Source organism: Carassius gibelio, chromosome B14 (assembly GCF_023724105.1).
Source record: "Carassius gibelio isolate Cgi1373 ecotype wild population from Czech Republic chromosome B14, carGib1.2-hapl.c, whole genome shotgun sequence".
Lineage (NCBI taxonomy): Eukaryota > Metazoa > Chordata > Actinopteri > Cypriniformes > Cyprinidae > Carassius > Carassius gibelio.
The window spans coordinates 18733585-18805673 of NC_068409.1; the positions used below are offsets into that span (position 1 = coordinate 18733585).

At 35.2% G+C, this 72089-nt stretch overlaps 2 protein-coding genes across 3 annotated transcripts; both read right to left on the bottom strand.

The window, feature by feature from the left end:
* Window positions 1–361: 361 nt before the first annotated feature.
* Window positions 362–26331, bottom strand: cplx2b (complexin 2b). Of its 2 annotated transcripts, none has more exons than XM_052573553.1 (4): window positions 26219–26331; window positions 13672–13823; window positions 5159–5334; window positions 362–3758 (listed from the first exon to the last, which is right to left on the bottom strand). In XM_052573553.1, the coding sequence occupies exons 2-4, from the start codon at window positions 13700–13702 to the stop codon at window positions 3561–3563; spliced, it is 405 nt and encodes a 134-aa protein (XP_052429513.1). In that variant the 5' UTR covers window positions 13703–13823; window positions 26219–26331; the 3' UTR covers window positions 362–3560. The 2 variants fall into 2 exon arrangements, with proteins under 2 accessions (XP_052429513.1, XP_052429514.1); XM_052573554.1 differs by lacking the exon at window positions 26219–26331 and adding an exon at window positions 14517–14636.
* An 8616-nt stretch (window positions 26332–34947) lies between these two features.
* On the bottom strand, window positions 34948–40387 carry slc25a48 (solute carrier family 25 member 48). The gene is made up of 7 exons (XM_052573820.1): window positions 40161–40387; window positions 39456–39499; window positions 39168–39239; window positions 37759–38011; window positions 36924–37199; window positions 35668–35801; window positions 34948–35461 (listed from the first exon to the last, which is right to left on the bottom strand). The coding sequence occupies exons 1-7, from the start codon at window positions 40204–40206 to the stop codon at window positions 35357–35359; spliced, it is 930 nt and encodes a 309-aa protein (XP_052429780.1). The 5' UTR covers window positions 40207–40387; the 3' UTR covers window positions 34948–35356.
* Between the last annotated feature and the right edge of the window lie 31702 nt (window positions 40388–72089).

Below are 72089 nucleotides of genomic sequence, written 5' to 3' on the forward strand. Positions count from 1 at the left end.
ATGCAGCTTTTTGATTTACGAGAAGTTAATTGATGGACTGGCATGGTGTTGATTATTATGATGTTTTTATCAGCTGTTTGGACTTTTATTCTGACGGCACCCATTCACTGCAGAGAATCCACTGGTGAGCAATTGATGTGATGCTACATTTCTACAAATCTGTTCCGATGAAGAAACAAACTCATCTACATCTTAAATGGGCTAACAGTTGAGAACAAATGTATATTTTTGGTTAAACTATTCCAATGAGCAGATATGTTCGAGCAAACTCACATGCAACAGATGTCATCATTAAAATCATTACAGATCCATAAATGGTTCGTTTTCTCCAGTCTGATTCACAGAATCACCAACACAGTCAGCCCTTTTACCATTTTATTGTCATCTTCATGTAATAGAAAAATTACATAAAATGTAAATTCCAAATATGTCTATGATACATATGAAACGATGGAAGTTTGATATTTAAAATCTAATGACATTTAAGTACAACCAAAAGTGTCCAAATACTTTTTTAGGGTGATTTAGTGAGTTTAAATGTCCTGAAGTGATTAACCACTGCATTGATGCAGCGCAATTCAAGAATGTATTTATGCCAAGAGGTATATGTGTAGTACACCTAATATAATATCAAATGATTTGTCTGAGATCAAGCTGCGAATGATAAAGGACTAGAAATCAGCCTAGTTGAGTAGTAGCTGTAATGGTTTTGAAATGATCTCTCCGTTCTGTCAACCAAACAACCTGAATGATAGGACTGATAATAAAACACATTTCATTAGACCGATGGGATTTCATCCCTGGATAGAGGATGCAGCTTCTGTTGCAGGGACAGTGATACATAAACAGGTACAACCTGATGCTCGGATTTGGTATTTAATGCAAAGTTTATCTGCATGCATACATGAACATTAGGACTCCTATATACCCCTGATTCCACAGACTGCTTTAGACTGTACACACATAAAACACATCAACCGTACACCATGAATAACAGGTACAGACGCACATAAATACACACTTACAAGAACATACAGCACATACAGTAGACCGTACTACAATAGCAATCTTTTTAAAGACTCTCTCTCTCTCTCTCTACGTAAAGTATATACACTTTCTGACATGTACTATGAAGAGTTAAATAGATATCGACATATTTTTACAGATGCATGACTACAAGATGATTCTTTTTTTCATTAATTATTGCAGTCTAACGGTATGGCTTTGACTAGTGAAAAACCTTTTAACGCTACAAAAATGAAAAAGTCAGTCTCATTTTTTTTTATAGTTTAATTTAAAAAACGTACTTGCGTACTGCTAAAAATTAAAGTCTACTTGAGAGTAGCACGTGCTATTCTAAAGTATGTCATCCTGTTCTTACTAAGATTTTTTTAAAACAATTTTTACAATCTTCAAAGCATTTTGATCACAGAACAACCAGCCTAATAGGTACAGTCACATTCCTGAAGGCATATCATTTGCTAACAGAGTTTAAAAAGGGACACATTGATTGGAAAACAAACAACTACTGACTTTTTTGCAATGAAAACTTATCTATAGGTTTATATTTCCCCATCATGCAATACAATACCCATTTGGGCATTACTATACAAAATAAGTTTGCGTCTTTAGCCCAGGTTTCATATGTAAACATTTATACATCTTCAAAATATGTGTCCAACATGTTTATCAAATGGCAGTGTTTACTAAATGCTTAACATAAAAACACTTATAACTAAAGTAAAAGAAAAAAGCCTGAAGTAATCATATTTGTCACCCCACATCAGAATTTGCCAGCAGTAAGATTAATATTTTGGGCAGTATTTTTATAAATGATATACATTGTGTATATATAGTTTTATAAAGGTTGATATATTGTGTTTCACAGCAGGAATGATTGTTGATCAGATGTGTGAATATAATGGTTCTCAAAATATTACTGTTGTAATAGATAAACTGTCAGTGATGTACTAAGTATAATTGCAGTTTATTCTCTCTTTGGTTTTTTACTGTTGTGAGTGAAGCTCACACAAATTAATTAATGCATTTTCATTGACTACTAATTCTTTTTTAAAACTATGGAAGCCCTTTTCCATAATTTCCAGGTAATTGCAATGTTTTATCTTTACATAACTATTCAAATAAGGTCATCATTCATATTTAGCGGAACATCACAAAAATTTGGTGAACCATGTTTAGTTTTTCCTTGCAATTTTGAGTTTATGTCTCACAATTCTGACTTTTTTCCCCTTGACAATTTTGAGATGAAAAGACAGAATTTCAAGATATAAACCCACAATTGCAAGGAAAAAAAAATATTGAGAATAAAAGTCACAACCATTTTAAACATTTTTTTTTTTTTTAGAATTCAGATTTTTTCTTTACATCTTGCGATTCTAAATTGTAAAAAACAAAGTGTGAATTGTGAGATAAAAAGATGCAATTACCTTTTTTTAGTTTTTATTATTATTATTTTTAATGCATGGAAGAAACTTGAATATAAAACAATGCATGCACTTATACTAAATTCATTTTACTGTACACGTAGGCTTGTTTTTTGCTTTTTAATGTTACAATTACCTACTTTAAAAAAAAAAAAAATTAGTGCATTACAAGTCAGGTTAGACCTTTACATAATATTCATATATTAGAACATCCCAAATATTTTTTATGAGCCATGTTTAAATAACATTTTGATGTGAATCCTACAAATAAGAAAACATAAAATTATGTTTTTTTTTTTTTTTCATTTTAGTATGAGACCACTTAATTTCTGATTGTCTTGTGTGTGTGTGAGTGATCTAAGATCAAATCTGCATGCTTTTAAAATGACACATTTGCTGTGAAACATTGACTGATTGTATGGTTTTGAGATCTTAAATATCTCTTACGTGTATAGAGAATTTGGTCCAGTTTGTAAATTGATTATCAGAGACACTTACTGAGCTTTTCCTGATCTTTTGCTGGCAAGGCTAACGTGAATAACACTTGTGGTCATTTCAAAGTCTATTTCACACTAACAAAAATAGAGAAAAAATCAAAATAAATAAGAGATAAATGAAAACTGCCAGGCTGCAAACCATTTGAGCATTCAGGTGGTCTAACGTGGCACATCTAAGACAGTATATCAGCATCTCCCATATTTACATATGGCAACGTATCATCAAATTCACTGATGCAAACGTGATTCATCAGATGCAACTACTGAAAGCATACAGCTGCATTCTGCAATTCACTGACAATTCTTCTGTGAAAGACAGGGCAGTTACATCAAGCTACAGATTTAAAATGTTTTAAATCAATCAATCTAAGTAAGCATCATATTCCCAGCATCAGTGTGCTGTTAAGGTGGAGCTGACCGCTGAGGACCTAAGGCCATGGTGATCAGTAAACAAACACTATAGAAAGTGTAAACCATCTGAACCTGAATGGCAGTGAAAAGACCAAACGTTGTCGGGTTATGATTTGTGTATCTATCCATAAAATTCCGTCGAGGCAGTGAACCTGTTTGGCAAAAATCCCCCCTCACCTATCTTTCTTGAGGAACAGCTTTGTGTCTGTTACTTTTTAAACATGTCCTGTAGAGGTCCGGGCAGGAATTTGAGGACGGTGTCCAGGATGCTCTCCTCGTCCTCGTCGTCATCCGCCCCGCAGCCTGCTGGGATAGCCTTTTTGGGGCGAGTCAAGGAGCCTTCGCACGCTTGTTCCATAGCCGCTTTCTCCTCTGCCTCCTTCTCTTCTTTCTTCTTTAGTCCATACTGTAGAAACATACACACAATATGAAGTTGTAATTAAACATGAGAAGAAATGGAGTAGTGGACTAATGAAAATGTTGTAATGATGCCATTCCTCATAGCTCTACTGAATTTATTTTTGGATCAAATAAAATAAATAAAATGCTATATGATATATTATATTGTATAATATACTATATCATAAACTGTTCTATTTGATCATAAAACTGAAATTATATTTTGAAATAATATTGCTGTTTAAATTATTCTTTTTGAATATGACATGAAATAAAAAAACGCAAAATGCTTTCCACAAAAAATAAATAAATAAATAAATATATATATATATATATATATATATATATATATATATATATATATATATATATATATATATATATATTTTAATGGAAAGCATTTTTACGTTTTTTTTATTTCATGTCATATTCAAAAAGAATAATTTAAACAGCAATATTATTTCAAAATACAATTTCTCCAAACATTAAAACATTAATCTTGTAGCAGGATTGAACTGTTTCTGTCATATCTGCCTTAAAGGGATCCCAAAAAATGAAAATGCTGTCATTATTTATTCACCCTCACATTTATAGGCGCTGATTTCATGTGCACTCCAAGTGCAAAAAAATATATTATATATAACATGAGGTAATTTCTATTAACTTTAACCAATTAAAAAATCGACTGATATTTGGGAGCCTTTCTGATTGGTGGATCTCTCATCAGGTCCCGGTGGATCATGATACACAAAAATGTTTTTTTTTTTTTTTACAGTGGCTAGCATTGCTGGATTGATTACTTACAAATTGTAGTTCATTACAGTTTACAAATTACATAATGTAAATTATAGTTTGTTACAATTGGACTACACATATTAGGTAATTTATTTTGAGTATACGTTCAGATTACTTTTGACCTAACATATTTTTGTTATCAACATCAAAATGTGCATCAAACATTGCATTATGGCAAGTTTCAAGTTTTCCCAAACTGGGGTTCATGAGGTGATGAAAAGCTAATAATAAAATGTAGAATTAAACTAATTGTGTGGCCTTTCCATTTTCTGTGTAATTATAGTCACATGACGAGCGGCCGGTGTGTGATGTTCCATACACTAATGCTACATTCCTCTGTTCAATTAGCTGTAATTAGCTGACATTAAGACCTCTTGCAAATGTGACATTTCATTAAAGTGTAATGGAGATTTGATTTGATGTGTTATTCCCACACATATATTAATCATTAAGTCCTGTCATCAAGGTAAAATGGCTTCATCCTGCTTTAGTTTGAAATTGATTAGCAATTAACAAATGCTGCCATGTTTCCCAGTTCAGTCAAGCGTCCTGGTCTGAGTCTAATCAGCGGTCACAAGCAGCTGAAGTGAACGGGACATGTGGAAAACGTACCTTGTCTCGAATGGCCTGTCTGACCTTTTCCCTCTCGGCCTCCATACGAGCATGTTTGGCCTTTCGCTCCTCTTCTTGTTGTCTGAGCGCCTCCTGCCTCTCTTCCTCTTTCTTCTGGGCATCAGGGTCCTTCTCTTCCTCTCCTCCTAACATCTTCCCCATGTCTTTGGTGGCCCCTGTGCAATAAAGAGCAAAGACATCATAAACCGGTTTCTACTGAAATATTAGTCACACTATTATTTAAAGGTTTGGGCTCAGATTTTCTTCTCACAATGTTAAAGAAGATTTCTATTTCTTTCTTTCCTCTTCTTCTTTTTTTATTTTCTGTTCATGAAAGAATTTTGAAAACATGTGGAAAACAGTCATCTTAAATTGTAAAATATATATTTTTTGTCCTGTTTCAGAGAAACATAAAGAAATGTAAGTCTAAAAATCCAATCTTAAAGAAAATTCCATACTATATTTTCTAAAGGTTACTTTTTTTCATTGTTCATTCATGAACAGAAAATTAATTAATAAATAAATACATGCATACATAAATATAAAAATATATTTAAAGCCTGGCCTTCAAAAAACAATCAAACCAAAAATGAAGTAAATTTAATTGTAACAAAATAGAGAGAGAGAAAAAAAATGCCCAAAAAAAAAAATTTAGCTTCTCAAGTACACTGTTGTTTAAAGCAGGTTTTGAGTCAAAAACAACACAAAAATACTAATTAAGAATGTTTTGCACCATTCTTAGGTGAATTTTTCATTTTGTTTATTTATTTAGTTTATTTATTTATTTTTTTATAAATGCTGTACACTTTGAACTTTGTATACAAAGGATCCAGAAAAAATAAAATGAAATCAAGGTTTTATACAAAAATATTAATTAGCATTCAATATTGAATACTTTGCCATCCCAGGAATATTACATTTTAAAATATATTAAAATAGAACAATTAGACTATTTTTACTGGATTTTTAGATGATACAAATATAACCTTAGTGAACATAAGAGACTTTTTTTAAAAGCCCCAAACTTTGAATGCTAATGTAATTCTATATTTTAATCACAAATCCCCAAAAGAGACAGAACACTGCACAACCTCCTTATATGATAATACACTGAAGCCAAAATGAAGAAAGGCAAACCGAGCCTCCAGAATGAAGCATGTGCCTCTCCTCTCTCTGCCATCTGTTTCACTGGTGCAGCTCTACCTATCACGCTGTGTATTCTACATCATGTTTTGCTTTCAGCAAACTTTATGGGTAGTGCAGCAATACATGCTCTTAAGAAATGGCTGTGTTTGCATATACCCCGATGTACACTCTAACCATTAAATGCAAAAAACAGTTGTATTTGAGAATCATACAGACTGATGTAAACAGTCTCAGCTAGATTTGATTGCAAATTCTGTACTATTGCTGAAAGACATTAATCATTTGCATAATGGCTGTGCACAACATGTCTCTACAAGCAAGTGTACACTCATTCATTATTAATGGTAGTCATTTATAATGTATGAGTGTGCATTTGAAATCCAGCGTCAAGGCCTACGCATTTTCATCACAAGTGTTTAATTGCTTCTGTATGACACTCGGACACTGAAGAGAAAAGGAGCGGCAAAGTACACTTTAAGTGGCCTTTAACCATCTGTGTGTGTGTGTGTCGAGGACAGCTTGAGCTGACATAACAGAGCTCATATCATGTCTAGATGTAGGTTTCCCATGGTCCACAGGGCTGTATATGGTCTTTTAGTGTCTGTTGCCTAAGGCTATTCAAAGCCCATAGTAAACCAAAGCTGGCAGATTGATAATTAACAACCTGCAAATATATATATATAAATTGAGTCATTTAATATCTTTTTTACTCTCTTACATTTTTTTTACAAACTGAATTGATGGAGGTTTATTGGCTGTTTTTTTTTTTTTTTTTTTGCCAATAAAAGAAAAAACACTAATTTGAGTAATTTAATATTACCTTTTGTTTTTATATATTTAATCCTTTACATATATATTTTACAGGATGTTAATATGTATTTATTGGAAAATACAGATTAATATTTTTGTAGTATTTATTATTATTAATTACTTTTTAACCAACTTTTTTTTAAGAAGAAATTTGCCAATAAAAAATACCTAGTTTAAGTAATATAATAAAAAAAAGAATCTAATATAAGCTTCTATTTATCTATTTTACAGGACTTTTTCCTGGAAAACACTAGTTAAGATTTTTTTCTCATTATTTATTATTATTTATTATTATATATATATATATATATATATATATATATATATATATATATATATATATATATATATATATATATATATATATATATATATATAATTTTATTTATTTTTTTATACCCACTGGCAATTTTTTTCTTACAAACTAAATTAATTAAGATTTATGTTTTAGTTTTTTAGGACACAATTTGCCAATAAAAATGCCTAATTTAAGTAATTGAATATAATCTTCTAACATAATATATTTACAATATTCAATTAAGACTTTTTACTATAAAATAGAGATTTTTTTTTTGATTTTTTTTTGCAGTATTCTTAGGTTAACTTAAACTGCCTTTGGTTGATTAAAAAGACAGCCTCACTCTAAACTCACACCACTGATTGACCTTCTGTTGTCGGGCATGTCAGGATGTTCAAACACTAAATAAAAATACCAATAAACATCCTTCAGATTTGCACATCACATTAATTGTACTAAAAACACACTGCAACTGCCGTTCCTGAGAGCTTCAAGTAAGATGTAGCCACTGAATGTAGTCTGTATAAAGCCACACAGAGGATGGTTAGCATAACAAAAGAGCTGCATCCCTCTATCAGATACTTCATGGCTTTACATCAGAGCACTTGGCACGAACAGCAGTGATGGTTCTGGATGGAAGAGCAAATCAGGGCTCTGCATAACGATGGCACAGTATCTCTGGAAACAGCCTAATTCTTAATGATACGTGAATTATCAGAGCTTAGGAAATTTGCATATTAATTAAGTCCTTTTATAACAGTAAAGAAGTAGTAGTGTTAAAATAGGTCACTTGATTTTTTTTATAACACAAGTGTTTCACACAGTCTCTAAAACAAACATAATGAATAAAATATCTTACACAAAGAGAAAGAAATCGGAGAATTAATAATAAGTTGGTAAGTGTATCTATCTGGAGATATTTTAGGTAATAATGTCCTTTTATAATGTCACGTAAACGTACACCAGCTCAAGCATTGATAAATAACTATAAACTCTTTAACGCGTAAGCTATTAACTTAACAGCAGGGGGCGCTATTACACATCTTCTGAAAGAGTACTGAATCTTCTGGATCAAAACACATCGAAGAAGAAACAGAGACAAACATTGTTTTGCTTTGTTTTCAGCATTGAGTCTTTTATCACAGAACAGTAACAATCTTTCATAGTTATAGACATTGGTTTAAACTTAATAAATATAAACAACGCATTATTCATGCATTTTACTTCTAGGTTTGTATAATAAGCTGCTCAAGCAAGCGGCAAAACATTTAAACACAGTAATTAGCCTATGACTTTTCTTGTTAAAATATTTACAATTAAAACACCACAGACAGAAACCGTTTCGTGCCTTTTGCATTTAAATCTTTATCACAAGCAATCCCACAGGTCTTAATGAACTTTGTTTTTCTGCCTCTATAAAAGTGAATATATATATACAGTTTTCCTTGTTTATCTAAAAGTGTGCTTTTTCTTGTTTTAAACCTAGCCAAAAACCCATGTGTTGTGTGTGAAACACAGCTTTAATTAGTATACATTTACTGTGAAATGACTGCATTCGTTCCGATCGTTGAGTAATAAAATGCATCAGCATGGCTGTATATTAAAAATGAATACCGTAACGAAAATATACACCGGTTTTCGGTATGAACCGGTATAATGCCCAGCATTACACCTCACTTCTCAGAACGATGAGTTTTGTAAAAATCGACGTGTTTCAAAAGGTGGGGCATAGAGGAGAACCGATAATGTACAGAATGTTTTTTTTTTTTTTTACCTTAAACAGACCCCTTTACGTGCAAACATCGCTGACGGCCCCAGTTTATTATTGTTTCACTTTCACAGCACATTAAACATCACTCTCTTACTTGATCTGGACAAACTGTGCATCAATTGAAAGTTTAAAGACTCTAGCTTCGATATTTGACCAATATTTTGATAAAACATTGTTGCAGTGACAGATATTTAGTGATTTATGTCAGGAGTGCAAAATAATAAATCCGTATTATGCCCCATTTTGAATAGAAATTCACCACTCACTCATATTCAGTCAAGTCTGCAGCGGTTTATTTGTGTTCACATAGACTCACTGAACAGCGTCAATAAGGATTTATAGACCAAAGATGCATATCTGATATTTACTGATGTTTACTTCATATTTCTTCAGACAGAATCGTCATTTCTATTCATTTTCCACTGATTTACGCGATCTGATGATAAATAGCCTCTGCCAGAGCCGTCTCTGTTTGTTTACTTCCGTGTACTCGAGCTGTGACCCAGAAAGACTCTGATTGGACGTTTGGGTTGTCAATTTGACAGTCCCAAAACCAGACAGCGTCAGATCGTGTCACATGGTTCGTGAACAGTTCCTGGTTCATATCTGCTCACAACAACACTGAAACACCTCTGTATACACGAAATATCCGAATAATAAACCCGCGATTACGATAGAAAAGCTTGGTATGAGATTTTCTTGAGATCTGGGGCATTTTATAAAATATACAAAAAAATGTACATGGGAAATGCTAACTTGTGCAGCGATGAAAAAGGCTACAAATAGCATATTTTTTAAATAGTAAACGACCTAATTCCACCCCTGATCGCTAAAGGAAGTTATTATAAACACTCGATCGGGGTTTAAAGTGAGTTTTGTATAAAAGTGTACTAATAATTTCATAAATTGTCTGATGTAGCTTGATGCTAACGTTAGCTCCGATGCTACTAATAGCAGGTGCTTTTCTTCTTCATAATGCATTTTTGTCTCAATAATTCACGTCAATGTCGTAAGAAAATGTTTTGTTGTATTTTTATATTAAGACTTTTGATAAATAAGGGCTAAATGCAAAGAGAGACTGAAGTGAGATCGCTGCTTTGTTGCTTTGTAAAGCCTGAAAAACCACAATCAAGGCTAATAAAGGTGGAATAAAAACAAAAGAATAATGATAAAAGAATAATGCGGATAATGTGTCGTACCTGGCGGAGGTGTGAAAGACTCGTTTGGTGAGAACAATACAATCATGAAACGGGCAGTTTTCACAGCCAAACACACATATAAAACACACATCAGTGTTTACATGTGAGATCTTACAGAGATTACAAGGGCCATAAATCAATCTGATTTGCCTTCTCTAAAAAACACACATGACATGGCCTTAGAAAATATTTCATAAAATTCACAGTTTTACAGATTAGATTATGAAATTTCTAATGAAGTTTTGAAAGACTTGTGGCTTTAGCTACACTCTATTTCTAAACTCATATCTTACATCAACACATTTTTTAAATACATTTAAAAAATATGTTTTTAATATATTTATTTTTGTTTTTATGTTTGAGCTTATATATCTCTATTATCATAACAGTCTGAGTGATTCTGATTCCTGAACAGTAAACTTTAAAGTGTCAGCTTTGTGAACATATGTTGAATATGTATCTAGTCAGAAAGAATCATGAGCAGAAACCTTTTTATTTTGGGTATGTCATTTCTGTCTCCATGCCAAAAAAGGAGGTGCCTAGAAAGGGGTTAAACAGCATAAACATATTTCATAACACCAAATACCCCAAATAATGTTCTTTTTACCAACATCATATGACCCCTTTAAACAGCATATAACACAAAACTCCCTAAAGTTACTGAATGAAATAACAAGTCAGGAATTTTCAGTTCAAAATACCAAACAGATTATTCATTATATAATTTAGAAATTATTTTAACTGGAAGCAGAAACACCCTGTTTTCATGCATTGTCTCTTTAAATGCAAATGAGCTGCTGCTTCCTGCCCCGTTTTTCAGGATAGAGCTGCGCTAATACAGCTCGTACCTGCTAAAAAACAATTCATGCGGTTCTGATTATTTATGTTTATCGCACTAAAATCATGCATTTTAAACCATTTTTGTTCAAACTTCTTATATGCGGTTTGTATGCGGAGTGCACACGGACAGAAAGCGGCTGTCAGAGCATGTGAGTACTAAACTAAGTTCTCATTCACACACAAGTTTACATTAAAAACACACACGAGTTACAAAAACAGTTGGTTATGTCTGTGAAGGTGAACAGCTGGGAAATAGATTGCATGTTTATTTGAGATCTGTGTGGCAGCAGCAATATACAGTAAATTAATCAATAAATCATCTGCTCTGTTGTCTCCTCTAGGGGTGGGACTATAAACAGTGTTTTTGTGCTCGTCTGTGCACCCAAAGACAAAACAGTTAGTATGTTTGCTCAAACTTGCACAATGGCTTTATAGCTAGTACACAGTTGTCCCTTGCAAAATCGTAATGGCAGTGCCGTGGGTGGAAATGTACAGATTAAGGGGCGGTAATATTATAATGAGATCCCTTTGAGTGAAATCAGATGCGCTCGTTTTCTCAGACACTTGCAGAAAAAGGCTTACCAAAACAAAGTCACTGGATTAATCTTTTTCACATTTCCTTGGTTGGTAGATGCACCAGGAACCTGATTATAGCACTTAAAACCAGAAAAAGTCCGATTTTTATGATGACACCTTTAAAAGCAGAGGTTGTTTCTCTTGACAATATTGCATGTTCAGATATTCATAAAAGCAAAATATTGTGAAGATGATCAAAAATGCTGACGGCTTTTGACAGAGTTAACAAGCAGGGCTGTTCTGAAGCACATTTGTTATTACATTGTATCTTTTTTTAATAAAAGTATTTTTTAACACTAACAGACAACAAACATAAAGGTTGTTTTTTACAGGCTGTTGAACGCAGAGTCTTCTCTGTGGGATCTTGAAGAAATTCTATTTGCTTCTGAATAATTTGCAAGGGTTGAGAAAATCAGTCTAGGGAAAGTGTGTTTAATAATGGATGACTTTCATGAGTAAATCATGCTCCATTACCTCAGAGCTACGAAGCAGACCTTAAGTTTATAAGATCTATGCTCCAAACAAAAGGGAAAAAAACACATTTGATAAAGATTTTTAGAGGTTGGGATCAAATTCAGGTCATATTTGCATACTGTATCAAAGCTTTTTCTGATATATTAAAAGTGCCACAAGGCACATTTCTTTCATATTTCATTTTATATTACACAATTCATATTCTCGATCTGACGTCTCGGCCTCATCCATGTGTAAGAGAAAAGGACGTGTGTAAGATTAAGACTAATACGAAATGTAAAATATGAAATTGATTTAGGGGCTCAGTGACTTTTAGACAAACTTTTGATTATAGGATTGGCAAATCTATAACATATACAAACAGCATGTCAAATAAAGTAAAACTATAAACAGATCAATAAGCACTTTTCTTTGTTATTGTTAAAAACATATTGCTGCCTTACTGTCTTAATTTGCCCTACTGTCCCTTTAAATTAACTGGCATAATTACTACTAATTACTTTTAAAATAATTGTAATGTCTTAATTATTTAATTTCCCAAAAATATATTAATATAAAAAACAATTTTAACTGCACAATATCACATTTTCCAGCAAAAATCTCTATTAAAATACATTTCCTGGTTACAGGCCATTATGCAGGTGAAAATTATTTAGTTAAAACACACACACACACACACACACATTATATATATATATATATATATATATATATATATATATATATATATATATATATATATATATATATATATATATATATATATATATATAGTAAATATAATATAAAACCAGATGTTATATTAATACAAAAAACATACTTAGATATTATTTATAATTTTTTAAAAATAAATCAACTTTTTTATTATTCTAATACTCCTTTAGAAAAACAATTATTTTAATTTTACATTGAAGAAAAAATATCATCAAATTCTGCCATGTGTCAAACAATTAACAAATAAAACTAAAACCATAAAAACATTACTTGAAATGAAAAGAAATGTTAACTGAACTAAAGTAAAAAAATATCTTATTTTCATTTAGTGTAACTTGATTCATTTATTTAAAAATTCTAATTTCAAATAAATTTGAATTTGAAAAAGATTCAAAATTTAAATAAACATTTAAAAACTACATAGATATAATTAAAAAAGAAATAATAATAAAAATGACAAAAACACACAACTAAATTACAAAAACTTTAACTAAAAGTGAAAATGGAAAACATTCAAAAAGATTTTTTTATAAAAACCATAATAGTGTCTTAATAATACTAAAATAGCATGATAAATAAAGAATCATACAATCTAAATGGCCTTGACCAAACTGACATTAGAGTTGAGACTAATTCACATGTGGTATATCTTTGTGGAAATACGGGTTGATAATGTGACACTCACCGCCCAGCGCTTGCTTCATCACAAAATCCATGATGCACTCAGATATGTGTTCCTCTTCCAGCTAAAGAGAGAGTTGCATTTATAGCAGCTGTGATCCTGAATCTGTCGGTCCACCACTGTGTGTCAGTCTCCTGATGAATCCTTCACACCTCCTGGGAAAATCAGAATTATTGACCGTTCAGTTAGATAATACTGATCACTACAACATTAACACAACCTGCTCCATCACATCTGTGAGCATCTGAGCTCAAATTTAACCACACTACTAAAAAAATCCCCCCTGAAACAGTAAAATGCTCATTAGTGTTATTCTGAGCTTAGATGAATCCCACACAGTGGGTGCTTAAAAACAAATTCACAATCATTTCAGAAAACTCAAGAAAGACCAAGCAATTATTGTTTTCAGGATCACATCGAACATTTCCAGCTACACCGTGACATTAAGTGGAAATGTCAAAACATTTATTGTGGATTTCATCTCAAGAAGTCCTCTGAACCTCTATAAAAGCTTGATTTAATTTGAAATAGTTTCTGTAGACACACAAGAGATGGTCTGTCTGGTTTGGCCATGCTGCGTTTGAGACATAAAAAATGCACAATATCTGTCAGCTTTACAAAGCCGCCAAAAGAGCTTCATTGAGGCTTTAGATACTGAAAACTCCCAATTCACACAACAAATAAATAAAAAAATCTGATTCCTACATCGCAGTCAAACACCTCTAAAGAGACGAGACATAAGACTAAAGAACAGCAGGTAGATTCATGAAAGAAACATGACACAAACTGGAGTTATGTGTTTGTAACTAGTTCCTATTATAAATTTACTTAAGTCTTCTTCCACTTACCAGTTTACTGACCTGCAATGTGTTCTTGAAGGAATCCTAACTGAATGTTAAAGAAAACTACATGCTTCAATAGCTGGAACATGACAAACACTCAGTGTGTCCTGATAATCCACCTCTCCCTCTCTCTCTCTCTCTCTCTCTCTCTCTCGCTATCTATCTCCCTCTCTCTCTCTCTCTCTCTCTCTCTCTCTCTCTCTCTCTCTCTCTCTCTCTCTCTCTCTCTCGCTCCAGTAGCTTCATTCATATTCGCCCACACTCCTCCCCCTCATCTTTCCATCTCCCTTCAGTAAAATGAAGTTTCTTCTGTTAAATTTCAAGGACAGATTACCCCAATTACTGCATGTTTTGGTTTGCCTGGAGTATATAATAGCTTTTCAAACTATACATATTTTTCATTTCTCACTATAACACTTCTATTTCAGTATATATATATATATATATATATATATATATATATATATATACACACGTGTGTGTGTATATATGTATGTATATATTTATGTATATATATATATATGTGTGTGTGTGTGTGTGTGTGTGTGTGTGTGTGTGTATATATATATATATATATATCCTCGTTAAAGCTCCACCATGCAATAGGTATAATTATTACTAAACCTGTTTTACCAAGCTACACTGAAAAAAAATGGTCTATATATATATATATATATATATATATATATATATATATATATACTATTTTTTAAGGTAAGTGGCTGCAAACTATTTATTATAGCGACATTTAAAAAAAAATGTTAGTCAACTAAATGTATTTATTTAAATGTAGCTAAAATAAATTGATTGCAACCACTTTCCTTGAAAAAATGTAGTAAATTCAATGAATAATTCATTAATGTGGTTCATTAAGATTAAAATCACTTTTTAGGCATTAAGGCACAAAAGAAATCTGTATATTGTAAGAAAAATGTTAAGAAAAGTATTAAAGCTAAAAACAAAAATTCTAAATCAAGAATTCTTATAATTAAAGTTGTAATTATAAATCAAATTAGATGTCCTGACCTATCTCTACATGCAGTGGCTGACCTTCTTTTCTCAAGTCAAAATAGGGCTGTAACTCCTGCCAGGTCTGATTAGCAGAACACAAAGCGACCTTCTGCGACCTTGAGGTTGAGTTTGTGAGCCATTTACCAGTTCAATTCAACCTGCACCACATCAACACAGCACTGATGTTCTAGCTGAGTCTTCCGTGTTTCAAATGCTTCCATTAAACTGTCTTCAGAGTGTTTTCATTTGAGTAATGACTTGAGAGACTGTAAAAAGATGTGGTGCAATAATCATTTGCTTTGAATGATTTGCATTATCAAACATTGCTTTGCATCTAATTATAAATCTTTTTCTGTCATATCCGATAAAACCACATTCCATCCAGCTCAAGCATCCATCCTGGTGAAATGTAAATGCAAATTATATGATAATCTGACACCCGAATGTGGAGATTTGTAAAAACAAGACAGCAAAGGGATATATGTCATCTGAAATCTCACAGTGCATTACAATGGTGGGAAGATGTCAAGGAGAAGCGACATTCTGATTGATTGGTGCATCTAATCCATCTTTGAGCTTCTACAATCATATAACGGGATTAGAAAGAAAGCCTCAAGGTTACAGTTTTTGCCAAATGAAAGCATAAACTGAAACTCAAAATCAGGGTAGCCAAGTCTGCGAAACAAAACCATCTTATTCATTCACTAGACCAATCATAATCCAGGGGGAAATGGCTATCAAAATTGCTTTAAAGTTGCATTACAGGGGAACAGAGGACTAAAAAAAATCCACCAACCAATGCAGCAGTATAGAAATGGTCTAATTTTGCCTTAAAAATATGGATTTGGCAACACTGTCTTTTATTATGAAACTCCTTTGGATCTTAATGCACACAATACTGCACATAAGATAGTTGTATAGTTTAACACTAAAGATCAGGAAGAAGGGCAGAAACCATATACTTTCTGAGCTATTACTGGATCCTTACGTAAGCGCTACTTTAGTAGCAAACTATAAGATCACCGCAAAGTATTTGATTTCCTAAACAGAAAAGCAGTGATGTATGCTGGCACAAGGTGATGTTGTGATAATGTGACAATTCATTTGAGATGCTTACCGCACTAAATACTGTGATAGATTTTTGAAATCAGAGGTCTCAGGAAAACAACATAGCTGCTTAAAGCATGAACAGAGCTAACGGAGACTTGCCCAACCAGGCATGAAATTATAAATCTTCCTATTAAAGGCTTTAACATTTACACAGTTATGCAACACGATAAGGCATGAATAGAAACATGGTTTTTCCACATGCACAGGAAAGAGGAAACCACTCTGAAGTCTTTCGTAAAAAATAACATACTTTTTATGGGTTGTTGTGTGGACTTTAGTACAAAAACCAGCAATAATATTCCCATATATCAGAAAAGCAATTATGAGAAACCCGTCTCACATGCCTTTGTGAAAAAACACTTCACCCAGATAACAAGCAAAGCAGTTAGGTGAAATATTTTTTCCCACGTCTTATCTGCGCACCATAAAATCAACTGATGGACAGCTTGTTGCATAAAGTAAATAACTGTGAATTTATCTGGTGGTAGATTGTTCAATTCAGGCATGCATCTCATGGCAGTGGACTCATGACTTCAGTGAAGATTAGTTCTCCATGATTCTCTCCACACATGCTCTATCTTCTTACTGATCCTTTCAAAAACAGCCATTTAGAAGTGATACACATGGTCCCTGGTTGCATCCATTAAGCCCATTGGAAGCTACCTTCAGCCACAGCTTAATGAGTCAGGTAAAACAAGCCTGGGGCTAGCTCAAATCAATAGATATGAACAAGGAAAAAATCCAGCTTCAAGGCAGCTACACGACTTTAAAAGACATAAAAAAAAATCCTTTCTGACCAGCAGTTTCTTATCCACAAAGAAGCCTTGAAAGCAAAAGGAAGAGAACATAGCATCAGAACCTTGAGGAAATTTCAGCATGTTCAGTCATTTTTAGCATCCTTTCTTGTTCTTTCAAAGATTGCATCACTATACACTTATCTGTGTTAGTTCGTTCCAGAAAGCCCAAAGTATAGCTACCTTTTTGTTTGCATGTCATAATTTTCATAACTCTACACACAAACCATTTGCAAGTTTATTTGCAGTCTGTAAAACATGATATTAATTATTGATATATAAAATAAAATGCACAAAATAATGGAAATTGCTTTTATTCTAACCAGCTTCTGCTAGACCGTATTACAGAGAAAATAAAGGGCGAGTAGCTCTGTCCCACTTATTTTGTGTACTCTAAAATGAGGATGTTTTCCTGCATCTAATTAAAAAAGGTGCAAGAATAACATTTACCTGAGGGTAGTAAACATGCCTGACATTTACAAAAATGTTTTTTAGGCATTTATGAAATGTTTACACCATTACAAATAACCAATAACCACAGTTTCAGACTAAAATAATTGAAAATATTTCAATATGAGGATAGAACATGATTAAAAAAACATGTTACACTGTTAAAAAATGAAAAATATATTAATTCTTAATCGTTTCTGACATTTGCAGCCTAAAAGACATGCCTGAAATGAATGAAATCAGCAATATTTTTCGGTTGAGTTGCATGTCCATGATGCCTATGGCAAGTCGTACACTTAGAGCAGTTACATTTATTCTGTGACATTTCGGTTGAGTTTGCCAAACCACTTTGTGCTTCAATTATTACTTAATAAACAAAAAGCAAATATTGCAGTGAATATGCCAAATCATCATGTAGAAGTATGAACCCATGCACACAATCTGGAGCCTGGAAGTCTGCCAGTGCAAAATCTTTAAACCATATGTCGATTGACATAATTTTGCTTAATAGTCATAACATAAAAGATAAAAGCACTGATTATGCAACTGTTACAGCAAACCCACGCTGTAGATAAGTCTGGAAAGTAAATAAGGAAGCTGATACACTTCCCGCACAAGAGAAGATGTGGGAGGTTGTGGGAGGGAAACAGGAAGGCAGGGCATGAAGGGTAATTAGGTTAAACTCAGAGCAGCTCTGCTTGGTTTACAAAGCCATTCTGACAGAAAAGCACCATTCACAATGAGATTCAATTTGGGGCATGGGGCCTGGACACAATACTATACAGATCCATCCCAACACACAGGACAGGAAAGCAATCTGTTTATTCTCAGCACGTTTATTAATACATCATGCCTGGAATCATTTTGCTGGGGATCGGCATTTATTAGCACAAGGAAACACAGATCTAGTGCAGAGCATCCTACATGTGTCCTGAGCTGCAGCTGCAGTGCTATATTACACAAACACTGTAAAATACATGCAATGCCACAGAGCTGGATTAGGGTTCATCATGATCTATCATGGAAGCAAGCAATATTTCTTTCACACACTCAGAAAACCAGTTTTCATTGTGTAAAATGTCTGTTTCTGCTCTGCAAACAGTCACATCTTATTTAAACCCCATCTTGCTAGCAGTTAATTACACCATTGAAAAAAATGGTGCTGTCCCAAGTTTTAGTGGAATTTGTGATTAACAGTGTATTAAGGCTTTTAAGCAAAGTTTAAACAGTAAAAGCAATTCATAAAAAAGCAGAAATGTTAAAGGAAACTTGCAAAAATCCAAATAAATCAATAAAACATTTCATTAAAATGTATAGTACAATAGCTTACACAGCGCAAGCCTGATTTTGTGAGCTGTATGTGAGGTTCACACATACTCTGTTTGCAGTGTGTATGTAGTCCATGTGTGGTACAAAAGCAGCACGGACTGTGCTTTCACACAGGAGTCTGATCCTGATCCATGGCTGTTTACCACAGACACATTTATCCATTATTTTGATTTTAAATCCAAAAATGATGTCTCACAGAAACTTCAAATTACTTTATCAGCTATTTAATGAAGAAATATGAATTGTACCTAACCTAAAGCATTATAATTATTTCATCCGCGCCAGACAGAGACTGTGAAAGTGCTGCTTCATTTCAAGCCAAACCTCTGACAGCGGAGCGTCATCAGCTTGAGATCTGCCTTTTTAGAGACCGCCGATCAATCATCCCAAAGCGATTTATCGGCCGATTGTGATCAGTAATCGGAGCATCCCTACCTATAACTCCCAGTTTGTGCTTTGAGGGCACGCCTCACCTTGAGAGCTGAGAGCTCTGCTCCAAAGCACTTCATATGCAACAAAACTGGGTTGTTAGGCCTGTTAGGAGTTAGTAGAGTTGGTACTTAGTCCTCGCCATCGCCTCGCGCCTCGCGTTTCTGGCATGCATTCCCCTCAGCATGGGGATGTTGGTATACTGTTCCCCATAGCGACCTCTAGAGGACGCAGTTCATAGTTCCCTCGGAAGGGAACGTCTCAGGTTACGGATGTAACCATGGTTCCCTTAGAAGGGAACGAGACACTGCGTCCTCTAGCTCCCTTGCCATGCTTTGGACACAAGCTTCAGACGAAGAAGTGGTTGATGTATTCTCCCGGTGCCCTACACTGTGATTGTGCCGGGTAATGACATCATATGCTGTCAGCGGCCAATGCTATTGTCATGTTTAGATGTATGCTACAGACACTGGTAAGACAAGGCGTTTCTCATAGCGGCCTCTAGAGGACACAGTGTTTCATTCCCCTCTCAGGGAACCATGGTCACATCTGTAACCTGAGACGTTATTTGTTAGAAATACTAAATGTTGTTTGTAATATGATATACAGGAAGTTAATGATTGCTAATGAAGAAGCTTTATGAGCAAAATAAACCACGAGAAAGAGGGTCTTATCAGTGTGAATAGAAATCCAAATAAAATTACATATAAACATGTTCATAAACTACAATCTCTGCTCGTGATGCACCTTTGCAGAATGTTCTAGTGCATATCATAAAATTAGCAGTACAGAAAAAGGTGTTTGGATTTGTTACAAAAGCAAAGCTTTTCTCATAAGAAACACCAACCGAAAGCAGTGCAGAGAGAGTGAAGTACAGAACTGGCTGTAATGAATCCAACACTCGTTTCTCTGACTCCTCTGGCTTGGTCAAAAATAAATCTTTGCTTTTGACTATTAGAGAGATTGCTGCAAAGTGAAGCAAAAGCTACTGGGGTTTTGACAGACATCTTGTTCTTAAAGACTTCTGAGATTAATTATTTCTCTTAGTTCTGCTTAGGCAATTTGTCTGCAAGTCTTTAAATATGGAAAGTGTTATCCACATAAACTGCCAAATATACACTGTGAAATTAATGTTTATTTATTTTTGACCATTGTTATTTTAATATTAATTTCATTCATATTTTTTATTTTATATAGTTTAAGTAATTTTTTAGTTGTGCTTTTTCAATATTATTATTTTTTATATGTCCACAGTTTTATTATTTTTATTTCAGTTTTAGTTTTAGTTATAAAAAAGTACATTAAGTTGACTCTCAGCTGATCCCCATCTACCTATGAGGATACGACACCTAAGCATTCATATATAGGTCCCTCAGTATTATCAGCAGTTTTCGCATTGCTCAGTAGCTAATTACCCTCCTCCATCCCCAGCTCCTCCTTTGTCAGTTAGGATTCAGCCTTCTGATTCTCCTTTGATTTGTGTACATAACATACATAACATAACATAATACATTTATGTTTGGGGGGTTATCGCTGCTCTTTGAGTTCTTAACCAGAATAGAATCATACCACCAATTCAAACTGTTTGATAATTGTCAATCATCTTTAATGATAGTGGTCCTGACAGAGCTAAATGTAAATAAGAAATGTTGCCAAGTAGCAAAAATAAATAAATAAATAATAATAAGTTTAAGGTTTTAAGTTATATATTTTATTTGATTGTATGAGTTTATTATATTTCAAGTAACATGTTTTTTAATGGCTTTAATTATAATAATTAGTTACAATAGTTATATAATTATATATATAAGGCAGAAAATTAAGGTAAATAATTTTATCGTGTGCCATTTCAAGTCAAACTGTAATTTCTTCTGTTATTAAATATAAAATAAATGTTAATATTATTTATTTTCGTATATAATGCTAGCTGTAAAATTTACTTTAGCGGGTCAATTTTAGTTAAAAAAATTAGTTAAAAATTAAATTTTCATCACAGAATGCTATTAAACACAGCACATCATTTGAGAAGTGGTCCAAATGACACCATGGTGGGAATTTTATGTTCATGAAAAATATGTATTTATAGTCACACAAATATTATTTAATTTTTATTTTCCTTAAAGCCATTTATCGCCCGCATATTTAAAAAAAATCCTCTTATTAGCTTAACAAAGCAAAGCACTTTTTTAAAAGTACAACCAAAGTACAGACCCTGGTTGGGAATTGCTGGCACAGGAGAAAAATCTGATACTGTACAGCAATGTTTCACGAGTCAGCACTGACCCACTTAAGCCTGCATATGAATATGAATATTACACCATGTGCTGCGCGAGAGCAGTTGAGGACTCTTGATTTCAGGAAGGGGGTCTGCAGCCACTTCCACTGCCCTCCTGCTATGTAATTGTCAAAGCCTATCATTGCATGCTGGGTCAGGATCACACAAGAGGTCACGGGAACCCCCCTCTCCAATGGGGGCCAATTAACTCTTGTCACATTAAAGTTATCATGCCATCTACACATTACTACATTGCTGCTGACTGTAAACCTGATTCACACTTTCTGCATTGTGTTCAAACAGGTGCTGTGCATTATAAACAGATGGACCTGACTGTGAAAAATGAACAGTTGTTGAGCTGAACGCACACAATATTTTCATGTGCAATCTTGAGAAAACAGTGGAATAAATCTGTGTACATACTGTGAAATACTGGACCACCTGTGCAAAGAGATGAGGATTTATGCCTGGTATTGTTTTACATGTTGGACAGATGGTATTTTCCGTTCTAAGTGTTATGTTCCTGGCTTGAATAAGCGTCATTGGGGACTAGAAAAGTTTGTAAAAGTCTTCCATGTTTTTCAAACTCATTTAACTATTATTCTACAGCCATAAGCTCTCATACTTCCAGATCACACATACATATTGGTTTTGCACTAAAAAATGCATATCAGCTGACCCCGCAGGTTGTCTGTTTCAGCTAACTCAGGCCTCTTTCTTGAGTCTGAAGTGTTTTCGATGTTTTTATGTGTCTGCCAAATGGCTAACCATGCAGAGGCAGTAAAAATCTGGAGAAGGGAGATAAGCTTTCAGCTGAAATACTTGCCGCAAGCATTTCATCCAAATAGTATTATCTTCAAACCATTTAGCCAGATTAAAGATATTTTCAATTATAATCAACCCCCCTAACATCTTTCCACAGCTTGACTCGGTAACATTTATATCTGTTTTACAAAATCATCCGGTCTGACCAGGTGCAGTCAAAGCCTTATTCTTTTAGGCATTCTATATCAAATAAGTCTATTTCTGTCCAGGTCAGACAATGTGAAGTGGTGAAACAAAACAAGCAAGAATCTTTCAAATTTCATAAAACAGATTATTAGCATGGATGAAAAATTGCAATAATCACCTACAGTCCCTTACGAGAGGAAAATATATTTACCAATATATTTCTTAAAATATATTATGATATATTGTAATATATTATTTTACCTTATATTGAAAAAAAAAAAATATATATATATATATATATATAAGAATATATGCCTAATATATTACATGATATTTTCCAATATACTGCAATATATTTTTGTTTCATAAGGGGTAACCTGTCACTCCACACCTATTGGTCGTTTTACTCAGCAGCTGTTTTATTTCACAGGATTTCAATGGCAACAACAGAAGCATAGCCTGCAAAAAGGAATATGATCATAAAGCCTCACAATGCAATTTGATGGAGGTTTGGACACAGCTATAAATAATTCAGCACTTGATTTCTCCCCTGCAGCTAGACCTCTCATGACGACTCTCAGCACCAAACACACAGCGGAGGCTTCAAAACTGCCACTCCACACCTGTCACCAAAAACACCCCTCACACTGGAGGACAGATGTGTCCATATGACTGACTTAAAGAGTCATGAATCATAACTTCTGCCAGTATGTATTTCTCCTGGTTATTTTAAATGCCTAATGGTAGGCAGACCAATTCTCCAGCTCTATTCGATGATGCTATAGTTGCACAAAAATACACTAAGTTTAAAAATCTAACAAGTGAAAGCAAAACCTCATGGGAAAAAATAGGGAAAGGAAGACCTGTAGTTCACCCCAAAATGAAACCTTAACCTCTGGCCATCCAAGATGCAAATGTGTTGTTTTCTTCATCAGAACAGATTTGGAAAAATGTAGCATTCACATCACTTACTCACAAATGAATCCTGTGCAGTGAATGGGTGCCGTCAGAATGAGAGTCTAAACAGCTGATAAAACATCACAATAATACACAAGTAGTCCACACCACTCATGTCCATCAATTAGTACAATGAAGTGGAAAAAGTTATGTTTGTAAGAATCAAATACACCAATAAGGCATTTTACCCTTAACTTTCTGGCCATGATCCAGAATAATACTTCCTCTAAAAAGTCAATCTCATGTTGTCTTCTCACATTGAAATACACATACATTTTGTTTAGAACTGTTTTTGGACTATTTTCACTTGTAAATGGTGTTTGATCTATGCATATTTCTCACATGTTTGCAATTTTTCCATTAGAGAAAGCATTATTATGGATAGAGGACTCATACATAAGCCAGAAGCAATGGTTTGAAGGTTAAAAAAAAAGTTGTAATAATAGATTTGCTTCTTACAAACATTCAACTTTTCACTTCACAAGTGGTTAATTGATGGACTGCAGTGGTGTGGATTACTTCTATATTATTGTGATGTTTTTATCAGCTGTTTAGTCTCTCATTCTGACAGCACCCATTCACTGCAGAGGATCCATAGGTGAGCAAGTGATGTAATGCCAAATCTGATAAAGAAACATATTCATCTACATCTTGAATGGCCTGAGGGTGAGCACATTTTAATTTCTGGGTGAACTGTTCCTTCAAATATTCTCCACAATCATCACACACACACATGAATATGCACGTAAGACACTTAAAGTAAAGCCAATCAAGAAAAATGGTCCATATACTCTTTTCTACTTTTCTTTCGCAAAGTTTCATGACAGTAAACCTCAAGCAGCATAGGCAATCTAAATCAAGTTTTTACAATTTTTTGAAGCAGAAAAAATGTGATCTTATCTGCTACTATACATCCATTCTCTCTTTCGCTCCTTTTAACCCTCCATTCACTCTCAGTCTCTCAGACACATCACATGAATAATGGTCAAGGGTTAGGCCTAATTCCTATTCTTGCCTGGGGCAGAAAATAAGAAGCAGTAATGTGCATTTGCTGCATCCAATTAGGAGGAATCTTTTGAATGCGAGAGTTACTGTCTCATGCGTATAAGAACAACAGCGCTGCATGCTAAAGCCATTTCAACAGCTCAAAACTTAAGGTTTTCAGACTTTAACCTCATGAGAATTGATTATAAACTAAATTTCATATTGATGACATGCTTAAAAACATAAAAATATTCCATTACTTAAGTTGAGGGTGTTAGCAATCCCATGTACATGATAAAATTAACTTCTGCAAGCACGAATATGATGATTTTTTTGAGTGTATTTTAGTGTTTTAGTTCATTTCACTCAAAAACTGCTAATAAATTTCACAAATAATTACAAAGAAACAACAAACAACATTGAATTAAACATGAAATTTAAAAGACTGAACTAGTATTTTCTTATAAAATATACTCCAGAAATCTGTTTCAATTATAATTTTAATAAACTATTACAGTGTATTTAATTGCACAAATGAATCTCCAAAATGAGTACTATATCAGTGAACATTCACAGTAATGATGCATGCATGCCTAATAATATCTGTTTCCATGTTCAAGAAGCACATTAATGAATTGGAAGATATAATTAAGAAGTCAATTTCAAAAATGCTATTGCTATTTTTACATTTGCATGGAGTCCATTTCACCAGAATATGAATTATTTGGTACTAATACATATACTATATATGCTGTCTGTTTGCTCACGCTACTTAATCCTACATTTTCATTCTGTTTCATTTAGACGTGTACAGTTTTAAGAATTAACATTTGAAGAATTACATAATAAACCAATACAATGGACAGTAAGAGCATATATAGGGAATGGGCTGCCACTGTCACGTACTGTACTAGAGCTCAAGGCAATTGTAGGATCAGATACTGGTTTCTCACACATCCACTATGCATCACAGAAGTCCTCTGAAGCTCAACCCCACTATCAGAAAAGCTCCACAGTAGGATCATGAACCCCATTCAGCTGTTTTCGGCCTTGCCCTCCACCAGTACACAATGCAATCATGCAGTCCATCAGCTGACAGATTCATCATTTGCTGCACCTGCGCATACTGTCGTCTCTCTCTCTTTCTCTCATCATGCACGTCGAGCGCGCTTCTGTCTCTGCGGCTAACCTGAAAACGCACAAGGCATCTCAAAGCACCTGGCAAGCAGCCTAATTTCACACGCCTTTTTCCTCACAAACATGGAGCTGACACTGGCAGCTCACGCCATAGCCTGCGAGCCCAGCCCTCTCCATCGCCGAGTTCGCACCATGGCAGCAACATGCAGCATTCAACGGCAGCAGAGTCTGAGCAAATGGATGGAGAAAAGAGAGCATGCGAGGGGCGCACATTTACAAACCTCCGCGATGTGAGAGAGCGAGCTGGCGGCTCTGGGGTCCTGACTGCTTTGAATTCCGCGTCTGAAGTGTGCAGCTCTGTATCGAATCGCCCACCTCCCTCCCTCCTCTCTTCCTCCTCTCTTCCTCCTCTCTTTGCCCGCCCCTCTCCCACCGTCTGCCAACAAGACCCGCTCCTACGGTGAAACGGGAAGCTTGAAACCCCCTAATTATTGTAATTGTTTCTAATTACAAGTATATGTACGCCTTTTAAATGTTTCCGGAAACACCAAAGTTCCATTTAGAAGTTCAGAGCGCGTCGCGGGAGAACCGGAGGAGGTTGTCATAGCAACAGAACGCCGCTTTCGCGCTTCTGGATGCGGTACGTCGCCGGAACACAAGTACTGTCATTATGTTTTAATTATACATGTTGACATCACAAGTATGTGACCCTGGAGCACAAAACCAGCCATAAGTAGCACTGGTATATTTGTAGCAATAGCCAGCAATGCATTGTATGGGTCAAAATCATAGATTTTTCTTTTATGCCAAAAATCATTAGGATATTAAGTAAAGATTATGTTCTATGGAGATATTTCGTAGACTTCTTACTGTAAATATATTTAACATTATTTTTGATTAGTAATATGCATTCCTAAGACTTAATTTGCACAACTTTAAAGGCGATTTTCTCAACAACAACAAAAAAAGATTCCAGATATTCAAATATCTTAGTCAAATATTGTCATATTGATTTACATTATTTTAGATTAGATTAGATTCAACTTTGTCATTGCACATGTAAGGTACAATGCAACAAAACATTTATTCAGCTTTCAGATTGTGTATAAATCTCAATAAAATAAAATACATCGTGACTGGGTTTTGTGGTCCAGGGTCACATATTGCCAACAGTAGGCTATATACATTTAACATTGACTTTATGGTATGAGACTACTGGATGCTTTCAACTGATTCAAACTGTATAAAATATAGTGAAACCCGATCATAATTTATTTTATTTGCTAACAGCATACTAGTTTCTCCGCTTATTTTAGTTAATTTCATAAAACTAGGGAGCTAGGCAAAGTAATACTTGCATTGTCTTGTAAATAAGGCGCGAAAAGCGGAGGAACAGACAAAAGACAATTAAGTGAGTCATTTGAAGAACCGCTCTGATTGATTTAAACTCATTTAGATTCACTAGCAATAAAATAAATGTAAAAAAATCATTTCGACATGGTGTGTACAGATTTTAAAAAGTAGCCTACACAGATGCAACTCTGAATTAGTTGAAGCATCGCGTTGCAAAATTATTGACCGTTTCATCGTGCTGAATCAGATCTCCTATCAGGAAAATTTAGATTCAGATCGGGATTTCAAATGGGAATAATTTAATTTAGACTGGAACTAGATTTAAATCTTTTAATTCGCATCGGAACGTTGGATCTATCGGATTTGCGAATTATTGAGAGATTCATGATAACAATAATTTGATTTAGAACTTCATTGCGTGAATTTTTTTATTCAGACCAGAACTTCGGAGCAGGAATCATTTGATTTAGGCTAGATCGGAACTTCGAGACGGATTTTTGAATCATTATACAGTTTAGGTCTTCGGAGCGCATATAGCGAATCATATGATTCAGATTGGAACTTTACAATGTGAATCACGAATCATTTGAATATCAGGACTTCAATGCAGGTTTGCAAATCAGTTGATTTAGATCGGGTCCTCGGAGCGCTTTTTTTTTCTCATCAGCATCCAGCAGCAGAACCACACGGCCGCCATTTTGGTTCTCCGCGGACTGCCACTAGCGGAGATCTATGCGCAACTATACAGCCGCTTTGAGCCAACATGGTGGACTTTTTATTTTCATTTTTATTTTTATTAGACATTATGAAAATTGAAGCAAAAAGCAGTACATTTACATACAGACAAAGAATAAATAATAATAATAATAATAAAGGAAGGGGAAAATAGAGACTGATATATTGCCAGGGTAAAAACACATCTCTTCCATCTTTATTTGACCCTCTAACTTTAACACTCACTATTCTAATTCTATTCTTTAAAAAATCTAACTACCTTTCTAATATTTTTGTATTCTATTTTCTTTTCATTTATTATGCAATTGTATATGTGTGTGTGTATGTGTAAAGACCTCTAACTAGCTTGCTCTATTCTTTTATTTTTTTATTCTATCTGTTTTCTTTTTATTTATTATATTAGTTAAAAACCCATCCTACATGTACTGTGTTAACCTAACTGAGACTTGTTATAGCACTTATATATCATTGCTCTTTTTGTTGTTTTTGATTGCTTCCACTGTCTTCATCTGTAAGTCGCTTTGGACAGGCACAAAGGATGAATAATGCAGTTATTATTAATCTTATTATTTACAGATACAGTTTCACTGCTTTTGGATTAATAGCATTTTGCTAGCTTCCATGTATTTCTCTAAATCAACTTTGTATGAAGAAAAGAGAGATTTGGAGCCATAATTTTTTATTTGTGTAGGCTATATAAAATTTGGCTAACAGGAAACACATATAAGTTGTATAATATCTTCTTGTAATGTCTTTTAAGTGACCAACCAATCCAAAGTAAACAACTTTAAAACAAAAAGAGAAGTCATTTACAAAATAAAACTGGATGAACATCAAAAAAAAATCTGAAATTGCCAAAATAAATAAATTAAGTCTTCCTCATAAGAGTGTCAAAAACAGCAACTTACTTCAATGTCCAACTTATATATTTTTTAAGAAAAGCTTTAGCTGGGTAACATTTGTGAATCAGTTTAAAAGTCATTTATTTTATTTTATCGGTATCTATGAGGTAAGGTCCATATTTTGGGATTTAAGAGCTCAGATTGTGAATCATTTGATTTAGATCGTAATTTCAGAGTGGGTTCATGAATAATTTATGTTCTTTGAATGCATATAGCAAAACTTTGTGTGTGTGTGTGTGTGTGTGTGTGTTAAAATCTCTGAACATAAAGAGTCTTTGATACAAAAGAATGTTGTTGTGGTTGACATAGAGTCAATCACCACAATTTCAAGAGTGAGTTCTGTTCTGTACACACACAAAATGATCATTTAGGGGATTCACTCTCATATTTTAATTCTGTTGTCACTCCTGAAAGCTTACAGTGTTGAAGTGGAGATAGTTCCTCTGATTACAGTTTGCTGTTGCTTTATTAACTTGTCTTTAGGCACATGCTCACTCTCACTGTACAGACACACACAAACAAAAGTGCTGAAACTGTGTTGAACACAAACAGTACACAATCACAAATTACAATGTTCAGTGACACTCTCTATCAGCACCGTGGCATTATGGGCATTCAGTTATTTTGGACTTTACACCGCAGTGTTTTCCGTTCTGAAGGTCGGCAGGATCTTGCTGTAAGTGCTGTGTACAGTGATAACGGATCCCTCATTACCTCCTGTACATAGAGCTGAACAAATATTAGTGACAGGTGCTCAGGCTACACTGAGCAGCACAATCAGTCCAAACATCAAGCAGCCATATGAGAGAGCAGCTTTTATGACATCACGTCTGCAACAGGAGAAAAATGAAGTTTAGGGAGCTGTAATGGGAGCCGCAATGAAATCATCATCTTAATATGTCACAGAGTGAGCCGTGAGGGAGCCTTTAGAGATAAAATCAATACTGAAGGATGTTCTGCTATTACAGTATGTCACCAAAACAGATCTATTTCAAGGTCAAACTAGGACATGATCTTTCTGGAAATGTGTCAGAGTGCATGAGGAAGACTAGAGAAGAAGATAAATAGACTTAATTAATTAATTATTATTTATTTAGTATAGTAAAAATTTGGTACAGATTACTGTGAATAAATAGCTGGAAATGTTCGTAGAGCTCATTTCAGCTTAACGTTTTCTTTTATGCCATAATAAAATAATAAATAATAATAAAAAAAAAATATATATATATATGCAAATTTGCAAGTGTACAGGGATAGCAAGGGTGAAGAGCTCATTTCAGTTTAGGGACAGAAAAAAAAAGATGTCTTACACCACCACCACCACCAATAATAATAATTAAATAAAAAAAAGTATAGCAATGCAACACATAAAATAAACGTAATATTAAAGAAAGAAAGAAAACATACAAAAATCAATATATCAATATAATGTGATGTTCATTTACAATATCTACAAACGCAATAATCAATGTATGAATTTTCTATTACTGGAATTTTTTCCAAAAAATAAACCAAGGGACATATGTGTAGAACCAAGTACTGTGTTGATAAAAACATAATATGACTGCATTCTATAAAACAAATTTATTATTGCCAATTTAACCTAATTATCAAGGAAAACAATAATAATGAGCACTGTACAAGGGTTCCACTCGTTGTTTTAGATGAATGGATTCACCGTTCAAGGCAAGCCAAGGTTAACTGAATGCAGCTGAATTAAGCAAGCTACTGTATGATGAAATTAGATTAAGAGAAAGTTCCATGTCGTATTTGGAAAGATAAATGTAATGTATTCGGCCACCAACAACACCAACACCAATTTGTCCAGAGCTCCAGGTTAACAGCTTGTGTCTCAGTGGACAAACGTTCAGAGACCTGTCTAAAAACTGTTTCCAACCAGCAAGCCAACATGCAAACAGTTAAACATAGGAGGATGAAATGATGTAAGTTTAGCATGTATGAAATCTTTTTCATTCTGCATTTTATATGCATACTTTACATGTGTTATAAACAAAATGATGATAATAATGCCTAAATAGATACATTTTAGGTTGGCAGTTGTTAAGGATTTATTTTTTGCCAGTTTTTGGGGTGTTGTAATAGTAATAATAATAATAAATTATAATTAATAATAATAATAATAATAATAATAATAAAGTTTTATTCATTAATAGATATTTATTATTATATTTGTAATAATTTATATTTAATTTAATTTAATATTTAAATATGTATTAAATGATAAATTATATTTAAAATAATTATTAAAATATTTGTAAATATATATATATATATATATATATATATATATATATATATATATATATATATATATATATATATATATATATATATATATATAAAGTAATTATCTTTTGTAATTACAGTTTTATGTTTTCACTGACTGTTTTTGAAGGTTTAAATTTTTTATTATTACCAATGAATTACATTTTTTTTGTAATTTGTGATTACAGGAGTTTCTTGCAAATGCCAATTTGATATAACATCTTATAAGTAACTAGAAATAATATTTATTTATTTATTTATTTATTTATTTATTATAAACATGTTATGTGTGTTATCATTGTCTTGCAATACTAGTAGTACAACCATAAAGACAACTGTAAATGAGGATAGCAGTTAAATATGTTGTGCTACAGGCTTTTTAAATTGTTATCAAAGAACAGCATATGGCATGCACATTTCTTCTCATCCAACAACAAACATGCAATAAAACATAATTCATGCTGCACATGAACAGCCCACAGGTATCTCACCACCAGTCAAAACATGCAATATGTTGCTTTAGAGCTGGATATTGTGTGCGCTCACCATCTAGAAATCAGTCACTGCAAAATATTACATTTACATGATGGTCTGATATCTCAGAGCACACAACACCTCTTTCAAAATCCTGGAATAAAACAGACGTTATTCAGCTAATAGTGACGTTCATCTTCATTAGCCTGTTTCATGTCAGATTTAGTGACATGTGAAGTAGTCAATATTGATTCCGACAAATTAATCAACAAGATAAACAACAACAACAAAAAAAAAATACAGATCAAATCTCTGCTGATATTGAACCCCCATATCAGAGTCATCATTTAATCCAAAGATATGAGTATTTCACTGTCTAGAGCTCTTTTAAATCGCCATGTTTTGTTATTATACTGTGTGTGTATTACTTTTGATACATTAAAGCTTACTTTCTCTTTTAGTGTGCACACAGCTTAATCCAAACAGTTCACAGATGAACATGGTTAGATTGATGGATTCCTTTTTAGTGACGTAATATACAAAACAGTATATAATTATCGAGGCACCACTAACAGGGTTTTTGGCATTATCCTTATGGCTTGATTGACTTGTGCTGTTTTGCTTGTGTCTTTTCTAGAGTTCAGTGGAGGCTGCTCAGCTGCAGTGAGTTAGACACACTCTCACCGGTGCTTTAGATGCTGCTCGTGTCCTCAGCTGTTTTCATTTAAACCTCATCTATCTTTCTAAAAATCCTACTATGTCTCATTTAGCTTGAAGTATATTACGAAATGTAAATATATTTGCAAACATGCTTGGAAGAAGAAAAAAAAACCCACCTCTCAAGCAATTAGACCATGCATGAAACAAATAATTATGAAGTTACTAAACACTGGTTATGTATATCCAGGGGCGGATCTACCGGGGTGGCATAGTGTGGCAAATGCCACCCTAAAAGAAAGCCTTGCCACCCCTGCTGCCACCCCAGTTGGCAGCAACGAATTAAAGGTTATGGCCAATATGAACATTTACCAGAGCAAATCTTTCATGATTCGTGACCCCGCTCCGAACTCCCGATCTGATTCAAATGATTCGCGAACTCGCTCCGAACTCCCGAACTGACTCAAATGATTCGCGAACCCGATTCGAACTCTCGAATTGATTCAAATGATCCGCGAAGCCGCTCCGAACTCCCGAACTGATTAAAATGATTTGCGATCCCCAAACTGACTCAAATGGTTCGCGACCCCGCTCCAAACTACCGAACTGACTCAAATGATTCGCGATCCCCATAACTGATTCAAATGATTCGCGATCCAGCTTCGAACTCCCGAGCTGACTCAAATGATTCGCGAATCCGCTTCGAACTCTCGAATTGATTCAAATGATCCGCGAACCCGCTCCGAACTGCCGAACTGATTCTAATGATTTGCGATCCCCAAACTGACTCAAATGATTCGCGAAACCGCTCCGAACTCCCGAACTGACTCAAATGATTCGCGATCCCCATAACTGACTCAAATGATTCGCGATCCCGCTCCGAACTCCCGAACTGACTCAATCTGCCTAGGGCACCAACTCCCTGAAGGGGGCACCATCCCAGTCGCTCCAAAAAAAAAAAAAAAACTTCCTCCATTCTCCCATCCGTGCTCGCGACCGCTCGTACCTCATGTTTGCGGCTGAATGTTCATAATTGATGGATGAATCCAATCCAGCAAAGAGAAAAGAAAACTAAAAGTAAAAAAAAAAAAAAAAAAAGAAAAAAAAAAAACAGACATAAAGTTGGCTTGATGTTGGACGAGTATCAAATTTAGGGACCGTCTCTAAAGTTACATGCGATATTGGTATACTATATTTCTAACGTCAGTAGCATTTGAGGAGAATGACCTATAGTCATAAAAACAACTGTAATTGTTCATGTAGGTGTCAGCTATAATTGATTAACACTAAACAGCAGAAAATCAGTTCAGTCTCCCCATCTGTAAATGCCATTGGCTGTTAAAATCTTGTGTTTCTTATAATAAATTGACATATTGATAACACTGAACCTTTCATAATGCTCTTAATTACATGTCGATGCATACTGTATGCATTAGTGAGTGTGGTGGTGCTTATGGGGTATGGTCACTTATTCCTTATATGAACTGTTTCAAATGCAAGACATTGATTGCATGAGATTAAGTTTGTAAATGGCAGCCTGTGTCCTTTTGTAGTGTGCACATATATTTATCATCAAACTGTGATAACTGTGACTAAATTCAGTATATATATGTCCGCCATATGTTGCCACCCCTCAAAAATTCCTGCCCCCTTCTCGCCACCCCATCAATATTTTTCTAGATCCGCCCCTGTGTATATCAACACTACAGCTTCAGTAACTGCTGAAGCGTGGACTAAAATATTTCAAATCTTTGGGTGTGTAATGTCATTGATATCTTTATGTTTTTTAGTATTAGCTCATGTAATGCAGTGATTTCCAATGGTTTTTGTCAGCCAGGCCCTTAAAATAAAATATTTACTTGAAATATCTCTGAGGATGTTAATACTTAAATAATTGAACATTCATGTTTATAGTTCTCTGGTGTCAGTTAATGGTCACTTTGGCATGAAGGTAAACAAATAAATATATTGATAGTGTTAATTACAAGCGTTCAAGACCTTTTCTAATTTAATTAATTATTAGCTTTATATAAACTCAAATCCCCAATGCAGTTTGTGCATTAAGACCAGTTTGGGAAACCCTGCTGTAATTTAATGTTCAATGTATTTTATGTTGATATCAAAAATGGATTATGGTATCTTTTTGGAACATGTAGATATTATTATTATTATTATTATTATTATTATTATTATTTTTTTTCAGATTTACTGAAGATCCCTAAACAATCCCAATTAGAAAAGGCAGGTCTCACAGTTTTGTTTTAGATACAGTGTCTCCATCTAGTGGAAACATTTTTCCTTTACGTTTCTCTAGCGTCACTACCGATTTTTCTGACATAATGAAACAGCGCCACCTAGTGTATAACAAGAGACATCAACATTCAATTGATATACTGTTTCAGAATTATAGCCCTATATACAGACATTATTATATTATGAAAGTGGAGGTTGCAATAAAAGAGCATCTTAAATACTAACAATATCAATATTTTCTAAATTCTACCTTGAGAGGTATGTCTACAAAAATAAAAGTTCAGTAAAATACATGAGTATTATTTTGAAATTGATTCACACAAACAAGCTAGCAGACACTTTACTTCAGTATACCATTTGATTTATTTACATATTTGAATAATATTTCATTAGCAGATAATCATTGTAAAGGCATATTGCACACACAGCTGACTGAACTTATATAAAAAGTAGATAAAAACTCTTTCTCAAGTACAGTCTAATGGTTTGTTAGGTGATCATGCATAAATGTGACAGTTTGCAAATGCAGAATACATAAACATGTGTATAAGCAAAATATAAATTAGTGTAGCATTCTCATGCAGGTGATGCATAATCATATATTAAAACATCTCAGCAAAATGTTGTACCTATTTTCTTAATGTAAGAAAAACTTAAAAGCTTCACTGATACTCTTCATTGTATCAACAATGAACTCACATGTAAGTCTCTACATGCCATTGAAATCATGGACCCTTCTGGAAGCAGAATGAGTCTGTTTTAGAAACTGCGGAAAAACTGGAGGGAAAGCTCGTAACCAAGAAACATAGTTGCACACATTGGAAATCCTCTGACGGCATTGACAGTCGCTCCACGAAAGAAAACCTGCATCGGACATAGATAGCAAAGAAGTGAAAAAATAACAAAAGCATCAGTATTACGTTCATATTTCACAAAACTGATTAAACATGTTTGTGCATGCACCTTTTTCAACTTTTTAATTGTTTAGCAGCTGTGCAATTCCTGCAGCTGTTGCATTACAACATTGTTAGAATCAGTCTAGGTTTAAACTGCATCCGTCAGCAACTTACATGTATTCCCTCTGTCTTGTAACTTTGCATGGTGCAGTGCAGAATGCCCTTGTATTTCCTGTGCTGCATGGCATCTGCCTGCAACCGGCTTTTCACTACATCTGCTGGTGTGGCGGTGACCCACGAGATGGATCCTGTGGGACAACAGCGTAACCAACAAGTGAGATCTCATGTGAAGTATTCTGTGTCCTTAAAATACCTGACTCCCAACAGGGTCATATTCAGGTCTTTCCCGTCATACACCAACAGGAGGGACATTTTTAATGGAAAGTAAACTGACAAATTTCAAAACAATGCTGCCTCCCACTATCCTTAAACAAACATCCACTTGTTCATCTGTGCATGACTGCTGAGAAGTGGTTTGGTGTCATACAGAGGGTCTGACAGCTTTTTAAACAATTCAACACATGCAAACAGACTATGAATCTGGTGTTTCTTTTGGAAAGCATCACATTCAGGCTGGAAAACAATAGCTCTGTTAAACCTAGTGAACTGCAATTTACGCAAGGTTTATTGTATTATATTGCAATCTGAGATAAGATATGACCACATTTTATGATATAATTTAATTACTATTTTGTGTAGCCAATCCTATAATGCATTATGACAAGCATAGAAAAAAAAAAAAAAAGAGTAGTTCACCAAAACTGACAATGTACTGAAAGTACTCACCATGAGCATGAGCAGTTTAGCATTGCAACACTTTCTCACCAGTGGATCCTTTGCAGTGAATGGGTGCCATCAGAATGAGAGTCCAAACAGCTGATAAAAACATCACAATAATCCACACCACTACAGTCCGTCAGTTAGAGGCAACCGTTTAAAGTTACAACGTTTTAACGATGGAGTTGTTTCTTACAGACATACAGTTGATTGACTGGAGTGGTATGGATTATTATTATAATTCACTGCAGAAGATCCATCCAAACTTATCTACATCTTGGATTGCCTGAGAATGTGTACATTTTCACCAAATATGTGTTTGTAGCTGAACTGTTCCTTCAATGTGGCAGACCAAGTGAGAAAATGTTGATTTAATCCATTCAGTACTGAATGCAATCTATTTCAGATAGACTCATGTTGCTAGCTTAGCAACAGGCTAACATAAAATTCTAATGCAAACATTTGCAAGTTAAGCCTGTGCATCGGAGAGTGTATTAAATCAGTCACTTATTAGGTTCCATTTTAGTCTGAAGGCTGTGTAGGCAGTAGACAGTAGCTACTAAGTTTTGGAAGTGAGCCCATGTCTTATTTACCTGCTAAACCTCCTGCTAGCCATATACAGCAGGGATGGAGCGAGGCACTGCCATCAGGATTCAGCCAGTCACAGAATAATGTGTATGGTACGAAGTACAGGGTGTACCCGGGTACATCCCGCAATATCATGGCTCCTGCGCCCCTGTAGAGCCCTTGAATGCCCTCGTTCTGCAGGATGGTACTAATGCAGTGCAGTGGCCCTCTGTACAACGACTGGGACTGAATTCCCATTGACCGGAGAGGGACACTCCCATTCCCAGCAAGGTTAAAGTTCTCTGGAAACACACAAAACAGTAGATGAGAAACAATCTGTGCAAAAGACATTGTTTCCCTGGAAATGTTTGTCTTTAAAATGCTTTCAGCAGGGTGCTAAAATGTGACCCTGGAGCACAAAAGCAGTCTTAAGTCACTGGGGTATATTTGTAGCAATATCCAAAAGACACATTGTATGGGGCAAAATTATCCAATTTTCTTTTGAGTCAAAAATCATTAGGATATCAAGAAAAGAGCATGTTCCATGAAGATATTTTGTAAATTTCCTCTCATAAATATATCAAAACTTAATTTTTGATTAGTAATATGCATTGCTAAGAGCTTCGTTTGGACAACTTTAAAGGTGATTTTCTCAGTATTTTGATTTGTTTGCACCCTTAGACTCCAGACAGTCAAATAGTTGTATCTCAGCCAAATATTGTCCTCCTAACAAACCATACATCAATGGAAAGCTTATTTATTCAGCTTTCAGATGATGCCTAAATCTAAATTTCAAGACATTAACCCTTATGACTGGTTTTGTGGTCCATGGTCACAAATGTATTTATAGCCACAGTTTACCTGCAAGAACAGGTTGGGTTTGCATCTGCAGTCTAATTTTGACGAGATCAACAGGAGCGCCCATCCCCACTGACACCAGACCAGTCAACATGCTCGCTACAGTCAAGTCAAGCACGCTGCATGGGTGTCTGCCATCACCATAACGATATCTGCTAATGAGGCGCTGCGTGTTGCTGAAGAAACCGAACACCATAGAATTATAAAGAGTGATGCTGGCCAATGGAAAGGACAGTCCTTTGAAAAAGCCTGTAACCTGAGACAACACAAAAGAGAGATGGGTTGTGCACTTCTGCTTTCAAGGAAAGGAAATACCGGTTTACACCACAAACCGGGTCTATTATTTTCTAAGTAGAAATATGAGTGCTTTTTAATAATCTGCCTTAATCTTTTCAAGTGGATGTTGCCAATTTTTTTATCTCACAGAGATGAAAAACTGGCATTATATCCAATATGTTTACTCTTTTTTTTTCAGCTAAAATGTTTTCTTTCTGAATATTTGTTGCTTTATGGTTGTAATAATTGCTTTGATCATACTTTAGTTTGGGGATCAATTTTTACTATTAACTATTAACTATTTTGCCCCAGTGAACTCCTAATTTGCTGCTCATTAATAGTTAGTACAGTAGATGTTAAGTATTATAAAGGGTATTTAAAATATGGGCATGCAGAAAAGGCACTAATATGTGCTTTATAAGTATAATAAACAGCCAATATGCTAGTAATATGTATGCTAAAAAGGAACTAGTTAATTGGACTGGTCCCAAAACTAAAGAGTGTACCATTGCAGTATTTAATATTGTTTTTCATCTTGTTAGTCTTGTGAAATATTCTTTTTAACAATCAAAAGACAGGTCCTTAATGATATCATAGAGAGACGCTGCCAGGAAGAATTAATTCACACACAATCGCTCTCACTGATGCATTCATTCATATGAATGTAATCTTTACTGCCTTACTATATCTATATCTGATTTAGAACGAGCAGAAATCTGTGAGAAATATAACAACCCAAAGACAAACATACTGATACAACTGAGCTGTTATAGAAACAATAGCCCTGTGGGCAGCGCTGTGTCATAGCTGTGCACGAGGGGTTTGTGACAGCTCCAGACTTATTTGTTCATTAATGACGTTATCACCGACTAGTCAACTTCGACTCGACTTTCATCACATAAAAATTGACTTTAAAAAATCTAAAGTCATTCAACCTCTAGTAAATAAGTACTCAGCATAATGTTGAAGAACCTGAGAAAAAATGCAGATCTCGAAATATACAGCAAAACAAGAATGGCTCAACGAATACAAGGCTCTGTGGCCTTTAGGAGCAGTTGTGACATTCATTGAGAAAAATACTTGCCAGAACATTTTCCTATATATATATAAAGACAGTCAGTATAATGAAGCCTTACATTTTCTTTTTTGTAGATCGTTACAACACAGTGGAGCGTGTTCTTGTATCCTTTGCCAGCTTGTAAACGAGTCTGTAAAAGGAGCACAAAATATTATTATTTTTCATTATTCCCCTCGATTGACACTTTATACCGGTGGGAACTTAGAAAGTAAAACTGACAAACTTTAGAATGGAAATATAAATATATATTTTGAACTACAGCATTTTACTGTTTATGAATGAATAATAAATACATAATATAGGATTTGTACAGAATGAATGCCAAAACAAGGATTTGTCTTGATACCTTGACTGTGTCAAGTGGATGTCCCACAATCACACTGGATGCTCCTGTAAGTAAAAAAGCAGTTGTAGATGTTTAATATGTGGTTGCAGCTGAAGACAAATGTGATAATGATAGATTCTGCATACTGCAAAGCTTTCTGGTGGCTCTTCTTGCAGAACAGAGGGTCCATTTTATGAATAAGCTACATTGTTATGAATATTTCATGGTGGGTGCACAGGCACATTAGGGCTTCACAAAATAAATGTTTCCTTTCATTGATGAACACCAGGTTTCCACCAAACCCCGTTTATGACCGAGAAATGTCGCCCAGTCCTCAGTGCCAAAGCGCGTTAGCTCAGAGTTGTTTGCACATAAAATACTTTGGAAACAAAGTGCTAACTTGGTTTTGACGAACACGAGACAGGAATTTCGTTAAAACAGAAATGTATACTTTTTTAAAATTACTCTTTCAGGAGAACACCACTTAGCTGATAAACAAACCAAAAAAAAAAAAAAAAAAAAACAGATACAACGACGCCCCTAACGATGCTTCTTTCCATCTTCTTCTCTGTTGGGTTTTCACAAAATAAACTTTCTCTAAGTTACATGTAGGCTTCCGATAAATCACACGATATTGCTTCGCGAAAATGTGCAATTTTTTTGTATCGAATGTTAAACACACGAAAATTTCCAGGCTATAAGATCGGCAAAACAAATAAAACTCACCTCCAATCCATCCAGCTAAAAAATCATCCAATTGAAAGAGTGTCATGGTAGCGTACAACAGAGTGAGTTCACACCGGAGAGTTCCACACAAACTTCAGCATTGATGCGGTTTCATTCTTCACGCTAAACACTCGTAAGCTTAATTTAATAGTTGGTCAGATCAATAAAAGCAGAGGTAGTAACTTCAGCCTCATCCACATATTTACATCGCTAAAGGGGGAGTATACTATGGGGGCGTTGCCGAGATACGAAAATAGATTTGTCCTTCAACAAACATTCAGAATTACCCCGATAAAACAATATGCTACATACATATTTCACACTATTGTGTAACATGACGGCTATAATGTAGGATTCTTTATCACGTGACTCTTTATGTGGCTGCTGAGTTTCTCTATATGTTGAGGAATGCCTGGAATGTGCTGGTGTCCATAACACTCATCTGACTGAACCATAAAACCAATGTTTTTCACAAAGATTCTCTTGTAAACCATGTTTAAATGATTGCTAAATAATAATGTTGACTATTGTCCATTGTGTATACCCCCATCGTCCGAGACCTTGACATGAAAGGTGTAGGCTGGGATGTAAACAAACCCTCTGTTAATAATATGCTTCAAGTCATTGTGGAAAGTTGCTGGAGCAATGCAAAGTAACCGATGTTTTACAAACCTTTGAATGTGAATATAACTAGAAGCATAAGAGTTATGAGGACTGCCATTGAACACTTAAAAAAAAAATGACCCGCTATAAAACTGAAAACATAATTGCAGCCTTAAATCAAAATGATGTCAAAGGTACAACATGCAATGACTTGCACTTTTTCAACCCACTTTCAATTTGATTTAGAACTCATAGAATCAAGTAGTAAATAAATGATAGAAATTATTGTGAATGCGATTATTTGTGGACTGAAATCATACGGGTTAATAAATTAACCTGCACATATGTGGTATTGACTGACTCGAAGCAATAAAACTGAAAACATGTTCCCTTCATTGTGAAATATATAGTTGATTCACATGCCCTCCAAAACATTTTGGCACAGGTTATGAGACTCGGACAGCAAATAAACCCTATGACATATGAGCCTACTGTGCTGCAAACTCTTCATACACACACAAAAAAGGGTAACATCTTAATTAGCAGGTTTTTTGTTTTTGTTTGTTTGTTTTTCACAAGTGACACATATTATTTTATATTGCTGTATCAGACCTAACCGTGATAAACACAGATACTGTGGAGTTTAAAGAATAAATTAGATTCACATGAAGTAAACACATGCAAAATAAAGTTAGCAATTAGCAAAATAAAATTAGTACATAAAATAAAAAAGTGTTGTGTCAAAATGGCAGAAAATCTGGTTTAATGGTTTGTTTGACTATTTGGCCCATTGTGACTTATCATTAACTCACTCTTAGTAATAAAGTCATATTGTATGGGCCATTTCTCCTTTATCATCTGACCTGAGATGGGTGAGGCAATCCACTCATGTATTGCAGCAAAGCATGTTATGAGCGCTTTCAAATGCAAGTTTGGCGAATAAAAGGTTTTTTTAAGGATTTTAACAATGGCGATTCAGGTCTGATTAGTGTCTCACAAGCACAACTATTGTTGTGATAAGTGATCAATATTTAACCACACAAGCGGTCTTATTATGCATACTGGATAGAATGTGAGGTATAGAACGCTCCATCTGTCTGTGCACATAACAGACTAGGCAGCTCAAATTTATTTGTACTTATTTGCATGCACTACAAGAGATCTCCTGTGTGTGTCTTCTGTAGACTTGACTACTAATGAGCATTTGTTTGGGTGTTAGAAAGAGGCTTGGCTGCAAATTCTGTCAAACGTCGGCAGAATAAATTAAAAGTCAACATTGCATTGACAAAACCAAGTCTTTGTTACTGACACAGAATGAGTAACGCATGCCTGGGAGAGCCGGAGAGATCGCAGCCTTCAGATGGGATCTCAAACCTTCAATTATGGCTAGAAAAATAAATAAATAAAACCTTAAACATTGTTTTTTTTTTTCTGAGATGAGAGAGGCCAGCACATGCATTTACTTTAAAATTTAAAAAATAAATAAAAAGGAAGAAAAGTAAGTAAATCAAGGAAACCATTCCATGTTCACTTCTTCTAAACAATGTAAATTAAGACATGACCAAGTGAAATAAATTGCATTATACTTCTGGTAGTAATTCATTTCAGAAAGCTGAAACACATTCTTGTTGTCATAACATTCACCTTGGAGATTGAAAATGTTTCTTTTTTGAGACCCCAGGAGCCCAAATTCAGACCCAGAACAATAAAACCCACAGAAGAGGTGGGAGTTCAAGGGAGGAATCTTTATATTACCAAACTGCAGGGAGAGGAAGAGTACAGATATAAGTCATCATCTGCAAGATTAACCACAATCTGATGTGATCAACCACCTCAGAGAAAACCAGTGTTGAGCTGCTGCAAGAGCTTTAGAAGCACAGCAGCTGTGGTCAAAGATCTCTCGTGTGTTCTGATTGGTGGATGATGATGATGAGTGGATAAAGACTAGAGCAATCAAATAGTGAGAAAGTGATCTGCTCACTTGGTTATGTTCGTGGATGTTTTGACGTGGAAAGCAGTTTGGAATGGAAATATTTATATTTTATTTGTTAACAACATACCTTTCGTACCTTAAAATCAGTAAATGTTATGAAATTAGACAACTAAGCCAATAGCGCTGGCGGTGTCATTTGATTTGGATGGGAACTTAGGATTGTGAATTATTTGAATAAGTTTGTGAGTTCAAAGCGGGTTCTCGAATCATCAGTTTGGGGATCACGAATCATTTGAGTCAGTTTGGGAGTTCACAGTGGTTCGCGGATCATTTGAATCAGTTCGAGAGTTCGGAGCGGGTTCGCAAATCATTTGAGTCAGTTCAGGAGTTCGTAGCTGATTCGCGAAGTCAGTTTGGCAGTTCGGTGCGTGAATCCTTTGAGTCAGTTCGGGAGTTCGGAGCGTGAATCATTTAATCAGTTCGGGAGTTCGGAGCGGGTTCGCGAATCATTTGAGTCAGTTTGGGGTTCGGAGCGGGATCGCGAATCATTTTAATCCGTTCAGGAGTTCGGAGAGGCATCGCGAATCATTTGAGTCAGTTCGGGAGTTCGGAGCGGCTTCGCGGATCATTTGAATCAGTTCGAGAGTTCGTAGCGGGTTCGCGAATCATTTGCGTCAGTTCGGGAGTTCAAAGCGGGTTCGCGAATCATTTGAGTCAATTTGGGGATCGCGAATCATTTGAATCAGTTCCGGAGTTCGTAGCGGGTTCGCGAATCATTTGAGTCAGTTTGGGGATCGCAAATCATTTGAGTCAGTTCGGGAGTCCAGAGCAGGTTCGCGAATCATTTGAGTCAGTTTGGGGTTCGCGAATCATATCTGTATATGGATAGGCATTTTTAAATAATTTAGTAGCTAGTTCTAATTACGTTTTCCACGCGTGTTTAGGTGTGATATGTGAACTTGTATTTTTTGTTTTAATTATGTGCCTTTAAACAGTATCAAGTATATTCAAAAACTAAACAAATCTTGCCTAAAAAGTGCAAGCATCTAGGCTAATGTAAAGTTACATGATGAAGTCATACTAGTGGCGTGTGGCGTGTTTGCATTTTGAGTGCGTTCTTTCACTGCATTATTCAGTGTATTCAAATGCATTTATGAATGCATGTGATTGATCACAAAATTCAAGATATGGGGGTTAGAAAATGTATTATATCATTTTATGTAGTTAATCAATATCACACAAGAGTGCCATTTCAATTTTTCTCCAAAAATCAGCATGATTAAAATGTGATATTAAGTTACTACAAACAATAATTTAATTACATATACAAAATATTGCAGAATAATGTAATATATGAATGAATAATAGCCTAAAGAACCTTTGTGCCAAAAGGGTTCTTTCTTGTCATTATACTTTACTTTGGAGTTGAGTAAAGAACCCTATGGTTCTATATAGAACCCCAATGAACCCTTTTTTCTAAGAGTGTAGCCGGTTTCTGTAAGTCTGCTATAATTACAAATTGGTCAGGTAAAGTTCTCTGGTTTCAGTTTATATGAAAGACGAAGAATTTTTACCCAACTTGTACACCGTCTTGACCTACTGACATAATTAATTCCAGAAATATTACAGAAAGAACTTGACATGGATTTTATTTATTTATTTATTTTTTTTTACTGGCAGCGTCCAATCTGTTCTGTCACAAAGACATTAAATACAGTTCATTTGGGTCAATGACCCTTACTAAACATGTTTTCAACCTGTTTTGAGGTCTTTGTTGACACAGATCACAGTAAAATGCCACCAGATGTCAGTAAACTGTTCAAACTGTCAGTAAACAGTACAAACCCTATACAGACTGAAAAAAAATAATTCCTTTTCCAATATTCCAAATATTTAAACAGAATACATATCATTATTATTTTATTTTACAATATATTATATTATTCTTACTAGTAGTACTAATAAAATAAGTAGAAAGCAACTATTAATAATAATAATAGTTATATAATAATAATAATGACTGTTTGGTCCAAACAATCCACACACACTGCTCTTTTTATGATTCTATAATTATTCCTTTCTAGAATTCCCCTCCATTTCTAATAAGAACTGTTAATAGCTCCTTTGACCCCTGACGTTGCATAAATGTTCAATTCACAGAGTGCAAATAAAATGAAATGAGTTGAGTAATTTAGATTACATCATTGTAAAACCTTGAATAAAGAGGTGTGCTCAGCTTGTGAATGCCCATTGGCTCTCGATGAAATGCTGAACAGCTGTAAGTGTGCGAGGAGATGACGTGTGAAGACTTAGATAGGGACGAGAGTCTAAGTCACAGAGATAAAAGCCAATGATGTCACAAACTTTCAATTTTAGTCCTGACAAGTGGCAGATGATAAGCAGTTACTTTTGTACAAGCAGAAGAGCGATGCTTTTTGCCTTGATCACCCTCTGTACACCTGAACATCCCACAGCTGCTTTATGACCATGAACTTTAAATGGACACACGACTGACTCAATAATAACCAGACAAATAGGTCATATAGTGCATGATCGGAGGTGCAAAAGACACTGACATTTTTCCGCTTTTGCTATGTTCTATATATTCACTTTACATGCTTCATTCATTCATGTCTTCTTATCAGAAAGAAATAAGAAGAGATATAATGAATAAGAATTCCAATGAAAGCATCCAGGGCCGAGCAAGTATCTGTAAAAACGTTGACTGAACATATTCTGAATATTAATTTGGGATGACTACAATGGTACATAAAGCTTCATCTCAATACACCAAAGCATCAGCATTGACTATGAATGCCATTCAGACAGTCGGTCAGACCCACAATTCGGTTGATAGAGGCAACTTCAGGCTTTGTTGTATAATATTGCCACCAAGTGACTTTTTTTTAATGCAAATGTTTTGTGGCCCCGCAGCAACTTCCTTACAGCTGGGGCTCACAAGGGGGTCTCATGAATTCTTCTCTCACTCAGACACTACAACTGCCAAAACTCTTTGTACGTACAGGCACAGGGCTGGCCCGCGGTATAGGCAAATGCTAAGGGCGCCACCCATCCATAGGGGCGCCAGAATGAGTGAACGAGTGAATTTATATATATATATATATATATATATATATATATATATATATTTTTTTTTTACATATTTTTTTTTAATAATAGGCTACTATTTAAAAACCATTAATTCGAAATACTACCAAATAAAGCAAAAAAAAAAAAAGAAAAAAAAAAAGTCCGGCTCTTCAATCTTCCCCCGCCCATCGAGTGCTTGAAGTGCGTCAGAAACAGAGCGCGCGCACGATCAGTTGGTAATTTGTTGTGTAGCGTGCCCGACGCCGCATCCAATGTAGACAGCACTGCTTTTGTTAACACACAGCTCGTAGAAACGGGTCTGGCAGCTCGCGCCAGTTCTAGACACGGTGAAAGTTTCCTGATTGTGACGGAAGGCCAAATTTACATGACACGTTATAAATGAGCATAGTCTGCGATAGATACAGTGCCAAAAAGAAGAGAAGAGGATAAAGACAGAGGTAAAGAGATGTAGTGAAAGAACAATTTATTGCATAGGAGTAAGATACTATAATTACTATAATTTACTATAATTAATATTGCCACCAAGTGACTTTTTTTCATGCAAATGTTTTGTGGCCCCGCAGCACCTTCCTTACAGCTGGGGCTCACAAGGGGGTCTCATGAATTCTTCTCTCACTCAGACACTACAACTGCCAAAACTCTTTGTACGTACAGGCTGCAGGCACATTTGCACATGCTTACATACTGTTTTCACAACTGTTAAACTTGTGTTAAAAACAATAACATAATACAAAGATGAATAAGACAGCAATTTGCTACAATTCTACAGTAATATTTGAATGAAATATATTTTAAATCTTAAAATTAAATGCTATAAAAACAATTGGACAGTTAGTAGATTAGCATTACTATTGTATCTGTATCAGTGGATGGTGTGGATACAAATTCCTCTATTTTGGAAATACTCAGTGCAAAAAAATAAATAAAAAAATAAAAGACATAAAATATTGACTAATGAATATTTCAGTGAATACAGTGAATTATAAACAGAGATATGTCCTTGTTTTACACAAGAAATAATTGTATAATGCTACATGTTGTTAGTGTTTTTTAGGTCATTGTTTTGTGGCTGACAAAGTGTGTTTGTCGGCTGTCGACCTTTGCTAGTGTTCTGGAATAATGAGTTGATTTGAGACCTGAAGAAAGTGTTTTGGTAGTTGTAGAACATTTTGAATGTGAAATGAACTGCTTTGCCAAAGCTGAAAGTTGGTAAGGAGAATTGTGTGAAGAGTTTTGCAAAAGTGACCAAAGTATTGAGAAATGTGTCCTAGTGTGTGTAAAAAACTGTATTATTTAATTTAATATATCAACACATCTGGTTTCTGTTGGCAAAAAGTTTGATATCAAGTTACAGCAGAAATACCAGAGGAAATATAGTCTATATTGTGTGCCTTTGAATAAACACACACACACACACACACACACACTTAAAATCTCAGTTACAGCACTAATATCATAATCATTTTATAAAAAGCTCTTTTTTTATTATGCATTCTAAAAAAATTCTGGGTTGTTTCAACCCAACTTTTGGTCAAATGTGGACTAACCCAACCGTTGGGTTACATTTTTACATACATTTTTTAATAGTTCATATTTCACCCAAGTTGGGTTAGAACAACCCAGCATTTTTTAGAGTGTGGCAACAACACAAGGGTCATTTAGCGTCAGTTCTTTTAGTTTATTATTTCTTTGAATACTAGTGTGCTGTTTTACACTGACACTATTACAGAAATGCATGCTCTTCATTATGTTGTTTGCCTTTTTAACAAACTGATTGTCTATATTTGTTGTAAATAAGGTTTATAGCAGATTTTAACAGTGATTAACAACAATTAATCTAAAGGGCAGGGTTGGGTGCGCTTGCTATAAACCAGTAATGCTTTTGATTCAAGAAAAAATACAGCCCTGCAAGCCACTGTGTCATACCCCCACCACACACAACATACACCACAGCACCATCTACGGCTCTATAGAGCCCCCCTGCAATCACCCACCACAGCCCTGCAGGGGGGCTCTAGAATTTACTTACTGTCCCAAGTGCACATTCTTTAGAGTGCGAGTGTCCTGAGAAACTCTTGAGAGCCTTAAATCTGCAAAAAGAGTCATTCAGAAGCTGTAACTAAAGATCAAAGATTCCAAACATTCTATTTATGTTAATGACTATCACTGTGACATCATACTACACATTTGAATCTGGCAGAGTGTTCTTCACGAGTGTTAAGTAAAGCAGATGCATTTCACACTAGTAATTTGCCTCAGATGCCACAAACTGAACATGAAATTAATGACTTGCCCCCCTGTAGGGCTGTGGTGGGCGGGTGCAGGGGGCACTATAGAGCTGTAGATGGTGCTGTGGTGTAGTGTGTTGTGTGCGGTGGGGGTTTGACACAGTGATTAACAAAAGAGGTGTGCGGTTGTGTTTTATGTCCAGTCAAATGAGCATTAATGGTTTAGAGCAACCCCATGTTATTAACATGTTAATGCTCAAGTTAACAATATAATATTCACGCATTAATGTGATTAGGAACTGAATTTCATTTTCAATTTTAGGAAATTGTTTGTACTTGTTTACAAAAACTTAGTACTGTGTTTGGCCTGCACTAGAGGGAAAAAAAAGTAATTTTTGTGCAGACTGCCCTCATTTGATCATTCAATCATGTTTCTTTTCTTGTGAACACAAGGGGGCAGAACAGAATAATCTATTATTTTGCCAACCTTACAAAATTTGTGGTTTCTCCATGGTTTTGTACTTTAATTACCATTGACCTTTTCTCTCTCACTATAGATTCTAATCACGAAGCACAAGGCTCCGGACCGATCCCTCAGTTCAGATGAAATGTGGAGAGGTGAAATTTCCTATAAATCTTTCTAGCGCAGCGCTCTTCTGCCCTTAAAGGAGTAGTTCACTTTCAGAATGAAAATTCTGTCTTCATTATTCACCCCCAGCTTGTTCCAAACCTGTTTGAGTGTCTACTGTTGAACAGAAAAGAAGATATTTAAAAAAATGTTGGGATCTGAACAGTTGGGCACCACTGTATTGTTTTTCTTTTTCTTTCTACTGTGGAAGTCAATGGTGCTAATCACCTGTGTGGATCCCAACATTTTTCTAAATATCTTATTTTATGGTGGGGGGGGGGGGGGGGGGGTATGTGAACTACTTTAAGTGCACATGGATGGAACTGAATACTCATTGGTTCCTCAATAATTATATCCCTTTTTGCACATTCACTTATCTTTCTCTTTCTTTCTTTCATTCTTCTTTCTATATTTAATAAATATATGCAGGCCTACATTAACAATTTTAAATATTTTTGCATTTTATGGTTATTGCCACTGAAACTGATTATACCTGCAAAATAATGGATTAAAAATATATTTTTAAAGCACCAAAATTTATGTGTATTTGGATTTCTATGTTATTATATTCAAAAGTTCAGCCGAAAAGATTTTTAAAATGTTTTTGAAAGAAGTACGTCTCTTCAGTTCAACAATGCTGCATTTATTTGATCAAAAATACAGTTTTTACAATTAAAAAAAGCTGATTTCTATTTGAAATATTTGAAAATGTAATTTATTCCTCTGATCTTTAGCATAATTACTCCAGTCTTCAGTGTCACGTGATCCTTAAGAAATCATTGTAATATGCTAAATGCTTAAGAAACATCATCATTATTATTATGTATTAGCAATATTTTTGTGGAAACAGTGCAATTTTTTTCAGGATTCTTTGATAACATTCATAACAACAGCATTTATTTGAAATAGAAATATTTTATAACAATGAAAAAGTCTTTACTGTGTCTTGAATTCTTTCAAAGAAAAAAAAAATCCTTCCCACCCCCATATTTTTGGAGTAGCATTTGTAAATGGGATAAACTGATAAAGATATTCACACAACAATAAAACATTATTTTATTCAAACAGTTGTGTGCAGATGAACTAAACTTAAGGCTGAAGCCATTTACTGACAGTCGAAGGGTAAACACTCTTACAATGTAACATTGTTTAATTTTAAAAGTAAAACAGTAGACTTACAAGGATGAGAACAGTGTGTGCTCATACCATTTTAGCTTAAATAGATTTAGTTTTCACTTGTTGTAAGCTATAAATAATTTACTCTTACTCTCTAACCTGATTTGCAATCCACAAATAGTCTAATTATTCAGAGAAATGACCAGTGTATCGGCTAGGGAGTCTAAAGCTAATTTGCATTCAGTGAGACTCACAGTGAAGGACAGCGTTAAACAGCAGACGCAATAATGTTCCTGACATGCTGGGACAGTAGTCGTAGTGGCAAATACAAATATTAAACCAATGCATAATTCATAAATCAAGAGCCCAACTCTTGGAGCAACATGATTGCATGCCGAAACAAAACAAGATCGACCGCTCTGGTAAATTCAGAGAGTGTGGAAGTACACAGTTCTTGAAGGGAAAGGTTAGCGCTGTCCTTGAGTCACATGAACAGACTGTGTGAATCACACAAGGGTGGATGAAGCGGTCAAAGTTCTACAAGAACAAATTTCTTATGTAAAAGCATGACTGCGTTTCACCCTACAGCAGCAGATTAAAGGAGAAGCAACTTAATGTGGAGTGACAGTCCTAACGGAACTGGCTGAGAGTGACTGTCCTGGCCACAGATTCACAAGGATTTCTGCAAGATCTACAACAACACTCAAGAAGGAGCTGAAAAAGCCAGGAAAGGTTCTTGCAAATATTTCCAGACCTGCACTGTGAATAGATCTATCTTGCTCTTCCTGTCTCATCACCTGCCACATGCAAAGATTCCTGACACCGAGTGTTGACGGTGCACTCTGGAGACCTGCCTGAATTCAGTCCTGTCTCTTCCCTCCACAACCTGTGCAGAAATAAACCAACAAACAAAAGATGTTCCTTAAAAAGCTAGACCACCCAAAAATGCTCATTTGCTTTTAATTCACTCACCCTCAGGCTGTCCAAGATGTAGGTGACTTCTTTTTCTTGAGTAGAACAGTAAAGAAGATTTTTAGCTGAAACCGTGATCCTTGGTCATTCATAAAATCAAGTCAGTGGCTTCATATTTTTGAGAATAAAAAAAGCATATCAAGAAACACAAAATGAATACCTATGGCTCCTTGCGATATATATATTGAGATCTTATGAAGCGAAACGATTGGTCTCTATGCAAGAAATTACAAAATATATTGTTGTATTTACAACATTGTTACCTGTAATCCAGAGCTTCAGGCAACTGGGAAGTACACTTATTTTCTGCAAACTGGTTCTTCCAGATGGTTAATTTCAATGAACTGATTCACTAGTTCTTTTTTGTAATCATTCCATGACTCAGCAGTTCTCAATCCCAGTCCTCGCGCCTCCCGGCTCTGCATATTTTGCATGCCTCTCTGTGTTAACACACCTGATTCAGATAATCAGCTCATTAGAAGTGAGCCCAGTTCATGAACTGTGTTCTGATTGACACTGTCCCTACACCCTGAGCCAGAGGGAAATGTGTTGAAGTTTACCTCACTTCGGAACATAAATTCACGGATTTACGCTGCGCAGCGTCTTCTCACATGGATAAGTGTGACATCATATACCTCTGTAAATACATACAATTTAAATTCACATCTTGCACATTTCAATGCACTTTGAATGGAACATATACGTTTGCTTCGAACTGGAATATCCTGTGATGTTGAACTGCTGCTTTGACATAACATATAAGCAATTATATTATTCAAGCACCCAGTAATTCGGTGAAATGTGGATGTTTTACATGTCCAAAGCACATAAAGTGACTAAACTTCTCTTTATCAGCTCAGCTTTTTACATAAACAATGAGAAACCATAAAAATATGTAATGTGCATATCAGCGGCTCGTCAGTCTTCAGCCCGAGTTAAACTGTTTCCTCAATTCAGTGACTGGATAGTAATAATGATCTAATAGTTGATCAAAATGAACAGGTTCAAAAGAATGTTTCACTTGCGAACCGGACATCTCTCAGGACCGTTTAACTGAGACTCTGGATCACAGGTAATAACTCTGTAAATACTGTAACATTCGGTTTCTTGCACAGACTGATTGTTTCGCTTCACAAGACCTATATATATCGTCAGGTGCCACTGTTATTAGTTTCGAGTTTCTTTTTTTTTACTCTTGAAAACATTCAGCTGCTGACTTTTATTACCACGGTTTTAGCTAAAAATATTCTTTACTGTTTTACTTAAGAAAAAAAGTCACCTACATCGCGAATGGCCTGAGGGTAATTAAATGGATAGAGAATTTTCATTTTAGGGTGAACTACCTCTTTAAGAGGGTGTGTTGTACTGGCTGTCTCTATATGTGTGTGACCTCTGTATAAACAATGAAATCTCCAGCGGCGAGGATGGATCTGAGAAGCCTGAGGTAGGAGAGCAACAAACAGTTACGGATCAGTGGAAACTAGGCACGTTATTTACATACGTGTTACAGTATGTGACCAAATCTGAAGTGACAGAGGTCGAGCACGGCAGAGCGGGATGTATAGTCCTCCAGCAGCTGTTCAAAGCTATAGCAGGCTGTTGTGCTTAGTCATCTCTGGATTTTCCTCTCTGAGCTGCCAGGCCTGGCCACTGCTCAGTCTACACACTGGCTGCCATTGGTCATGTGCAGCTGGGAGCTGTCAAACTTTTCAGTCATCTTAATACCTCTATGGGGTACCGTTACAATGTAATTAGTTACACTGTGAAAACAGAAGAGTTAAATTCCTTGATTTGTTTCGACAGCATCATAATTACTAACTGACAAAGTTAAAAATCACAGGGCTGCTAATTGCAGAATTGTGGCAACATTGTGGATCTATAGTTGTGTGTTGGTAATCAATTTTTATGTTTCATTTATTATTCTATTAAGTAGTATAACTTAATTAACATGTCCTCATTTGCCCACACTAATTTAAAGGCTTAAAGTATATTTATTTTGAAAAAATACAAAAATTTCTAAATTTTGTATTTATTTTCTTTAATAACCAATATCAATGTCACACAAGAGAGCAATTCATTTTAAAAAAAGATAATAAATAAATCTGTTTTAAATTCTGCATTTATTTCGAAAGAAGCATCAAGTGTACTGCTTCTTAGCATACAACATTCACAAAACTCACAAAAAAATAAAATAAAAAAATGGCAGGAATGCTGCACTGAGCTCATCCAATTACATTATCAAATGCAAGACAAAAATAGTTTTGGCAATGAAGGCATTAAGTTATCTTTTGTTTTATTGTAGATTAATCACATAATACTAACCTGCCCATTATGCAAACCTAAAAAAAAAACAAAATTAAAATTTATTCTTAATAGTAGTTTTGTGCCAGAGTGAACTTTTCTTACTTAGGCCAGTAAACATCTACCTAGCAACCATCCAGTAACACCTTAGCATCAACACTGCACTGCACAAAAACACTAACCACAATGCAGTGCCCAATGCAATTACAAATAACACTTGAACATCATGGCAAGCATTTTTGAAAATGCAAATATCTACTTTATTATTTTACGTAATTCTTTTATTTTTTATTAAAGAAGCAAAATACAAAAAACAATTATTATTTATCTAACAGAATAAACCGCATTGTGAATAAAAAGCATTGAAAATAGAATTTTGAGGCATCATAGCACTAGGAATCAGTTTTTCTCAGTCTGGACATATCAAGCCATAGAGCATTGCCTGAATTGTCAGTTTCTTTGGTGCATTGTCACATGTGCATCCCCTCTTGTGGAAAGGATTGCATGTGCACAAGTTTGGAACATGACACATTCTCATGGGATGTTGGCAGCCTCATGCATCACAACCTTCATTCCTGTCCGTGAAAACTCGATATATATTGAAGGGAAAGTTGTAATACTCTGTTCTGGACTGAACGTACTTTTGCTTTCGGTGGCAGCTGGACTTCTCAAGGGATCTCTGTGCTTTGTGAAGACTGAATTGTGATAAATCCAGTTCTTTGAAGGCTCCTTTCACAGTTTGGTTCAGATTTCTGATACACATTTGGATAGTCTGATATTAAGTGATGAAACAAAGGAGAACAAAAGAGAGTTCATAATCAGCTCATCCTTTTAGAGTTGCTCATCCTGTGCCAAGGCTATTGTTTGTTAAATCAAGCATGAAAGGGCTTGTTGTTCCATCTCATACTCTCCTCTCTGGCCTTGAGGCTTTATTGTGTTCTGTCATTGCCTTAAGTAGGACTGAATGCTCATATTGGCTATCGGCCATAGTTCCCTGCATTCTCCCCTCTTGGCCTCAGTAGTTGAAAGGGTCTTCACCGTGGCTCTCTCTCTAAATAGCACAAACTCCTACATTAAGATCTTTCTTGCCTGCAGTGGGCTGTGGCACATCCACATTATGGCATATTGGAGTCATTTAGGGTCTGCAGTACCTTTTAGTACTCTGGATTGTTTTATGGCCATGGTTTAATTAAGTTACTCAGCCTGAATGTAGCAAACAGTTCATTTCAGTGGCAAATTTCTTGCCACTTTTGTGGCCCATTTCCGGATTTCCCTTGAAAGCATTGTTTGTTTGATGTAATTCATGTTTATGTGACACTAAAAATTTCTGATCTGGAAACCTAATTAGTAAATAATTACTTTTATAGTTTTGTGGTTCTGCAAATCTGTCTGTGGAGCCACTAGACTTTTGTGATGGAAGTAATATAAGAGATGAAATAAAATATTGTATTTCAGTGATTCTGTATTCAAATGCAAAGATGGGGAACACAATGGCTTTGCCAGAGAATGCAAATGTTTTGTAAGTGAACAGAAAATTTCTCTGAGGAACGCGAGACTTTTGAAACAGAATGCAGATGTTCGGAAAGCAAATAACATTTTTGTAGCAATGCAAAATGCAGAAGAAGCATTTCTTTTTCGAGTGAATGCAAATGTTTTAAAAGCATATGCTAAATGTCTCAGGGGAACGCAACATTTGCGAGAAAACGCTAATTTACTCTGGGGTTTGAAATACGTTAAAAAGGAAACAAATATTTTGAAAGAAAACAAAATTTCTCTGCTGAACGCAATAATTTTGTGAGAATATCCAAATAATTGGAAAGCAAACAAAACTTCTAGGAGGAATACAATAATAAAACAAACTTTCCTGGGGGAAATGCAATACTTCAGCGTGAGAAAAAAGTATGACGGGCACAATACATTTGAGAGAGAAAATGCAAATGTTTTGAAAGCGAACACAAACCTTTTGCAAGGGCTCTGTATCTGCAGTTAGGGTCTACAATTACTTTTATCTGAAAGCATTATTATAACATTACATTAATGTCTTCTAGCATGATTTTTTTTAAAGGTAAATTAGTGATAAGTTATTGTTTATTATTATTTCTACATTATTTTTCCCCGTTAAAAATAACATCTAAAGCTGATTTTATATTCCCCGAATATAAAAAAATGGGGCACACTTGTCATGCTAATTTTAATACAGATGTTCACACATGCTTTACATTTTCAAGCCATTTGATTCAGCATGACATATTAAGGTCTATTAGAAAATAATTCATTTCTCAAGTAGCTGGCTTACAACCCCCACAAAAAGCTCTTTTCTCTTGATCCCCAGTCACACTTCCTTTTTGTATTTAGGAGGTGCAGAAAAGGCAGGTGGTGTGTACAGATTTTCTGAGTGAAAGACGTTTATGTTGCAGGCAGAGATCCACACATTTTATTGGGAACAGATGGCAAATACATGATAAGAGCATCTTGGGTGCTGTCTGTATGGAATTTGTTGCTTGTTGTTCTCGATGCAGTGCAAGGCCGCTTCGGAGGAACGTGAAACACTACTGTAAACAGGTCTCTGAAAGCCATATGTTAGCCCCTTTATTCTTTAGTTTATCAAACGTTTGAACGTGCATAACACAGGATATGATACCGTTAACATTGATACTTCTGGCAGAAGATATATTTAGGAAAGATTTACAGTACATCTTAAAAGAGGTATCTACTTGTATGTGTTAGTTTCTTACTTTTAGACATGAGCCTTTCTTTAGATCACATTTTGAGTGATTCATTTATTTTTGGCTCGACTTTTATTAGCCCAGTATAGCTTTTTGTCTTTAATGAAAGTAAAAAATTGTTAGCAGCATAAACTACAGTGTTTTTTAATGAAAAAAAAAGCAGATCATTATTTTGAAGTTCACACAAACAAACCTAATGAGGCAGTTGTTCATTGTCATTGTACTATAATTCATATTTTATGTGATCATGTGGTGCATTGTAAAAAAGTATCTAAAAATAATTATATTTAGCTTTTTATTAAGTATTACCAAAACTATATGCTTTTTCCCCTTAATGCTGTTTCTTCAAGGTCACACACACACAAAACCTCAATTAATTTCTAGTTAATATTCTTCAGAAAGCAAAATGAAATTATAATACTATTGAATTTACTGAATGAGTGCAGAGTTTGAAGTTAAAAAGCCTTAATGATGGATTTGTTTCTTACAAAGACGAAGCTTTTCACTTCACAAGACATTAACTGATGGACTGGAGTCATGTGGATTATTGTGATGTCTTTATCAGCTGTTTGGACTCTCATTCTGACGGCACCCATTCACTGCAGAGCATCCATTGGTGAGCAAGTGATAGAATGCTACATTTATCAAAATCCGTTAAAGAATCTGAGGATGAGTACATACTGCATTTTTTTCTTTCTTTGAACTATTCCTCTAAAGTACATATGTTAACCTTGACAGCCCTATAATACATTTTGTGAAATCTGTTTTGTTTTTTGTTTTACTGACCCCGTGAAACCTTAGGGGGCCGCTATTACCTTTATTGCCCCCGGGGGTCGACTTTTGCCATCAAAGGTCTTTAGAAATACAAGACTATTTACTCAGGGTCCAGCGATGGGACCCTCTCAGTATGTGTGAAGAAGCATGAAGGTTGAGTCCCTCAGGAAAGGTTGAATAAACCAGCACTGTCAATGCTAATCTAAGACAATTGAAAGAAATAGTCTCTCTGCTCTTCCATGACTACAGTCGGAACAAGAGTGCGTTTGTTTTTGTCAAAAATGACTATAACGTTTATGATTCTCGATGATGTAGTGAAAGAGTCTCATCTTAGCAGGTCAATGCCATTACACCCCTCACCTTCAGAACTCCTCTGTCTTTGCTTGAGCAAAAAAAGCTATTATATCAGGTACAATTCCTCAAACACAACTGGTCTTGGCCATAAATCTCTGTCTCCATTATAGTTCTGCCAATAGCGTGGCCATGCTGGCTGCACACACTCTTTATAGTGGGGGTTGATGCATATTTCACTGTGCTGGTGTGACAGAATGGGGTTGGAAAATGAGAGAGCAGCTTCATTACGGTACTAGTGGATTGTTCGCCAGAGCTGCCAAAAGTGGCATGAAATGGGGGGAACGGAGCTGGAGAATTGGAGGGAAGGAAGTGAAAGAATAAACAGAAATAAGACAAACTGTACCAAACATCAGCATCTAATTCTTATGCCTGGTTCTGAAGCACATAACTAGTCGTCAACTGAATATTAACAGAAAGATAGCCATTAAAACCGAAGGAGAATAGCAGAGAGTTCGTTTTCACTTCACAAGCTCCAAATCTGAAATCACATTGCTTTAACATGACACTTAAATGTCCAGTGCTTTTTGTGACACATGCAAAACTTAGAAGTAGGTGCCAAGATTGCAACATTTACTTAGAAGTTTGGTGCATAGCATTGGGAAGAGCTGGAGGTATATCTCACCTTCACACAGCAGTAATCTCACTAGTGTACTTACATCATATACATGCTGGGGAGTTCGGGCATGTTTTAAATCAAGCTTTAAAGAAAATTATTTATCACTCCCGCTGACTATACAGCAGATTACACTGACTGATTTTCACTTACACTGATTTTTTTATATTATTGGTAGCTTTGGGTAAATGACAAGAAATATTTCTCAAACCATTTCACTTTGCAGCTGTCGTTGATTCAGTCTTTGGGAATTTTATATTCACCTCACATTAATGTTCATTTAATGGGATCATTTTATGTAGGGCTGTGCGATAAAATTATATCAGTTGAGTTGCGATATAAATTATGTTGATAATGACGATAATCTCTGGACATTTTTACTTAAGAAGAATTAATCTAACAGAAGAAATAAATGTGACAACAGCAAGTTCTTGTCACTCATGAAGTGTTTCGCGTGTATCTGTGTGAAGGATTCATTCAGTGATTTTATCATGTGATGCTGGCAGTGTTTTCAGCCTCCAACATACACACTTTATCTCCAGAACTGATCTGAGAGTCACTTCACCATATGTTCACCATTTCTTTAAAGCAGAACTGAAAGACCTTCACAACCCTTCAAAATAAAAGCCTGGCTTATCTTGAACAAATTATGACATTGCTACATTATTACTGAATGCTACAATGTATACCTCAAGAAATAATAATAATACTTTTAAGGAATATCATACAACCAAGGTATTTTTTCATTAATTTATAGTAAGGCTATACAGTACTGTTTTTTGACATGAGAACAAACTCAAAGTCAGTGACACAGTGTTCTGGTCACTGTTGCTCATTTTACATGGAATGGGCTTCTTTCGAAAGAGGAGGCAGCAAATAAACAAGTAAATAATTACAAAGCAATGGTTTCTACATAAAAACTTACATTGTAGGATGATCTCAGGGATTAAAAATAAAACACAATTAATTTAAGATGCTGTTGTATTCTTTCTTCACTTGAAGTAATACTAAAGGCACTTTTCCCAAACATATTGATGCAGTTTTTTTCAAACTGTTTTTTTTTTTTTTTTTTTAGCTGTAGGGTTTTGTGTCTTGATACTTATTGGCAGCTCCAGGCTTATGTAGCAGCAAAACAATACTTTATGATTTTGGCTGTTATCTGAATCATTTATTTTTCTCCTTCGCATTGCCTGGTGCAATGTGATCAGAAGCTGATGATTATATCTTTTTTTTTTTAGTATGGCACTAAAGTTCAGATAAATCTTGATTTTCAATAACAGGGCAGTGTGGTGTGTGTTTTAGAAAGCAAAAATCAAGTATTCTTCAAACTAATGTTACCATATAGCAATTAATCATGCTGGCACAACCAGAATTTAGTGACATGCACTAAAACAAAATAAAATAAAATTTCCCCAAATCATCACAATTAAAAAAAACAAAGACTTAAAATACTTCAGTCTGTGTGCATTGGATTTATTTTAACACACGAGTTTCACGAGTTGAATTACTAAAATAAATGAACTTTTCCACAACATTTTAATTTACTGAGATGCACCTGTATATTTCAACACAGTTCAGTTAGCTTGAGATGGCACTATTCCATCAATTAACACTTTAATACATTATTCGTTTGATGGAATGTTTAAAATCTTGCATAAAAATGTACTTCTTTTCAAATTGGAAAAGGCACCAGTTTCGTAGAAGACTCTGTTATATTGCCTTTCAATGGGCGAAAAACTATTTCCTCTTCGCCATCAAATCTCACTCCGAGTCATAAAGATAAAATGTTTGATGGAGAAGGGTCATCTGAATCAATGGGTTCTTAACTTTGATGCTATATGGCATACCTAATGAGAAAAATATATTTTACTACCCCTTGGCATGAAATGCTGGACTAAGCTTTTTTTCCAAGGGCAGCATTCAGTCTGACCTATCAACATTCAGTCCAGCATCTGCTATAAATTGCAAGGCTGTACGTTAGAAAAGACTTATATTGATTACTAAGAGTGAGTGGGACACGAGCTTCGCTCTATTTAGATTCTTATTAACCAGAACACACACACAAACTTGACCTACACAAAACACTGCTACAACCAATACATTCAAGATGCTTTAAAATGCCAAGACTTCAGGAGCATTTAGGGATTCTCTCTCATTAGATGTTCACTCAAATTAAAAATGATACTTTTGATATTATCTGCATAATTAGGATTCGGTGAACTTCTATGAGAAGCAATAAAGCATTTAGTTTTTCTTTGATCTTCATTGCAAACAATGAAATATTTGATTTAATGAAGCATTTATAGGAAACATAACTGTCTAATTGAATGAGAACAAACAAGAAATACTGTTTGATGTGATTATTATTTCCCTTGTAAAACTGTAAAGGTTTTTATAAATCTGTCTCATGGTCTTCAGAAAAACAATAACAAAAATTGAAAAATAGGATTGCTGACTTTAGTTGTGGTATTGGATATGATATATTCTATAATAACTTGTCATTTAGAGACAGTTGATTTAACACAAGAGGCTTTATATTGGTCAAGTCTGGTGTGTTTGGCAACATAAATGTTAAAAAGTGCTCACATGATACATTAATTGAACTGTAGACCCGCTTTGGTTCACACTGGGAATCAAGATGGATGCATTAAAACCTCACCGATAAAAATCACTGCCTTAGAGAAACAAGATCTACCAAGAGCTATCAGGATGAGGGATTTTCTGAATGAACTTTTAACCTCCTCTGTCTCTATTAAATCTTATTTTCCTGAAGGTAAGAATGATGTTTGGTGGGTGATTATTTGAAAGCATCAGTGATGCGCGGGTCAAGGTATAAACAACCCGCACCCGACCGACGTTTTCAACTAACGCGCCCGCAACTCAGACCGCAAAAAAAAAGAAAAAGAAAATATTGTACATATATAAGCAGTAAATGTTCATCATAGCGTCATTGGGCCATAGACGTAGGGCTATCAAATGTGTAAATAGCATCGCAAGAAGTAGGCTACACATGACAAAGCCAGCACTTTGGTCGCTTTGGACGCTACGATGCATTTACTACTTTTAAAAAATGCGCGTCGGGTACAATATTTTCTTTTTCTTATTTTGCGGCCCGAGTTGCAGGCGGGTTAGTTGAAAACGTCAGTCGGGTGCGGGATGTTTATACGTTGACCCGCATATCACTGCTACCTGCCTACTAGACTGAGCTTGTGTGTCATCTTCGCGTCAGTTATTCAGCCAATAAAGTGTAGGCCTTTGTATTTCAAAACTGTGTCTATTACTATATAGATTACAAAGGTTTAATTGGCATCTTTATTTCAAACGACCCGACCAACCGCGACCCAAAATATTTTTGGATGACTCGTAACTGCGGGTGACCACTCATTTTGGATCAGCCCGTGCATCACTGGTAAGCATGCCATCTGCATGTTAATAACTCTCCATATGGTGCTGATTCAAGTGTAGTCAACATTTATTGAGCTGTGATTTAGAGCCTAGGTCGAAACATTTTATGTAAAAGGTGGTCAAAACAAGATCTCAATTCATAATTAAAGGTTATTAAAAATTTAAGGTAAAATTATTAATGGCTTAATTAAGGTATAGCTTACACAAGAGTGAAAACTCTATTTATCCAAACCTGTATAATGAGAAATAATCATTAGTGGAAGTAGTGAAATATTTTTCTATATATTCACTGTGTGTGTGTGCGTGTGTGTGCAAGTTAATTAAAACACTATAATTCAGCACATTAAATTAATCAAAAGTGACAGTAAAATAATCAAAGGTTGTTATCATGGCTTCCATAAAAATATTAAACAGCAATTAATTTAAACAGAAATTAATATGATTATTTTGAATAATATTTATTAAAGGAGAAATCATTATTGTTATTTCTTAAAATCATTATTTTTAAACATTTTAAATTGTAATAAAATTTCACAATATTACTATGTTAGCTGCCTTTCAGCCTAGAAATATCTTTTGAATGATAGCATGTAATAAATTATATATATTTGTAAATACATACGAAGACTTGAGCTTGTCCTTCTGAGAGAACACAATGACCTAAAAGTGCTGCAAAAGTCAGAGAAGGTCAATGCGCTATAAAATCCCAAATAAAAGGATTTATTGCCAACACTAAAGCTGTTGTCATCTGACGATTAGCAAGAGACAGAAAGTGCAAGCTTATGATTGCCATAAAGCTGGAACAAAGTAGTTTGATAATAAGCAGTGACACATGCACAAAAGTAAATCACATAAATTGCATCGCTGGGTTGTAAATGTACTTTTTTTTTTTTTTTTTTTTGAGCTGTCATGGTTATTGTAATAGATTACCCTTCCCTTGTGTTGTTGACCAGTCGGTGAGGACCTGCTCTTTCATCAGACTACAGGGAAGTGCTTTTGTAGTGCAAGCTTTGTGCCTGCATTGCAGAGGCTGTCTGAACACAGATTGATTTGTAGCTATTGAGACAACAGTGATAGGTTGCAAAGACCACTCACGTCAGCACTCAAATCAGACTTTTGAGCTAAAGCAGGGAGGGAGGCGAGGGGACAATCTGCATGCTTCTGTTACGTGATGCTTTGCTGCTCTTAGAATGCACAAATGAGCATGCTGTCATTATTTGAAACAATGTTGCATTAATCACCCTTAATATATTGTTACATGAGGCCTAGAGAATAAATATTTCAAACAAAATTGCAATTTTAACGATCAGGTTACGTGTTTGTGTTTGATGTCAAGTGACAACCATAAAATGCATTGATTACAGTATAAAACAGGGCAGGGTTTGATTAAACAATCCTGTTATTAATATCATCATTATAGCTTGGTCATCATCCTACATTCGTTTTATATCATCAGTTAATCAAATATAATTATGCAACGGTAACACAGTCTCACTAATTTAGCCATTTTAATAACAATGCCTCAGTTATTTTGTTACTATGCCAGATATGTAATAATTAGCCAATGCTTATTCTTATTGCAATAATCACTGAAAACTACAATGAATGAACTGAACGATGAACCAAAACGTTAATATGAAATGTTAAACTGGTAATAATCAATATTTTAACCAATATCCACTATGTTATATGATATAAATTCTTATGACACCACGCTATTTTTAACTTATGTTTGCATCAAATAAAATAAAAGCTACCTCATACGGTTCTTTTGACACAAACAAACATGACATTTACACGGTGAACGTATATTGCAGTGCAAGGTAACAGAATGTCACTAAAGTTCACTGTAAGAGAGTTTTAACTGTAACATGACCTGCTTGAGACGGCTGCTGAAATGGCACTTGGCTGTTGTCTGTTTATCAGTGGTGGACGAAGTACACAAATCAAGTACTTGAGTAAAAGTACAGATACGAATAATAAAATATTACTCCAGTAAAAGTAAAAGTACTCCTTTTTCAATTTTACTCAAGTGAAAGTACAAAAGTACTCAATTTTGTATGTACTTAAGTAAAAAAGTACTGAAAGATAGATGTTTGCAATTTTGCTAATTTAATTTTATATTAGCACATTTTTTTTTTTTTTTTTATAATCCTACTGCTCAAAATACCTGGGATTTTTTCCAAAATAACCACTATATGGAGTCAAGATATATTTTTGTTGTTGATATGGACTACGTTGATGAGAGTAATGTTAACTGTGAAGCTTACACTGTGATGTACCTGAGAGAAAACAGAGATGACCATCTGATTTTCACCAGTAAGAACAAAGTATTTTAAAGTTTGTTGTTTTACAGAACATCACAGTTATATATGACATGATAATAAGGCCTGAAGATTTTAAGGAAAATATAATTATATTTTCATAATGATTTTTTCCTTCTCAAACCTTGTCTGGGGTGTAAAAACACCACTGGCCAAACGGGGTGCATCTCTTCCCCTCTTTGATAATTACTGTAGTAACCATGTTCTGAACATCACATCCTTTCTTTTCTCCCCAGATGTACCTATATATCTATATATCTATATCTATCTATCTATCTATCTATCTATATCTATATCTATATATATATATATATATATATATATATATATATATATATATATATATATAGGTGGTTGAATAAAAATATTTGGACATTATTTATAAAAATTACCTCAAGTTAGCACCAGCAAGCCTGCTAGACATTTAGCATCAGCTACAATATTTAATTATTTTCAGTACCGTTCTGAATAAACATTCATGTCTGTCTAACGTTACTCGTCTAAAAAAAATCTCAAACATGCTCCGAAGTCCCAATCTGAATCAACTGAGTCGCGAACAGGCTCCGAAGTGCCGATCTGAATCAACCGAGTCGCGAACAGGCTCCGAAGTGCCGATCTGAATCAACCGAGTCGGGAACATGCTCCGAAGTGCCGATCTGAATCAACCGAGTCGCGAACAGGCTCCGAAGTCCTGATCTGAATCAACCGAGTCGCGAACAGGCTCCGAAGTCCCGATCTGAATCAACCGAGTCGCGAACATGCTCCGAAGTGCCGATCTGAATCAACGGAGTCGCGAAAATGCTCCGAAGTCCAGAAGTCCCGGTCTGAATCAACCGAGTCGCGAACAGGCTGTGAAGTCCCGATCTGAATCAACCGAGTCGCGAACAGGCTCCGAAGTCCCGATCTGAATCAACCGAGTCGCGAACATGCTCCGAAGAGCCGATCTGAATCAACAGAGTCGCGAACAGGCTCCGAATTGCCGATCTGAAAACTTCGACCAAAGAATGTAAAAAATAATTATATTTCTCTAATAACTCTAACTCTACAACTCAGACTCAGATCACGTATCTAAAAATAAATCGCTATAGTAAAAGAGAGAGGAGTGAAGTTTCCTACCATTCTGCTGTGTTTGGTCCTCACGCGCGTCTGACGCTCCGCGGCGCGTCTCCGCCCCTCACACGCGGGTTTACAGCGCTAAATTAATCATCTTTGCTAATTATTATACATTTACTTCATTGTCAGCTTCAGGTACTTATTATTGTTCAATGAACTGTTTGAAACAAAAAAAGGTTGTATTTCAGTAATAATTCTAAATTATCAAAATAAATATAAAATAAATAATAAAAAATATGATTTTCAGTTACAATAATTAATCCTAAATTCCGACATTAATAACTTACTTTTAGCAACACCAGACGCACGCGCTCACAATATCTCACGGTTCTTACTTCTGGAGACTCGCACTAAACGGTTCATTTGAATCAGTGAGTGGTCGACTCCAGAACAGCTGCAATCGGATCATTCTAATTCGTAAACGAATCGTTTGGTGCGATTCGCGATCCGATTTAAAGGTTTATTTTGAAAAGACTCAGTTCGTTCATGATGAATCAGACACCGCTTCTGCGTGTCGGAGCACGTGATATATTATAGGGAGTAACGTTATGTTTTATGAAATGTAGTGAAGTTAAAAGTACGATCTTATGCTTTGGAATGTAGTGAAGTAAAAGTAAAAGTTACTCAAAATAAAACTACTTCAGTAAAGTACAAATACTTGAAAAATTTACTTAAGTACAGTAACGAAGTAAAGCTACTCCGTTACTGTCCACCACTGCTGTTTATATTGTGACTTCTGATGAGCTCTAAACAATGGCAGTGTCTGCCTGACATGACAGCCTGCAATGTTCGTTTTCAAGTTCTTCATTATAGTCTGATGCTGGATCTCTTAGAAGCTATTCCCGCAGAGCAGTATTTATGTTTAAGTGTTCAATTTCAAATAAGGTTAAAAAAAAAAACCTATCACGAGCGAGTAGGCTTTTGCGTTGAGAGCGTTTGGAAGCTGTGACATTACCGTGAGGGAAAAACCATCATCCAAAACAAACCATGGCTAACAGTCAGATTCAGCATATATTTATGATCCAGAATCCATATATTTATGATCCAGAATTTATCAAGAGCAGCAGCAGCAACGACTACATCAGGATGTCTCTATTTGGTATGTATTGAAAATGGAAAATGACTAAGTTCCACTTTATGTCGTCTTTTTTTTTTTTTTAAGCTGTACATGTGGAAAGTGCAGTTTGATGACAACATCGCATGTTGTTTACTTGATGTGCTTACGTGGCGATAGCTAAGTTAACAACACAGAGATATTTGAAGCAGTTTTACTCACCGCCTGCGGTTCCAACACACGATCGTGACCCTTTTTCGTTGGGACTGCATCATCCTTAAGAAATAAACGATATGCAAATCCGTCGTCAAACTGGGCCTTGTTTGTAAAACAAGCATCTTCGAAATGCAGGGAACAAACAAAAACACTTGCACAACTCCGTTGATGCTCTGTAAAAATAAACTTCATCCACTGGTCCCTTAATGCTGTTTTTTCTTTGGTAATCTGTGCAGGGTTGTCTTGCCCTGGCAACCAAAAACACACTTCTTTTGTGACATTTCGTGATGCTCTCGCTCTGATCAGTGAAGTCTGTTGTGCTCTCAGTGCTGTGCTATACGGGAGCGCGCGCTCTTCCGGCAGAAGTGCCTCAGGACCCATATAAGGAAATTCCGCTCCATCTAACGTCACACAGACCCATACTCGAAAAAAACTTTCCGAAACTTGTGACAAATCGGACAACAAACATGACATTTACACGGTGAACGTTTTTTCAAGTGCAAGCTGACAGAATGTCACTAAAGTTCATAGTAAAAGAGTTTTAACTGTGTAACCTGCTTGAGACTGCTGCTGAAATGGCACTTGGCTGTTGTCTGTTTATACTGTGACTTCTGATGAGCTCTAAACAATGGCAGTGTCGGCCTGACATGACAGCCTGCAATCTGCGTTTTCAAGTTCTTCATTATAGTCTGATGCTGGATCTCTTAGAAGCTATTCCCGCAGAGCAGTATTTATGTTTAAGTGTTCAATTTCAAATAAGGTAAAAAAAAAAAAAAAACCTACACAAAATACTAGTTTAATCCATTGCAGTTTTTAAAGTGAATTTTACTTGAGTATTTTAAATGTTTCACCTGTGCCAGAATTATTTTTTAACAGTAGATTTTCTCTCTAGTAACACTGCTTTGAGTACACTGTGCACCTCTAGTTAAGTGTATCATAGAACACACTGTAAAATCTTCTTTAAATCAAGTAAACAATGCTTAAAAACATTTTCCTCCCAGCATGCACTGTGACATACATAACTGACATGTTTACATTGAGTGTCTGTCTGTTATTTTATTATTACACGATCAGTAATCTACATTTTCAGGCTCATTTGTAAGATTTGGTTGATCTGAACAAAACTATCTCACGACCAATTATTATGTATTTTACGAGGTGGCTAATTCTTACAAATTCATATGACCTTACTCATACTATTTTGTATGATTTGTGTAGACCCCAGTGAGGGGTAAGTTTTGGGGTGGAATTAAGGGTAGGTCATTTGGATGAATTCATAGGAATTGGGTTAGGGATTTAGCAAAAATCATACAAATTAGCCACCTTGAATCTTGTGAATTTTGGATGGCCTGAGAAGGAGTACATTTTCTGCATATTTTCTTTTTTGGGGGTTAACTGATCCTTTAAGGTATTTTACAAGTGTTCACATCATTTCAATAATGTAGTTTAAGGCAATAAGCACTTTTTCTTCTTTTACGTAGGCTGTATTTCTAAAAAAACAAACAAACAAAAAAAAAACATGAGATTTCATAGTTACTTAATAGTATACTTAATTTTTTTGTTTAAGTTAGGCATGAAATTGTACTGTTTGTTCCATTTTTCTCTCGACACTAACTTTTGACAGTAGTTTGAAAAAATGCCATACATTTTGGCATCTGGTTTCATTCCACTTTTTCCAAAATGTATGAATCCAGCAGTTCCGTCGAGTGAGTCATTCCTGTGCTATTAATCATGTGCTGGGCTCAGTTTAGACAGCTCTGTCTGTAGAGCACAGCACGCCATGTTAAGAGCAGTGCTCGTTTCTTCCTGCCTCTTTAGAAAACAGTTGCCTCTCCTTCTGTTTACAGCGGCGGGGGTAACTCCAGAAAAATCATCAGCTTATCTGTTATTGCCCACGCTGAAGCTCACTCTGTAAGGGAGGCAGTACGTGAGTTTAGGCCTCTTTGGGGAAGCTGAAGCAAAGTGAAGAGCTATACATCTGTTGATATCTGGGGAGGCCAACACATTTGGACGACTTCTCCTAAGTCTGAGACCAACAGTTTGAGCCCCCTCCATCCGACTGTGAGAAAATGGTGGTGGTGAGTTACTCATAAAATAAGTTTTTTTTTTTTTTTTAAATTGTGAGTAATTTAGCAATTAATATTAGGGTAGAGATTAGACCTAAACGTTAAAAGATATAAACTGAAGTCATATTATATTTTCAATCTAATTAAGAACACTTTTCAGGGTTTAAGCGATACCACAGAAGTAAAATGGAAGAAGCAATGCATCGTTTCTTCCGTATTAACGATAATACGTAATGCACAAGATCAATAACATAAATTTAGAAAATAGATATTTTTGTCGACTAAGTTTTACCAATGGCACAATTCTGTTAAAAAGAAATTATTATTAAGTAACTTACACAATTTTGCCATTTGCTAATGAGCTTTTTGCTTTTACAACATTTGCGAAACAAAGCCAAAGCTGCGCTTCAGAGAAATACATAACTCTTTTGAATGAATCAGCTGAATGAAAGATTTAGTGACTCACTAATAATGATTTGAATAAAGTAGTGAAAGAAACAGTTTTGTGAAAGATTCAGTGGCCCATATCACTTGTTTTATTCCTGAATGAACGTGTTTGAATGAATCCGTTGAGTGAATAACTCACTCATATTGACATTCACTTGTCACCACCTACTGGTGTAACTATGTAACCTGTAGAAAGATTCAAGATTTAAATAAATAAAATAAAAGCTCAACCACTTAGCTCACAATCACAAAACCATACAAATCCATAACCCACTGTGTTGAGTGTTCATTAGAAGATAAGTCAGTTTAATCTTTATTAATAAACACTACATGGTCAACCAGTGTGAAATAAATGTGATATTCTGAAATCAGCAGAGGTTTGTCTGAATTCATATCCTTTGTGCAATGCACAAACACATTACAGTCAGGGGGTTATCCATTCGTGTCTGACATCTCACATTAGAGAATCAGACCTTAGTTGTCGTCTCCACTCTGTCTTTTACTGAATTCTTGAAAAAAGGGAAGAAAAGAGTAATATGAGGTTAAACTGCTTTGAAATGCAAACATTTTACCATGCATCCTTAATCACGGTTAATTACTGATGATCTCAGTATCCCAATGCTTTTAAAAAGCTCAATATTGGAGCTAGTTTTCGCCTGGGGGTGTCAAAGGTTTGGTCAAATTTAGTGTCAAAAATCCAGTTACACAAATATGCATTTTTTCTGCATGTGAGTTAGGACTGCACTAAAAACTCAAAAGCATAAAATGTTTAATAACTCATTGGGTTATGATGATCAGGACTCTTAATTACACCAGGTGTTGCATGGAAGAACTTGCCCTCCCCTTGAAAGTCAAATGTTCTACACAGTGGTATTCCACATTAAGATTCTGAGGCTGCGACTGAAACAAGGCGCTTTTAATTACACCGCAGCCAACAGTCAAGGGTAATTAACCAATAGGTTAGGTAAAACATTTGTGTCAATTATGCATGGGATTTTAAGTTAAAATCACCAGCTGGTCATGCATATTCCCCAATGCACGTGACAGATATACAACAAACAGGGTTTCTTTAAATACTCTTATTGAATTGCAGTAGCAAAAAGGTTTCAAAGGACGAATCGACCCCCTGAGCAACAACTTGCCATTATTAGAATGAATAATGAATCCAATTAAGATATTAATCTCATTGGTGCTGAACTATGAATTCATAAAGGGAGTGTTGTTTCATTATTCATTCTGAGTGGAACATTATCTCTCACACCAGCAAGGGGTGATTCCTTCATGCAGAGAGATAATCGTCTTGGTGTTTCCTGAAGAGAACAACAACACAGTTTTATCACATTCTATCTAGATCAGGATTAGGTATAACATTTTTTTTGCTTATTTGACTTGCACCACAGGCAAACAGTCAGGTCCATCGTTGAGCTATTTTGCAGATAAATTGCTGTGTACACTAAGGAAATGAGAAAGTGTCAGGTAAACATGATTAATATGCATAAATAAATTGAAACTGATATTCAAAGCTTTGTCAGTTTTTACAAAACGGGATCCAAAATCACGTCTCTCATCTTATTAGTCAAGCAGAGTAGCATGCAGGCATTGCATTTTCTTTTCTTTCTTTGGTAAATAAGAAAACTTCATTTGGCACTGTTTGCTATAGAGCGTGTTTTCAGACAGGGCTTGATTTAAAAGCATTGCATGAAAATGCATCCCAATTAATAAAAATTAAATAAAATAACTAAATACAAAATAGTGCATATGCTATTCAGTAAAAAAATTGGTTCAATATATTGTAATTGCATTGCTATTTTATTTTAAATGTTGTCTCAGCTGTATTGGTAGTTCTAAATACAATGCAATGCAAATACCCAACTCTTTAAGTTAGAAAAGTCATCAGTTGCTATCTGTGATGGTTGAAACTTACCTAGCAACATGAGTTATTCATTAGCTGCAGGGGTGATTATGACAAAGTATTTAGAAGCAGAAAAGTCATGTTGTCATTTTGATAGAGCTCACTGCTCCTAAGGGCAAATTGCAGTAACAAACACTACCAAAATACAAGTAAATGTGGTAGACTAAACCAGTCGCACAAAGAAAAGACAGGAGCAATCTGACATGGGATTTAAAAGCTGAAGATAGGATATTATTACAAGAGATGATAATGTCAAGTAGACGTTTACAAGCGTACTCGGTGTAGTTCAGCATTTCTTTTCTGTGTTAACAGACTGACAGCAATATCCACAACAACGAGTCGTTACAACCATTATTAACTGCAGTTCAGATTGCTTAACTGAGCCTATTTACTTTCCAGCTGCATGTTTCTCATTATATGGTAAATGAATGTGTGCTTTTTTTCTTCTTCTTATTGAACATATTTAAATGAATAGTTTATCCAAAAAATGAAAATTAGAAAATTAATTGAGGGTTGTTTTAAAAAAAAGAAAAAGATTTGGAGATATTTAGCATTACATCACTTGCTCACAAATGGATCCTCTGCTGCAGTGAATGGGTGCCGTCAGAATGAGAGTCCAAACAGCTGATAAAAACATCACAATAATCCACAAGTAATCCACACCACTCAAGTCTATCAGTTGTAGACTGTGTAGACATTTTTTTTCCACTGGTGAGTGAGGGATATGATGCAAAATTCCTACAAATCTGTTATGATTAAGAAACAAACTCATCTACATCTTAAGTGGCCTGAAGTGGAAGCAAATTTTCAGAAAATGTTTAATTTTGGGGGAGCACTTATTCCATTATGGAAGCAAAACAGGTTGCAAAAGTTTTTAAGACTTTTTTAATCTGTCTAAACTATTTTCTAACTGGCCTCTTTTCTCAATAAGCATATGAGTCTTTTGCCATATGAAATATAAGCTTATGAAATTAAATTGTATTACATAAAAAAAAAAAAACAGTTTCTCCTTCTAAAATTTCCCATCGGACCACAGTTAAGCATATTCCTTCTTTTTGCCCATAGATGAAGCCCTAAGGAGGCATATTATAGCATAAACTGCAGACTCAGTCCTGGGAGCCCCATCACAGATAAATGACTCCACCCACAGAGATCAGCATCAGTCTCTAATCATATTAGATGTGAAATAAAACAAGCAGCATCTTTAACTCCATCATCACTCTGCAGTAAGTCTGTTATCTGTAAAGATGCACTAATCCTATATTATAGGAATATGCAATTCACAATAATTTTATCAACATAGATTTCTAGTAAAATATAGCATGTCCTTGCTTTAACCGAATACTCATTCATCAGTGTGCAAGTCTGGACTGACTGTACAGGGAAAGAATCGCCCAATCAGTGAAGAGCTGTAGACGACAAGATCGCCCGCCCCATATGGATGACGTTCAGAGCTCTGTGTGCCAGACTCTTATACAGATACACAATGACATTAAAAGGATTAAAGGAAATTCCAGAGGGGTGCTAAATGACAAGGACGATAATCCCAAATGCCAGTTTAGGATGATCACCCTAACCGTAAAAAAGCTAACAGTCGTATTGGCTCTGCTGTTTCTCCAGTGAAGGCAGGGCTGTTCATAAATAACAGTTTGATAGGTTCATGTTCAGAGGTCACTGAGAAGGTTCTCACAAAGAATTGAGTGCAAGGATACTTTATGACTTCACTGATTTCATCTCGAGCGTGCCAGTCACATCTCAAATGAGATTGTTTGATTTACTGACAGTCAATAAAGACTATAGACTACTATATAACTGCATAAACGTAAATGCAATGTTTAAGGAATAGTTCAAACAAAAACGAAAATTTGCAGAACATTTACTCACCCTCAAGCTATTCAAGATGTAGATGAGTTTGTTTCTTTATCAGGACAGATTTGGAGAAATATAGCATTATATCCCTTGCTCACCAATGGATGCTCTGCAGTGAATGGGTGCCGTCAGAATGAGAGTCCAAACAGCTGATAAAAACATCA

Coding starts and splice junctions, on each gene's coding strand:
- cplx2b (XM_052573553.1), bottom strand. CDS start 13,702: ATGGATTTTGTGATGAAGCAAGCGCTGGGCG. Junction 5,335..13,671: donor GATGAAGCAAGCGCTGGGCG/GTGAGTGTCACA, acceptor TTTATTGCACAG/GGGCCACCAAAGACATGGGG. Junction 3,759..5,158: donor GACAGGCCATTCGAGACAAG/GTACGTTTTCCA, acceptor ATGTTTCTACAG/TATGGACTAAAGAAGAAAGA.
- slc25a48 (XM_052573820.1), bottom strand. CDS start 40,206: ATGACACTCTTTCAATTGGATGATTTTTTAGCTGGATGGATTGGAG. Junction 38,012..39,167: donor CGATCTACAAAAAAGAAAAT/GTAAGGCTTCAT, acceptor GTGTTGTCTCAG/GTTACAGGCTTTTTCAAAGG. Junction 35,802..36,923: donor GCTAGCAGGAGGTTTAGCAG/GTAAATAAGACA, acceptor GTTGTCCCACAG/GATCCATCTCGTGGGTCACC.